We start from the raw sequence: 70,992 nt of genomic DNA on the forward strand, positions 1-70,992 counted from the left end.
TTTATGGAGCTGCTTTAAAAGAAACAACTTTCCAAGGACCCCTTTTCTTCTCTATCTGCCTAAAATAATTTCTTAATAACTCACACAACATTACGATAATTGTTGTCACATGATATAAGCTTCAATTATTTCATAACACTGGTCCTGTCCTTCTTTCAAAACATCATAGCTGACTCAACACTAGATGGGTAAGAAATGCTATATTTTGCTTCCCTGATTCTCAAAACTATAAAAAAGATACAACTTTGAAAAGTTTCATAGAGTAGGCTGGGAAACACTGATGTCACGTTGCAGAAAAATCTAGGCTCTGAAATAACACCACGTCCCACCCAACCCAACCCCACCCTGTTTTCCCTTATCTCTGATAGCTGAGTGATTATGTTAGCAAAAAGCAAGAGGATTTTAAAATTGAATGTGCCTCCCAAGAGCTCTCAGTGTACCAGGGCTGACTTTTAATATTATTAAGGCTGGAGTGGTGGCTCATGCCTGTAATTCCAGCACTTTGGGAGGCTGAGGCAGGCAGATCACAAAGTCAAGAGTTGGAGACCAGCCTGGCCAACATTGTGAAACCTCGTCTCTACTATAAATACAAAAATTAGCCGGGCATGGTGGCGCGTGCTTGTAGTAATAATATAGACTCCGTCGCAAAAACCATACATATATATATATATATAATTTAAATATTAACATTTTAATATTAAAATTTCTGAAGATGATTCAGCTCCTTATAGAAAAGGATCCAAGTAAAGCCAGGCTGTTTTCCACCTCCTATTGGAGGACATCTTAGCAAGACAATAGATTGTTGTGGGGTTTTGGCTCCATAGTTTGGGGAAGTAGCTTAGGATGAATGTTTGGCATCACCCAGTCTTACAGATGGTCACAGCTTGAAAGAGCTTGCTCAGATCCTCGTGCATTCAGGTTCTAGCTGGATGTGGCAGAGCATGATTCAGGCTTTCTTCTTCTCACAAACATTTTCAGATAGATATAGCAGTTTGGCAACCAGGTATTCTATCACAACTGCTTGATAACTGAAAGCCAAACAGCTAGTTCTCTAAGTATGGTTGCCATTTCTCAAGTGCTTGTGAAGCTAGCCCAAAGGAAACTGCAAATCAGCCCTGGTACGCTGAGAGCTCTTGGGAAGAGCATTCATTTTTAAAATCCTTTTGCTTTTGCTAACATAATGGCTAAGCTATCAGAGATAAGGAAAAACAGGGTGGAGTTGGGTTGGGTGGGATGTGGTGTTATTTCAGAGCCTAGATTTTTCTGCAACGTGACATCAGTGTTTCCCAGCCTACTCTATCAAACTTTACAAAGTTGTAGCTTTTTTATAGTTTTGAGAATCAGGGAAGCAAAATATAGCATTTTCTTACCCATCTAGTGTTGAGTCAGCTATGATGCTTTGAAAGAAGGATAGGACCAGGGTTATATAGAACCTAACTAGGGCCCACTTGCCCGGCACGGTAAGACCAGATAACTGCACAATGGTTTGCAGCAGAAGAAAGGAAGATATTTATTTGCAGGGCACCATGCAAGAAGGATGAGGCAGCTAATGCTTAAATCCTGACTTCCTTGATGGCTTGCAGGTGTCAATGAAAAGAGTCAGACTCTGTAAAATATTTAAGGAGGTGTATTCGGAGCCAAATATGAGTGACCAAAGCCCAAGGCAGAGTCTGGAGAGAACTTGTGCCCAAGGTGATTGGATTACAGCTTGGTTTTTATGCATTCTATGGAGACAATAAGACACTAATCAATACGTATGGGGTATACATTGCATTGGTTCCATCCAGAAAGGCAGGACAAAGTCTAAGTGGGTAGGGGGAGGGGAGGGGCATAGGTGGATTTAAAGATTTTCTGATTGACAATTGGTTGAAAGAGTTAAGTTATTGTCTAAAGACCTGGAATCAACAGAAAGAATTGTCTGCATCAAGATAAGGAGTTGCAAGGCCAGGCGCGGTGGCTCGTGCCTGTAATCCCAGCACTTTGGGAGGCCGAGGTGGGCAGATCATGAGGTCAGGAGATCGAGACCATCCTGGCTAACACGATGAAACCCTGTCTCTACTAATAATACAAAAAATTAGCTGGGCATGCTGGCAGGCACCTGTATTCCCAGCTACTTGGGAGGCTGAGGCAGGAGAATGGCGTGAACCCGGGAGGCAGAGCTTGCGGTGAGCCGAGATCTCGCCACTGCACTCCAGCCTGGGCGACAGAGCGAGACTCCATCTCAAAAAAAAAAAAAAAGATAAGGAGTCACAGAAGTCAGGGCCACGCTGTCCTTAGACACAATCGATGGCAAATGTTTCCTATGCAGACCCTTAAAGTACTAGACTTTCAGTCAATCTCCTCAGGATTGGGAGGGGCCTGGAAAGGGGAACAATCGAGTTATAGCAACAGAGGTTCTTGGGTGGGCATGGTGGCTCACGCCTGTAATCCCAGCACTTTGGGAGGCAGGCAGATCCCTTGAGCTCAGGAGTTCAAGACCAGCCTGGGCAATATGGTGAAACTCCATCTCTACAAAAAATACAAGAAGTAGCTGGGCATGGTAGCACACACCTGTAGTCCCAGCTACTTGGGGGACTGAGACAGGAGGATCACTTGAACCCAGAAGTCGAGGCTGCCGTGAGCTGAATTGTGTCACTGCACTCCAGCCTTGGTGACAAAGTAAGACCCTATCTCAAAAAAAAAAAAAAAAGAAAGAAAAAAAAGAGATTTTTTTGCAGATGCAATCTTCCCCCACAAAAAATGACTTTGCAGGCCATTTCAAAATATGGCAAAGAAACATATTTTGGGGTAAAATATTTTTATTACCTTATCTGTCATGTGATATTATGTAACTGCCCAATGGGTTCACCTTGCCCGCTGCCTAGACAGAGTCAATTTATCAAGACAGAGGAATTACACTAGAGAAAGAGTACTTCATGCAAAGCCAGCTGAGTGGGAGACCAGAGTTTTATTAATCAAATCAGTCTCTCTGAGCATTCAGGGATCAGACTTTTTAAGAATAATTTGGTGGGTTGGAGGAGGGCAGTGAGTCGAGAGTGCTGACTGGTTGGTTGGGTTGGAGATGAAATCACAGGGAGTTGAAGCTGTCCTCTTGTGCTGAGTCAGTTCCTGGATGGGGCCACAAGATCAGATGAGCCAGTTTATTGATCTGGGTGGTGCCAGCTGATCCATCAAGTGCAGGGTCTGCAGAATATCTCAAGCACTGATCTTCGGTTTTACAATAGTGATGTTATTCCTAGTAGCAATTTGGGGAGCATCAGAGTCTCGTAGCCTCCAGCTGCATGACTCCTACACCATAATTTCTAACCATATGACTAATTTGTTACCCCTAACAAATTAGGTAGGCTGGTCCCCAGGCAAGAAAGGGGTTTGTTTTTAAAAAAGGGCTGTTATCATCTTCGTTTCAAACTATAAACTATAAACTAAATTTCTCCCAAAGTTATTTCAGCCTATTCCCAGGAATGAACAAGGACAGCTTGGAGGTTAGAAGCAAGATGGAGTTTGTTAGCTCAGATCTGTGTCATGGTCTCAGTTATAATTTTGCAATGGCGGTTTCAGTTATACCAGAGTCAGTTTGGAAAGCAGGCCATGTTATATCAGGTTAAATAAAACCTCTCTGATGAGATTTTATGGTTTGTAGGGCAAACCTAGGCCCCTTAGATAGGAATTTGGGCAAGAGAGGAAGAAGGTCAGAGTTTAATCCTCACAGGTAAGAGTTCTTAAAGGCAGGGTAAGTTTCAGGAAAGCAGAAGTTACAGGCAAAATCGTAAATCAATACCTGGAGGTTGCACGTGGGCATTGGCTGAAAGAGGTGGGATGTCTTGAAGTGGGGACCTATCTACAGGTCATAGATAGATTCAGAGATTTTTCTGAGTGGCAATTTGTTAAGGAAGAAATACTTTGTTTAAAAATTTGAGGGCTTGGCGCAGTGGCTCACGCCTGTAATTCCAGCACTTGGGAGGCCGAGGCGGGAGGATCGCTTGAGCCCAGGAGTTCAAGACCAGCCTAGGCAACATAGCAAGAGTCCATCTCAATTTTTTAAATAAGTAAGCAACAAAATAAATAAAAATAAAAATTGTGGGGTCAGCAGAAAAGAATGTTAGCTCTGGCTCGTAGGTGTAACTTTCTCCAGGCCCCTCAGGAAGAAATGTAGAACAAAAGAACAAGACATGGTGGTCAGAGTTCAGTCTCCAGTTCCCCCTTATCTGAGGTCTGCATGCTGGTGGATCTATTTGGTAAGGGTCTGAGTTTCTGAAAAGAAATTCAGAGACATATGTTAAAATGTTATCTGTAGTTTCTATAGGAAACCATATGTCCTTTGATTCTAGCTTTCTTGGCTATTGTTTTAGGCTACTATTAGCTTCTTTTTTTTTTTTTTTTGAGACAGAGTTTCACTCTGTCCCCCAGGCTGGAGTGCAGTGGTGCAATCTTGGCTCACTACAACCTCCACCTCCAGGTGCAAGTGATTCCCCTGCCTCAGCCTCCTGAGCAGCTGGGACTACAGGCGTGCACCACCACACCCAGCTAATTTTTGTATTTTTGGTAGAGACAGGGTTTCATCATGTTGGCCAGGCTGGTCTCGCCCTCCTGACCTCAGGCAACTCACCTGCCTTGTCTCCCAGAGTGCTGGGATTACAGGCGTGAGCCACCACACCTGGCCGTAGGCTACTATTACCTTCTTGATGGTCAAGTTGCTTATTTACTTCTCAGTGCTAACTAGGTGGCTGGAATTTTCCTTAAGGGAACTCAAGATTTTCCTTTATTTCCGTGCTCAAAGGGTGCCATAGGCCCCTAAGAGTGGATCCTTGCTCCATCTCACCTGCAGCTAGGGCTCAGATTTCAGCCCCTCTTCTGTCATTTAATGGGCTTGTCTCTTGATCTGATCCTCCATTTTCTCACCTATGAAACAGAAATAATACCACCTTGTTCACATGGGTGTTGAGTAAAATGAAGAGTGCTGTGCCAATGTTGTAATGTTGTTACTGGGAAGTGTGGGGTCCTAAGTTCTTAGTCTTCTTGGAGAAAAGAATTCAGCCAAGAGACCAATTGGTAAAGTAAACAAGAAGGTTTATTAAGGAAATAAAAGAACACATCATGAGAGGGGCAGGCTGACCCAGAGCAGCCCTGAGAGCCTTGTGTTGTGGTTTTTATTATGTTGGACTGTTTATTTAAGTGCCTACTTCTGTCTTAAGTCTCTGTCTTTGTCTTTGTCTAGTTTCCTGTTCCTGTCTTAAGTCCCTGCCCAGGTTTGTGGGATTCCTCCTTCTGGTCAGTTGACGTGCATGCATGAGGCATGGTGATCAATACAAATCCTACCTAATGGTAGCCTTGCTCGAGACCACCACACCAGGAAGGTCTACAGCAGTCAAATCTGTACCTATTGTGCCTGTGTATCTCTTAGGAATTCCCCCTTTTTCCTTTTTCCCTTCCTATCAGCATACAGCTAGCTACATTCTGACAGTTTACCAGCAGAATGAGCAGCGACTGGGCATCTGATGGGGTGTTTGGGACATTCCTTTCTGCATAGGTATCTTCCCCTGTGCTCATATTTAGCATGCAGGTTTCAGGTGGTCTCTGGAGCTTCCTCCCCCAGGGGCTCCCTTTCCTGCTCATGTCTAACTGTGTGCCAACTCTACAAGTGTGATAAACAATAAGAATGCCTGACTCCCTCACAAAGCCTTGGGTGTCAGCACCAGTGAGCTTGGTGGGCAGGGAGGGTGAGGCATGGTGATGGCTGAAGAGGCTCAAAGGCTTTCTGGGGTTTTGTGCCACATCGGCTCCCTAAAACCCCACAGTTCCTATTTTTCTACCCTAACCACTTAACATTTCATTTCCCCCAAGCTTCCATCTCTGTCCTGAAGGTTTATAGCCTGTGAGATGCAGACCTCGATCTGTGTGGGTGTGGATAAGGGCACTGCAGAGACTTTGAAAGGAAACCGAGAAGAACTGGGCAGCAGCTGCCAAACATTGTCTTCACACATATGTCAAGTATGTGAAGTACATATGACATAGACCCATTAAAAATCAGGTTCCTTTAGGTGTGGTAATCAGGTCATGGTAACTTCTGGTGATTTGACATCTCAGGCATACCTTTTCCATGCCAGTGGAATGGTACAATTCAATTTTTTTTTTTTAGACAGACTCTCACTCTGTCACCCAGGCTGGAGTGCAGTGGCACGATCTTGTCTCACTGCAACCTCCGCCTCCTGGGTTCAGGCGATTCTCCTGACTCAGCCTCCTGAGTAGCTGAGATTACAGATGACCACCACAGCCCAGTTAATTTTTGTATTTTTAGTAGAGATGGGGTTTCACCATGTTAGCCAGGCTGGTCTCGAACTCCTGACCTCAAGTGATCTGCCTGCCTTTGGCCTCCCCAAGTGCTGGGATTATGGGCTTGAGCCACCATGCCCGGCCAGAATTCTATTTTAGAGAGACTTTATCATATCAAAATAGTTGGGAGCCACCGAGATAGTTTATAATTGGGGATTCTACTCCAAACTGTGATTTCTTCTCTTTCCTCACTAGAAGTCTGCATCCTTCCCAGTACAGTATCAACAAACACTGTAGATCCACGTTGGCTCCGGTCCCTGTTTTCTCAGCTGTTGGAGAGAAAAGAGCAAGGGTTTTTTTAAAACGTATCCCTTCATTTTCTAGCTGTGTAACTTTGCATTTACTTAAATTCTGATAATTTCTTTTTCCTCAGAATATGAAAAATCCCTACCTACCTCTTAGAGATGCAGTGAGAATCAGGTAAGAATACATGGGCGGTGTTAGGTCATCAGTGCAGGAATCGATATTGACAAATGCTTACATTCAAGTCCAACAAACCTGCCTCATAAACTCATTTGAATTCAAGGAGAGAAATTGCAGCTTACTCATCAAATATTCCATGAGAAAGATAAACACCTGTTTTCTCTCAATCAACTTTTAGAAGTTGGAAGACTTCAAACCTGAAGATTATCTCTCTCATGGCCCACATGGCCATCTCCAATGCAGGTATGTCAACCTGAAAGGAAAAAGCTTAGGCAAAATTAACATAAGCAGGCAGTTTATTTGGGCCAGGCTTGAGGACTGCAACCCCAGATCATAGATTAAAGTTGTCCTGAATATGCGCTCAAATTTGTAGCAGTTACAAGGGGATTTTTAAAGGCAAAACTTGGGGGCAGGGAGTGGACTGATACAAAGCTGTTTGTCAGGAATTCTCATTTGTTTACAGAAATAACATTGCCTATTGATTGGCTATACATTGTTAAGCCATAGAATGTGGATTATCGTGTCTAATGTGGCAATAGCAAGCAGTTGATCAATACATAGCTCAAAGCGGGGAGTACAGCGTGATTGCTTTCTCAATTCAATGTCTCTCTGGGCCTGATTATTAAAAGGAATTGCCTTCCTTACATAAAAGTTATTTTCTTTATTCTTTTCCTTTTTTTTTTTTTTTTTTTTTGAGACAGGGTTTCACTCTGACATCCAGGCTGGAGTGCAGTGGTGTGATTACAGCTCACTGTAGCCTCGACCTCCTAGGCTCAAGCAATCCTCCCACCTCAGCCTCCCATGTACCCTGGCTAATTTTTTTTATTTTTTGTAGACACGGGGTCTCACTTTGTTTTCTGAGCCAGTCTTGAACTCCTGGGTTCAAGCAATCCTCCTGCCTCAGCCTCCCAAAGTGCTGGGATTATGGGCGTGAGCCCCCACACCCCTCCTAGAAGTTTTTTTTTCTCAGATGCTTTATCAATTTAAGGCTCACCCCCATGCTAGTGTTTTCCCCTTTTTTTTTTTTTTTTTTTTTTCTGAGACTGAGTCTCACTCTGTTGCCCAGGCTGGAGTGCAGTGGTGTGATCTCAGCTCACTGCAATCTCCGCCTCCTGGGTTCAAGTGATTCTCCAGCCTCAGCCTCCTGAGTAGCTGGGACTACAGGTGTACACCACCATGCCTGGCTAATTTTGTATTTTCAGTAGATATGGGGTTTCACCATGTTAGCCAGGCTGGTCTCAAACTCCTGACCTCAGGTGATTCGCTCCCAAAGTGCTGGGATCACAGGCGTGAGCCATGGTGCTTGGCCACCCACCTCGCCCAGCCAATTTTTTTTTTTACAGCAATGTTCTTCCTATTATTTTTTCTTTTTGTGACTTCCTCATTTTCAAAGAGTTATTTCACCAAATAAACCACACTAATCATCCACTCTTCCAAATTATGTTTGTCAGAAACATCATTGGTGTAATAATCTCTATAATATTTGTCATCCTAAAAACGTAAAGAACTGTGATATTTTGGTGAACTTCAGATGCATTTTCTACCAGGCTGCTTGAAATATTACTGGTTCCCACTTCTACCAATCTTACTTAAATGCTGGCCTCAAGCTAAGAGCTAGTTCTCACAGCAGGCTGTGGGTAGCGGGCTTACCTGAAGAGCTCACATCCCCCGGAGAAACCAGACTCTCAGGAGCAACCAGCTTCTTCCCTGTTACCTGCTCTTTTTCTTTCTTTTTAATTTCTCTTTACTAGGTAACACCGCTATCCCACCTTCTGCCGGATCAAATCATTGGAGCCCCCTGAATCAGGCAAACCACCGTGGGTCACTCAGTCCTAGCCTTTCACCAGGCGCTCAGCATCATTGCCTAGGACTCACATGTGGGTGGCAGTATCAAGGGTCCTATCATCATTTTATATCAAACCTCCAAAAGCTCAGGCCTCCAAGCTCAGCCTCTTAAGATTGGCCTTTTCTTTTCCAGATTTATGGTCCCTAGGCTTGGCTGAGAAGTGTAGAGTAGAAATTTAAACCACATAGACATTTTTCTTAGGTCTCAAACAAGGGAAAGCTGCATTTCACCTTATTAAATCATTTGTTTTTACCTTGGAGATATTGTAAATCTTGAAACTGATAGAGCATTCCTTGTTTTCTAGGAAGCTCAGGGCTGAGTTTTCAGCCCCTTTTGCAACTAGGAAAGACATGGCAGCAGTGATTTAAGTAATGACACTACTCCTGGTTTATTTTTTCCTAATGTTTTATGTTCCCTCAGTCTTGAGTTTCTCATTTACTTATTTTTCATCATATCATATTATGTGTATCTTTGTAGTGTAATAGAATATTAATGTGTAAGGGATCCAAAATCATGGGAGGAGGCCGGGTGCGATGGCTCATGCCTGTAATCTCAACACTTTGAGAGCCCAAGGCGGGCAGATCACTTGAGGTCAGGAGTTCGAGACCAGCCTCGCCAACATGGTGAAACTCCGTCTCTACTAAAAATACAAAAATTAGCCGGGTATGGCAGCACATGCCAATAATCCCATCTACTTAGGAGACTGAGGCAGGAGAATCACTTGAACCCAGGAGGCGGAGGTTGCAGTGAGCCAAGATGGCGCCATTGCACTCCAGCCTGGGAGACAAGAGCAAGACTCTTGTCTAAAAAAAAAAAAAAAAAAAAAACATGAGAGGCATTTTCCCTTCCACACACCAAGAAGGCAGCTGAGTGGGTGCTCTGTGTTCTGGCATTCTTGTTTCATCATGCGTTTGGGGAGGGCATGCACGGGGGGGTCAATATTGAGGATTCCAGGACATTTCTTTCTATTTCAGGAACTCTCCTGAAGTCAACCTACAGCTGATGTTTGGTTAGGACATGGAGGTGAATAGGGAACGAGAGAATGAAGGTGGCATGATTCAGGTGGGAGAGGGAGAAGGGGGACAATTTAATGCTGGATTATATGTGGGGTATGAGAGAAACTGAAGCATTTGGGCTGAGCCCAGTGCTATCAGAATGGGAATACTGGAGGGAGTAGATTGGGGTTGAAGTTCTCTGAGCTCTGTGTCTGACATGTTAAATTGACACAGCTGACAGACATCCAGGTAGGCTGTTGGGTCTATGAGTCTGGAGTTCAAGGGAGAGTCCAAGGGTGGAAGCTCCATTTCCAAAGCCTTCAGCATACTGATGGCACTTACAGCCATAGGACCTATTGAGATCACTCAAGAAGAGGGTGTAGGGATCAGCGGTATCCAAGGGAGAGAATACAGTCATGGGTTCTTAGTTTATGTTTCTGGGTGGGCCAGTAAAGCCCCTTCCTCATCCCTTTTTTCTGCTTATCACTGGAGACAGAAACTAAAAAGCAGTTGTTAGCAGCCATGGTTTCAGGCTGCTAAAAGCCTAGAGCAAAACAAAACAACAACAACAAAATAAGGCAGGTTGGACAAGCTTGGTAGGCAGAGGAGAGGGCCAAGAACTGAGCCATTGTTCAGTTTAGGAAGAGAAGAAGGATCCAGCTAAGGGGGCAAAGGAGCAGCCAGTGAGGTGGGCAAATCAGGAGAACATGATGTCTGGGTAGCCAAGCAAAGAAAGGGTTTCACACAACCTCGGCAAGTCCACTGAGAGTAGAGGAAGATGTGCATAGAGAGTGGGTTATTGCATTTCCCATTGTGGAGGTCAAGAGTGACCTCAACAAAGGCCTATTCATTGGGTGAACAAAAGCCTAACTCAAATAAGTTGAATAGAATGGGAGGGAGGAGGTGCAGACAATGAGCTCACTGGGATCTTGTTGGAAAGGGGCTAGAAAGGGGCTGGAGGAATCTATCTGTAGCTGGAAGGAAATGTGAAGTCAAGGAATGTTTTTTTGTCTTTATCATTGAAAATATTTTAGTATGTTCATATGTTGATGAGAATGATCTCCTAGAGAGGGGAAAACCTACAGCGGGCACAGGAATGGGAGGAGGAATTGCTAGAACAAAGTTTAGCTGTGATAAAAGAGACAGGGGAGGCCAGGCGCGGTGGCTCATGCCTGTAGTCTCAGCACTTTGGGAAGCCGAGGCGGGCAGATCATGAGGTCAGGAGATCAAGATCATCCTGGCCAACATGGTGAAACCCCATCTCTACTAAAAACACAAAAATTAAGCTGAGTGTGGTGGTGCGTGCTTGTAATCCAAGCTACTCGGGAGGCTGAGGCACGAGAATCACTTGAACCCAGGAGGCAGAGGTTGCAGTGAGCCGAGATTGTGCCACTGTACTCCAGCCTGGCGACAGAGCGACACTCCATCTAAAAAAAAAAAAAAAGATCGAGACCATCCTGGCTCACACGGTGAAACCCCATCTCTCTACTAAAAAAAAAAAAAAATACAAAAAATTAGCTGGGTGTGGTGGCGGGCGCCTATAGTCCCAGCTACTCAGGAGGCTGAGGCAAGAGAATGGCATGAGTCCGGGAGGCGGAGCTTGCAGTGAGCCCAGATCACGCCACTGCACTCCAGCCTGGGTGACAGAGCGAGACTCCGTCTCAAAAAAAAAAAAAAAAAATGCAAGTGTGCAAAGTGGGTGCTGCCCTTTCTCAGAAGCACACACAGGACAAGCACAGGGCTGGAAAACAGTCCGGTCAATGGGTTCAAATGCATGGGGATCTGAGGAGCTGGTGATTGCAGCATGGGGAGGTGATCTTCTGAGTGCTTTGGTTTTCTCTGTGTATTAATATTCAAGATTCTTTTCTGAGAATGGGGAGAGAGAGAGGCATTGGGATTTTGAGAAGAGAGGAGAAGGTGTAAAATAGTTATTTAGGACAGAGCGAGAGTGAATAGAGCAGGGAAATGTAGTTTGGGGAGCCCGCTGGAGATGTGTGGTCATACATGTAAAGCAAGGCTAGTCAGATTGGTTACGTGTGTTTCTATGGCCATGCTGGGGGCACCCTGGAAGTAAGTGAGGCCTTTTTGGTTGCTGCAGTGATGGGTGGGGTCAGGCGGGTACTGCTGCCATTCATTGGCCAGGAAAGGTCAGGATGCTAAATGTCCTACAAGACACAGGCCCTTTATTAGCTGTAAAGCCTGCTTACATTTAAATATAAATTTTTTCTAGTTTTAACTGAATTTTTCTAGGTATACACCAAATTTTCTAGGAAAACAACTTTCTTTTACATTGAGGGTAAATTGTACTTTGGAATTTTACCAAGTTGTTCACTATTTTAGAAAATCAAGTCATTCTCTCATATTTCAGTTACCAAAGTAACATAGTGTTAGTCTGCATTAGTACCAGTGGTAGTCACAGTGATTCTACTTGTGTATAGACAAATGTGCTTATGTAGCTCTTATTTCAAAGTATTTGAAGTAAAGAAAAATGAATATTTTCCCTTAGAAATTTATATAATCTCCTGATGACTTGATTGTGTATTCTAGTATAGTTGTGCTACAGGATTTGCATACTGAAAATTTACCATTCTACTTTATACTTAAGGCAGTATGTTGATTTTTTTTTTTTTTTGACAGAGTCTCACTCTGTTGCCCAGGCTGGAGTACAGTGATGCAATCTCCGTTCACTGCAACCTCTGCCTCCCGGGTTCAAGTGATTCTCCTGCCTCAGCCTCCCAAGTAGCTGGGATTACAGACGACCACCACCATGCCTAGCTAATTTTTTGTATTTTTAGTAGAGACGGGGTTTCACTATGTTGGCCAGGCTGGTCTTGAACTCCTGACCTCATGATCCACCCACCTTGACCTATGTTGGTCAGGCTGGTCTTGAACTCCTGATCTCGTGATCCACCTGCCTTAGCCTCCCAAAGTGCTGGGATTACAGGTGTGAGCCACCGCGCCTGGAGGCAGTATGTTGATTTTTTAAAAATTGTTTTGCATGTAATTATGATATCTATAGACTTCATTTCAGATTAGGATGGAGGGCATACATCCTTGTTACCTAGGGGGCAGTGGGTCTGTTAAGAGTAGGGAGCCACGGTGCAAAAGGAAAACCAGGAAGAGATTATTGTCATAACTGAGCTGAAGTGGAAGAGTGGTCTGGGAGCTTGCTGGCACAGAGATAATTCAAGTATGTGATTCAGAGCAAAAGAGAGTACCACGAAAGGGAGGAACCCCCGGAAAAAGATGGGCAAGACAACTGGGATGCACAGTTGGAATGGCCAAGGAAGCCATGATAATAGAGAGAAGTGACGCTGTCCCCCTAGAACCTCGTAGGGTTGTTAAAGGCTTGCATGTATTTATTTATTTATTTATTTATTTATTTATTTATTTATTTAATTTCAATAGGTTTTTGGGGAACAGGTGGTGTTTGGTTACATGAATAAATTCTTTAGTGGTGATTTCTGAGATTTTGGTTCACCCATCACCCGAGCAGTTTACACTGTACCCAATGTATAGTCTTTCAGCCCTCACCTGCCTCCTGCCCCTGAATCCTCAAAGTCCATTGTATTATTCTTTGGGTCCTCATACCTTAGCTCCCACTTATGAGTGAGAACATACAATGTTTGATTTTCCATTCCTGAGTTACTTCACTTGTCTCAAAAAATATATACATATCCCAGCACTTTGGGAGGCCGAGGTGGGTGGATCACAAGGTCAGGAGATCGAGACCATCCTGGCTAACACGGTGAAACCCCATCTCTGCTAAAAATACAAAAAATTAGCCGGGCATGGTGGCAGGCGCCTGTAGTCCCAGCTACTCAGGAGGCTGAGGCAGGAGAATGGCTTGAACCTGGGAGGCGGAGCTTGCAGTGAGCCAAGATCTCACCACTGCACTCCAGCCTGGGCTACAGAGCAAGACTCCATCTAAAAAAAGAAAAAAAAATATATATATATATATATATATATATATATATATATATATATATATATGTATGTATACATATATACACACACACACACACGTGGGTATACATATATATGTGTATATATATATATAGAGAGAGAGAGAGAGTTTTAAAATATATTCTGGATATTAGTCCTTCATCGATATATGATTTGCAAAATTTTTCTACCATTCTGTGGGATTTCTTTTCAGTTTCTCTCCTTTGAAGCACAAGATATCTTAATTTTGTGTGTGTGTTTTGAGAAGGAGTCTTGCTCTGTCACTCAGGCTGGAGTGCACTGGTGCAGTTTTGGCTCACTGCAGCCTCCACCTCCCAGGTTTAAGTAGTTCTCCTGCCTCAGCCTCCCGAGTAGCTGGGATTACAGGCACCCACCACCACAGCCAGCTAATTTTATTTTTAGTAGAGACTAGGTTTCACCATGTCAGCCAGGCTGGTCTTGAACTCCTGACCTCAAGTGATCCACTCACCTTGGCCACCCAAAGTGCTGGAATTACAGGTGTGAGCCACTGTGCCCAGCTAATCTTTTAATTTTGATGATCCCCAGTTTACCTAATTTTGGATGAGATTAGGCACATTCAGGGTGGTATGGCCGTAGACAGTTTACCTAATTTTGTTGTTGTTATTGCTTGCGCATTCAATATCATATCTAGGAAACTCTTACCTAACCCAAGGTCATGAATATTTACACCTATATTTTCTTCTGAGAGTTTTATAGCTTTAGCTCTTACTTTTAGGATTGTGATCCATTTTAAGTTAGTTTTTGTATACTGTATGAGGCAGGAATCCAACTTTATTCTTTTGCATGTGTCTCAGCCTCCCAAGTAGCTGGGATTACAGGCACTTGCCACCATGCCTGGCTAATTTTTTGTATTTTTAATAGAGACGGGTTTACACTATGTTGGCCAGGCTGGTCTCGAACTCCTGACCTCATGATCTGCCCGCCTCGGCCTCCCAAAGTGCTGGGATTACAGGCGTGAGCCACCGCACCTTGCCTAGGCTCAAAACTCTTATAATTCAATATGAAAAGTCAAATAACTCAATTTTAAAATGGGCAAAAGATTGCAAAAGACATTATCCTAAAAAAAGATATTCATATGGCCACTAAGCACATGAAAAGATGCTCAACATCATTATTCAGTGAGGAAATGCAAATCAAAACTATAATGAAATGCCACTTTCCACCCACCAGGACAGCTATACTCAAAAAGATGGACAGTAACAAGTACTAACACAGATGTGGAGAAATTTAAACCCTGATACAATGTTGGTGGGAATGTAAAATGGGGCATCGGCTTTGGGAAACAAAACTCTTCAAAGTTACACAGAATTACCATATGACCCAACAATTCCACTTCTAGGCATATACCCAAAAGAATTAAAAACATGTATTCACATAAAAATTTTTTTTTTTTTTTTGAGACAGAGTCTCACTCTGTCGCCCAGGCTGGACTGCAGTGGCGTGATCTCGGCTCACTGCAACCTCCACCTCCCGGGTTCAAGTGATTCTCCTGCCTCAGCCTCCTGATTAGCTGGGACTACAGGCACCGGCCACCACGCCCAGCTAATTTTTGTATTTTTAGTAAAACGGGCTTTCACTGTGTTGGCCAGGCTGGTCTTGAACTCCAGACCTCAGGTGATCCACCTGCCTCAGCCTCCCAAAGTGCTGGGATTACAGGTGTGAGCCACCATGCCTGGCCTCACACAAAAACTTTTATGTGAATGTTCATAGCAGCATTACTCATAATAGCCAAAAAGTGTAAATAACCCAACTGCCCATCAACTGACGAATGGATAAACAAAACATGGTCTATCCAGACAACGGAATGTCATTTGGCTATAAAAAGAAATGAAGTACTGAAACATGCTGCAACATGAGTGAACCTCAAAACATTATTTTAAATCAAAGAAGCCAGATACAAAAAGCCACATATGTATCATTCCATTTTACACAGGATAGGCAAATCCACAGAGACAGAAAGTAGAGTAATGGCTGCCAGCGGGGAATAATGGCTGTCTTGGGGAAAGGATACATGGGGAGGTGAGACTGCCAACAGGCACAGGATCTCTCTGGAATTAGAGAGTGGTAATAGTTGCACAACATTGAGAATACACTATAAACTACTGAATTGTACTCTTAAAACAGTGTATTTTATGCCATGAGAATTTTATCTCCATAAAGCTGTTATTTTAAAATAAAGCAATACAGACATACCAAAAAAAGTGAAAAACTAGAGAAACTAAATGGCCATCATTTCACTATGTTAGTCAGGGTCCAGGGAGGAAAAACGAAGATACACTAGGTGTATTTGTCCTTTCTTGCATTGCTATAAAGAAATATCTGAGACTGGATAATTTATAAAGAAAAGAGGTTTAATTGGCTCTTGGGTCTGCAGGCTGTACAGGAAGCACGGCGGCATCTGCTTCTGGGGAGGCCTCAGGAAGCTTCTAATCATGGTGGAAGGCAGAGATGGAGTGAGTGTCTTACATGGCAGGAGCAGGAGTCAGAGAAATAGAGAGGGGAGGGCTACACACTTTGAAACAACCAGATCTCACAAGAACTCACTATCAAGAGAACAGCATCCAAAGGAATGTTGCTAAACCACCCTTATGATTTAATCACCTTCCACCAGGCCCCACCTCCAAAATTGGGGATAAACTCCAAGATTAGTAACTGCAGAAAGCACCTATCATCCTTAGGGCTAGGTAGAACAAAAGGGAAGGGATGGTGTTCCAAGAATCTGGAATGACCTGGAAGTTTGCTTACTGTAGGGTGGGCTCTAAGGAGTATTAGGACAGCCAAGGTGGGGCACTAGGCTGGTCCCGCAACCATGGAGAGGCGCTGCTGGGCATGAGAAAGGATGCTTGGGGCCCTCTCTGTGCTGCTGCTGCTGGAGGGAGGGGTGCCCACAAAATTCAGAAACAGGAAGTGCCTCGCCTCCCCGCCTCCACTCCTCTCACCCTGCTTCCCAGAATCAGAACCTCGCAGGAGGCCAGCGAGGAGGGAAGTGGCAATAATTAGTTTGTGGGTCTCAGTCCCCTAGTAAATTTCTGCTGGTTGGAAATAGGGAAGGAGAACAAATGGGTCCATGACTGTCCACCACAAATCTGACACAAGTGAGGTAATGTTTTGTATACTGATTTCATTTGAAGGAGACACTGTTTTAGGTGTTGTAGTAATACTATATCGTATCTCCTACTTATACCTGCTTTTTTCTACTTGACGTTATATAATGACATGGAAAATGCTTACGATAGTCTGGACTATTTTTAAAAGATCAAATAGAATTTCAGTGAAACATCGAAGTAGTATTAAACATAATGTGGTCTAAAGACCACCAATACCTGAATCACCTGAAATAGTTATCCAAGAGGCAGGTTGCTGGGCTGTACCCCAGCAACCTGCAGAATCAGAAACTCTGGGAAAAGGACTTGGAATCTACATTTTTAACACTCCTTAAGTAATTTTTACATGCACCAAGGTTGGTGAACCACTCCTTATGAAAGCTACAAAAGCCTACATAGTGAACTGCTCTTAAAATCAAAAGCTGTACTGTATTTTCATTTTGTTTCTTTTCCTAGAAAATTGTTGCTGAATTCTTTCTTTTATTTATTTATTTATTTTTTTCATTTTGAGACAGAGTCTCATTCTGTTGCCCAAGCTGGAGTGCAGTGGCGTGATCTTGGCTCACTGCAATCTCCACCTCCCGGGTTCAAGTGATTCTCCTGCCTCAGACTCCCGAGTAGCTGGGACTACAGGCACTCGCCACCACACCCGGCTAACTTTTGTATTTTTAGTAGAGACGGGGTTGCACTATGTTGGCCAGGCTGGTCTTGAACTCCTAACCCCATGATCCACCCACCTCGGCCTCCCAAGGTGCTGGGATTATAGATGTGAGCCGCCGCACCCAGCCAGTGCTGCTGAATTTCAATAGCCAATTAACTTTCTGTGAAAACAGGCTGGGTGTGGTGGCTCACGCCTGTAATCCCAGCACTTTGGGAGGCTGAGGCAGGCATATCACTTGAGGCCAGGAGTTTGAGACCAGCCTGGCCAACATAGTGAAGCCCATCTCTACAAAAAATTAGCTGGGCGTGGTGGTGCATGCCTGTAATCCCAGCTACTAAAGAGGCTGAGGCAGGAGAATCACTTGAACCCAGGAGGGGGAGGTTGCAGTGAGGTGAGATCGTGCCACTGCACTCTAGCCTGGGTGACAGAGCAAGTCTCTGTCTCAAAAAAATAAAAAAATAAAAACTTTTTCTAGGAAAATAGCTCTGCCCATAATCATGGGTTACCAAACCTTCCCATAGACATTTATTTCAGTGTTTGCCTCACTGGGTTCAACACTCCTAAAAGTTCTACAACCTTCCAGATGTTTTTATTGTAGACACTATTTTAGCATCTAGTTGTACCTTCAGCCATCTCTTAATCATCTTAATTTTCAGCTAGTCTGAAAACGGATAGAAGCCAGCAGCCAAGAACTCAGCTAAATAACACACCAGCACACACTCTTTCCAATTCCTTTTTTTTAATACAAGTAAATCAGGGATGAGAGACAATTCGACAAAAGGAAGGGGAAAGGAGTTTCCTTTTCACTGAGAAGTTTTTCACTGAGAAATTACACACAAGTAAATCTTGGGAAGATGGTTGTCTAAAGATCAAACATAAATCGCATTTGAAAAATGGAATTCCAGTGTATTTGGCAGTAGCCATGGAATCCCACATTTAATGATAGCTCATTGAAATTGCTCTTTTAGCCACTGCCACTCAGCTGAATCTTTACATACAGGCCTTTTATCTTAGAAGGAAATGAAATTTTGACATCGCTTGTTGTGTTATTCTATTTGCCTGTTCCCCTTAAGGAGGAGAAGGAACTGTGAGCTAATAACATCATTTCTATGTCCAAGATCCCATAAGGGCAAAGACTTACAGTCATCAAACTTCAACACCAGCTGCAGCAGCTTTTCCAGCAATTTGCACAAGGTCATTAATACCAGGTATTTTGCTTAGAAAATTGCTCTTGTAAAGGAAGGGTAACGTCTTACGCAGTTGTGCATAGAAGGAGTCCTATGTAAGTCTAGGCGTGAGTCACATGACTATGAGTGCTTGAGCTAAGTTGAAACATATTTCTAGTACTTGTTAAGAAATCCATACATTGTATATAACTTTAGAATTTGTCTTCCTCTCTGTTTTATTAAACCCATTTATCTTTTGTGAGAGATCATAAACACCTAATCCAGAAGGGACTGGGGAACAAGCAGGCACTGTATGGAGGGCAGACAGGCCAAACCCAGGTCTTCCGTCTCTGCAGGGAGCAAATGTGTGCAAACATATCAAGAAAAGTTGACATTGTTACAGACACTGCCAGAGGTAAGGAGAAAAAAATCAACATCTGGTAAAAGCCATCCCAAAGCTTTGCACACACACCAAAAAAAAGGTTGATTGGTGGAAATTAGCTACAAATAATAAAGTGGGCTCCAATTAACAGGAAATCACTATGGCTAAGGGAAAGCTGAATTGAGGCTATATTTACTGATAAGTATTTGTGTGGTTTGCAGTTGTCTCCATGCATGATTATTGCTGACCATCTCAGGGCAGAAATGACTTCCAAGAATACCACTACCAGCCACTCATTCAGTGATGTGACATGAAGTTTCAGGGCCAGAGAATATAATGGGATATGAATATAATCTTTGGAGCTCTGTTTCGATGAAGTATTTGGGTAGTTCTAGAAGAATATTCTAAATATTCACATTCATGCCTAGTTTTTCAGTCCCAATTTTGTATTCTTAAAGAGGGCATTTGTCTTAGTCTGTTAGCGTTGCTGCAAATGAATACCTGAGGCTGAGTAATTTGTAAAGGAAAGAGGTTTACTTGGCTCACAGTTCTGCAGGCTGTACAAGAAGCATGGCACCAGCATTTGCTTCTGGTGAAGCCTCAGGCTGCTTCCACTCATCGTGGAAGGTGAAGGGGAGCTAGTGTGTGCAGAGATCACGTGGCAAAAGCACAGAAGAAAGAGAGAGAGGACGGAGGTGCTAGGCTTTTTTTAACAATCAGCTGTCTTGCAAACTAATGGATGGAGAACTCACTCATTCCCACGGGAACTGCATTAAGCCATTCATGAAGAATCTGCCCTATTACCCAAACATCTCCCATTAGGCCCCATCTTCAACACTGAGGATCAAAATTCAACATGAGGTTTGGGGGTCAAACAACTGAACTACAGCAGCATTCAGGATTCAAAGTGCTTGAAGTCTATTTGCTCCTAAATAAAAGTTTATCAGAAGTATCTCATTTCTATCTCTGTCTTCACCACTTCATCAGCTCCCTCCTCAAATAGTTAACCATTTCCAAAAATTCCTGGTTTCCTTTTCCTATTATCCTTTTTATAAAATTAAGCAAATATGAATATACACATAAATGTTTTTTTTTTTTTTTTTTTTTTTTGAGACTGGGTCTCGCTCTGTCTCCCAGGCCCAAGTGCAGTGGTGCAGTATCGACTCATTGCAACCTCTACCTCCTGGGTTCAAATGATTCTCCTGCCTCAGCCTCCCCAGTAGCTGGGATTACAGGCATGTGCCACCACGCCAGGCTAATTTTTTATATTTTTAGTAGAGACAGGGTTTCACCATGTTGGTCAGGCTGGTCTTGAACTCCTGACCTCATGTGATCCAGCTTCCTTGGCCTCCCAAAGTGTTGGGATTACAGGCATGAGCCACTGCGCCCGGCTGACATAAATGTATTTTATTTCACCTTTTATTTTACACAAAAGGCAGCGTGCTTATATACATTATTTCTATACAAAAAAACTAAGTAGTAGAATCATTGTTTTAATTTGATTTCTTTTAGACTTTTAGTAATCAAAGTTTTTTTCCATTTTTAGGTTATAAAGAAATTATGCCATGTGTTCTCCTAGTACTTTTAGTTTTTACTTTTTATTCTGATATACACTGTGAAGTATGTATCCAATTTTATCTATTTCCAAATGGTTATCCAGTTGTCCGAACACCATTTATTTAAAGTCCATCCCAGCAGATTGAGATACCGTCTCGTCTAAGCATACACTAATGTTTATATGTACTGGGCTCTATTTCTGGGCTTGTTCTGAACTTGCTGTGCTGCTCTCTTGATCTCTTTGTCTATTTATGTACTAACACCACATTGTTTTAAGGTTTAGTAGGGCTAGCTCTCCCTTCTGCCTTGTGCTATTCTTGATAAAAATTTTGGAGTCAAGCTGCCTAGCCTCAAAAAATAATTTGTTGGATTTTTGACATCGTGTTAAATTTTACATATTGACTTGGAGAAAATTGATATCTCTATGATGTTGAGTCATACTATCCAAAAATAAAGGATGTTTGTCCATTTGTTCTAGTCTACTTTTGTATCTTCAGAAAAGTTTTTAAATTTAACTAATGCAGGTTTTGCCTACTTCTTTGTTTCCAAGAGCTTTTTCTTTTCTGTTGTTATTGTAATTGGAGTCCATTTTGTCTTGTAGTTTGTTATTGTAAACACGGATGAAGACTATTTTTGTGTTAATTTTATATCCTGCTCCTATACTGAATTATCATATTGTTAGTATGAATTTAAGACTCGGTTCCGCTGAGTTTTCCAGGATGCTATATCATCCACAAATAGAAATAGTTTATTTTTTCTAATTCGTATATCTCTGATCTTTTCTCATAAGCTGTAATTATTTTCTCCACAGCCAAGAAGGATGGAAAGATGAAAGAAGTCCCTGAGGGAGGTGAGAGGATCTGGAGCACAGGTGGAAAGAATAACAAAAGAATAATTTTGACAAAAGCAAGAGGGATGGGGCTGGGCGTGGTGGCTCACGCCTGTAATCCCAGCACTTTGGGAGGCTGAGGCTGGCAGATCACGAGGTCAGGAAATCAAGACCATCCTGGCTAACACAGTGAAACCCTGCCTCTACTAAAAATACAAAAAATTAGCCGGGCGTGGTGGCAGGCGCCTGTAGTCCCAGCTACTCGGGAGGCTGAGGCAGGAGAATCATTTGAACCCGGGAGGCGGAGCTTGCAGTGAGCCGAGACTGCGCCACTGCACTCCAGCCTGGGTGACAGAGCGAGACTCTGTCTCGGAAAAAAAAAAAAAAAAAAAAAAAAAGAAAGCCAATCACTGGGATGACAAGTATTCCCAAGGAAGAAGCCTTTAATTGGGTGCTGCAGCCGAGGAGACAAGGAGACGAGACAGGAGATCAGTCTCAAATCCATCTCCCCGACTGACTAAAACTAGGGGTTTATATAGCAGGGAAGAAATGTAACATGGTGTAAGAAAACAAGAAGAGGGAAGGGCAAGGATGCATCTGGTGAGGTCATCTGTTGAGTTTCAGTTCTTTGATACTTTTTCTGAGAGGCCTGAAGGTCCTTTCCTAAGGAAGAAACTCAGATTAAACAGATACAAGTTTCAAGCTTTAACAGCAGAAGGGTCAATGTCTATGTTTATCCAAAAACAACTGTCTGTGGGACTATTGGGCCAGATTTCATAACTACTGTCTTTCCCAATAATCTATATTATTGTTAAAACAAAACTTTAAGAATGCTTTTGTTCTTGGCTGGGCGTGGTAGCTCACACCTGTAATCCCAGCACTCTGGCTCACGCCTGTAATCCCAGCACTTTGGGATGAGGAGCTCAGGAGTTCGAGACCAGCCTGACCAAAATGGCGAAACCCTGTCTCTACTAAAAATACAAAACTTAGCCCGGCGTGGTGGTGCATGCCTGTAATCCCACGTACTTGGGAGGCTGAGGCAGGAGAATCACTTGAACCCAGGAGGGGGAGGCTGCAGTGAGCTGAGATCTTGCCATTGCACTCCAGGGTGGGGAACAAAGAGAGACTCTCAAAAAAACAAAACAAGGCCAGGTGCGGTGGCTCACACCTTTAATCCCAGCACTTTGGGAGGCCAAGGCAGGTGGATCACCTGAGGTCAGGAGTTCGAGACCAGCCTGGCTAACACAGTGAAACCCCGTCTCTACTACAAATACAAAAAAAAAAAATTAGCCAGGCGTGGTGGCGCGCACCTGTAATCCCAGCTATTCGGAAGCTGAGGCAGGAGAATCGCTTGAACCCAGGAGGTGGAAATTGCAGTGAGCCGAGATCACGCCATTGCACTCCAGCTTGGGCAACAAGAGTGAAACTCCATCTCAAAAAAAAGAAAGAAAAAAGAAAGCTTTCAGGACACCAGGCCATTTCCTGGGTCTGTTGTCTTAGGTCTGTTTGGTAAATATTCTGTGACTAAGCATGCGTAACCTTCTGGGAATACAACCCAGTAGGTCTCAGCCTCCTTTTCCCCATCCCCTATTCAGGATGGATTGGCTTTGGTTAGAATGCCTCTGACCGGATCATGTGGGGAAGAGCAACTGTAGAATAGCTGAGTCCTGGAAAACAGGCCTCAGGGAACAGCAAAGGCTGGGGATGAGGAAAGGACAAAACACCACCTGCTCTGTTGCTGTGCAGGACTGAGCAAGAAGCACAGGATCAAACTCAAAGTTAGTTCCAGTCCTGATTTTGGTGGTAAGACCCAAGGAAAATTCATTAACAAACATTGTGCTGCCAGATACATTAATAAATCCCTAAAAGGGCCTGTAATTCAGTTGAAATGAGTGAGAAAAATCTTAAGGATCCTTATAAATTAAATAAAAACTCCTTGCTCTCAAGCAATCATTTGATTCACTCTATATCAACGACTGTGCACTTTAGCATCACCTGAGGATCTTTAAGAAAGTATCTGTGCTAGGCCTCATTTCCAAGGATTTAATTTGTCTGGGGATGGAGCCCCAGGACATTCCTAGTTTTTGAGGGCTTCCAGGTGATTCTAATGCATAGCCACGGTTGGAAGCCCTGCGCCTATCTCACAGGTGTGTGGGTCTCTACTCTCTGTGTCCGCTTAGTTGCCAGGAGGCAGCAAGTTAGCCCACGTGTGCAAGATGCTTCCTTCCATACCAGGTAGGAATATTGCTCTCTTAAACTTGGAGTGTGCCTGGGCAGAAGCTCTGGAGCCCAATACCTGCATTTTACAAGTCAGATTGCTGCTTTTTGCTCAGTGCCTGTGTGCCTGCATACATGGGTCTCCTGATACTCAGGCACGGCAGATGACTTTCACCTTTGTTTTAGTGTTTTGCTCACTGCTGCATCTGCAGAGCCTAGAATGGTGCCTGGTACACAGCAGGCTCTCAATGTCTTATTAATGAGTTGCCTTTTCCAAGGCTGAAGTGATCGTGGGTGAATTCCAGAAGACCCTGCATCATTTTTATTTATTTATTTATTTAAGACGGAGTCTCGCTCTGTAACCCAGGCTGGAGTGCAGTGGAGAGATCTCAGCTCACTGCAAGCTCCGCCTCCCCCGTTCAAGCAATTCTTCTGCCTCAGCCTCCAGAGTAGCTGGGATTACAGGCAACCACCACTACGCCCGGCTAATTTTTTTGTATTTTTAGTAGAGACGGGGTTTCACCATGTTGGCCAGGCTGATCTCGAACTCCTGACCTCAAGTGATCCGCCCGCCTCGGCCTGGGATCACAGGCGTGTGCCACCGCGCCCGGCCTAGAGGCAATTTTCTATTTCTGACTTGTTAGGCTAGTCAGAGCGAGACGTCTTTACAGGTTTGGGCCGGCAGCTGGAAAAGGCACACGGCCCCGGGCTCCTCCTCCACCCAGCCCCACCCCTCCTCCGCTGAAGACCAGCCCTAATAAGGCAGCCACCAGAATTAGAACCAGGTCAAGTGCACTCCGAGCAGGACAGTAGGCAGATCCTATCTGGCGCATGCGAACGCTTCTGTGCCAGTTCCTTGAAGAGCAGGCGCAGACTCAAGGCTGTTGCTTCCGCCCTTACTCCCCGCCGCTCGTCCCTGGGCGGGGCGAAGGCTGGGCTGGGGGAAGAGGCGTGGCGGCGCTGTGCGCGTGCACAAAAGAGAGCTGAGGGGCGGGGGCGCTGCGGCACAGCTGGTTTGAGCAACTGAACTGGAAACAAGATGCAGGTGAGCTAGGACGGGTCTCGGGTCTGGGGGCTGCGGCCCGTTCCTTTGTCTCGTTAGGCCCGGGCGGGCAGTGGACGCCCGCCCTGGGGGAAGCTCCGGCGCCGCAGGCACGAGGGAGGCCCGGCGCGTCCAGGCCCTGCGCAGGCGCAGTGCGGGAGGCGGGCGTGGTCCCACCAGGACCCACGGCCTGGGCGTCCCCGCCTCGGTGTGCCGGGTCCCCCAAACCTCGTCCTCCGGGACTATGTCTTCTCGCGGTCTCTACCCACCCGGGCCTGTGAAGGTCTTGCCGGATCCCGCCTAACAAAAGTTACCTCCTCTCCTGAACTCCCCTAAGGCACACCTGGGCAGAGGTGTTAGGAAGCGGAGGGTCCGGCCTGGGGTCTTCCGCACGTAAAGCAGCGCCACAGCCGGTGTTCCTGGCTCCACTGAGAGCCAGGTGAGGGCTTAGTTACACCCTCTTCCCCCGAGCCCTGGGATCCGCTTGGGGCGTGTTCCCTATCTGACCGCTCGGGTTCCAGAGCTCCCCGCGAGGGTCCCTCTGTTTCGTCCTTTTTTTTTTTTTTATTAAAATAGGTAAAATAAATTATTTTTCTGTAGCTGCAATTTACTAGCGGAATTTGGTTAAAGCCTAAGGAGAATGAATGAAAACACCATGGAAATGGGCACTATTGTGGGTGAAAACCTATGCCAACTAAATTTTGTCACTGTCCAAAGATCCCGCAGTGGTCAGAAATTCTAATCTCTGCTTAGTGGCAGATGGAGAGGAGAGGGTGCGGGTTTTGCTGGGGAGGGAGGCATTAGGGGCTGGAGGGGAGGGCGTGTCTGCCAGGAGCCAGACACTGTTTTTTTTTTTTTTGAGACCGGGTCTTGCTCTGTTGCCCAGGCTGGAGTGCAGTGGCTCTGTCACAGCTCACTGCAACCTCGACCTCCCGGGGCTAAGCCATCCTCCCTTGTCAGCCTCCGGAGTAGCTGGGACCACAGGCGTGCACCCACCACTCTGGGCTAATTTTTTGTGCAGATGGGGTCTCCCTATGTTGCCCAGCCTCAGCCTCCCAAAGTGTTGGGATTACAGGATGAGCCACCGCACCTGGCCTAGACACTCTTAAATGGTGAAGTGGTAGCTTGAGGGCTGCCCTGGCCTCCTTTGCATTCCCTGTCCTTCAGGTCCCTTGAGGCCTTCCCTGACCACCCTGTAGAAAGGATTCTGCTCTTTTTGTTTGTTTGTTTGTTTGTTTCTTTTTGAGACAGAGTCTTGCTCTGTCGCCCAGGCTGGAGTGCAGTGGCGCGACCTCGGCTCACTGCAAGCTCCGCCTCTCCAGTTCACGCCATTCTCCTGCCTCAGCCTCCTGAGTAGCTGGGACTACAGGCGCCCGTCACCACTCCCGGGTAATTTTTTGTATTTTTAGTAGAGACAAGGTTTCACCATGTTAGCCAGAATTGTCTCGATCTCCTGACCTGGTGATCTGCCCGCCTAGGCCTTCCAAAGTGCTGGGATTATCGGCATGAGCCACCGCGCCCGGCCTCATTTTTCTTTTGATGTATCTCAGAACTGTTACACAGGGTTGGGGTTGGAGACCGATTATCCCGGTGCCCTTTTCACAGTGCTCCTGATTTCATATTCCAAAGCAAGCCTGAGCTCCATTAGCAGTGTTCTTGCCACACCATGCAAACCGGTGCTTGGGCAGCTGGGTTCTAGATCTAAGAGCCACTTTTACATCAGTCTTTGTGACAATGATCCTTTGTGATTTTGATGCTGGCTGATTTGGCCAGCCGTTCTAGCATGGCAGTGCCTCTAAATGCCGTGCCTCTCCTAGGCTTGTGAGGATTCAGGGACAAGGTACAAGAAAAAGGGCTTAGAGTGCCCTGTATTTTATGAGCTACTCTGAGACGTCTCAGCTTTTCCTCTCAGGTTTGGCCATTAGAGAATTCTGTCAGCCAAGCCTCATCTGCAGCCTGAGATCCTCAAAATGTCACAGTCTCTTTGCTCTTGGGCAGTATGCATGCCGCAGGCCGCTCTGCCTGGAAGATTATTTTCTTGATTACGGGCGTGCACCTGGCTAATTTTTGTGTTTTTAGTGGAGATGGGGTTTCACTATACTGGCCAGTCTGGTCTTTTAACTCCTGACCTCAGATGCTCCACCTGCCTTGGCCTCCCAAAGAGCTGGAATTACAGGCGTGAGCCACTCCACCCAGCCTGGAAGATTTTTTTTTTTTTTTTTGAGACAGAGTCTAGCTCTGTCGCCCAGGCTGGAGTGCAGCGGCTCGATCTCGGCTCACTGCAAGCTCCACCTCCCGGGTTCCTGCCACTCTCCTGCCTCAGCCTCCCGAGTAGCTGGGACTACAGGCGCCCGCCACCACGCCCGGCTAATTTTTTGTGTTTTTAGTAAAGACGGGGTTTCATCATGTTAGCCAGGATGCTCTCGATCTCCTGACCTTGTGATCCACCCACCTCTGCCTCCCAAAGTGCTGGGATTACAGGCGTGAGCCACCGTGCCCAGCCTGGAAGATTATTTGTAAGCCCCCAGACTCCTATCACAGATTGCTTTCCACCCTCAGACGGAATGTCACCTCCTCTGTAGGGAACATCCCTATCTACTCTGTGGAATGTGGGTCCTGGGTAATTCTCTAAAATGGCAGCCTGTTTGTCATTGCACTTGCCACAATTTTATCTCTCTATGTATAGTTTGTATATATACTTGTTTGTTGCCTGTCTCTTCCTCTTGTCTGTAACACAGGTGACTCTCGCATTCACCACTCTTCCCCATTGCCTACAATAATTTACATGTGGTAGATACTTCAGTTTTATCTGTTGAATGAATCACTCAGTCATTATTATTATTATTATTTTGAGACTGTGTCTTGCTCTGTCGCCCAGGCTGGAGTGCAGTGGCACGATCTCGGCTCACTGCAAGCTCCGCCTCCCGGGTTTATGCCATTCTCCTGCCTCAGCCTCCCAAGTAGCTGGGACTACAGGTGCCCGCCACCACGCTCGGCTAATTTTTTGTATTTTCAGTAGAGACGGGGTTTCACCGTGTTAGTCAGGATGGTCTCTATCTCCTGACCTCGTGATCCGCCTGCCTCAGCCTCCCAAAGTGCTGGGATTACAGGCGTGAGCCACTGTGCCCGGCACTCTCAGTCATTATTAAAAATATTGAACACATGCCAAGTCAGAGCCTTGGTATCCGTATTGATACTGATCTGCACTCCCTATCCTAATTTTTACCCCAAGAATAGCTCCTCCATTCAGGGAGGGGTAGACAGGAAAAACAAAACGGGGGCTATGGATCTTTTGACACTTTCTCAGAAATAGTTCACAGACTGGTGTGCATTCCTCCCTTCCTGTCACTTTTCCCATTTGGCCCCTTGCCCAACGTGGCACCCTACATACTAGACTTAGCACTCATGGTAACCTTGGTCCCGCTCTTCTAGGACCCCAACGCAGACACTGAATGGAATGACATCTTACGCAAAAAGGGTATCTTACCCCCCAAGGAAAGTCTGAAAGAATTGGAAGAGGAGGCAGAAGAGGAGCAGCGCATCCTCCAGCAGTCAGTGGGTGAGTTCACTCGCTTTCCTCTGCACCTGTCTGGGTTAGGAGATGGCTCCCTAAGCCTCTGACTGCCCTGCCAGGAGACAGGTTGGAGTGCCAGCATGGACACTCTGTGTCTGTGGGACCTCAGACAAAACACAGGGCGTCTCTCACCTTCACCTTCCTGAGCCATAGACTTAGGGGACTTCAGATATGTCCCACAAGTCCTTGTCCATGTCACATGAGCACTGAAGAAAATACTTCTTTCTGCTTTCTGGTCTGTGATTCCCTTTGATAATGTCATGGAAATTTGTTCAAGGTTTTTAGTACTTGTATTTTCCTGAGCATATACTTTATTTTCTGTGGTTTCATTGAGGATATTAACTAAAAATTGCTTCATTTGGGGAGGCATAAGATGTTTGCAATGTGTGGGAGTCTGAGGGGGGTTTTCTCAAAGGCAGTTGTACTGTCTGAATTGGAGTCCCTTGGAGTGCTGGTAACCCCACCCACCTAGTGTTTACTGAAGCAGTCTCTGGAATGAGGCCCAGGAATCTGCATTTTAAACAAGTGCCTTAAAGGATTCTGATGCGTGTCATAGTTTGAGAAGCACTGGTCCCAGGGACTAGTACTTTTGTCCTCTGTTGACACATTAGAGCTAATTTAGAGAAGGATTTATTAGAAAGTATCCAGCGAGTGCTTACTGCATGATTATCATTGTCAGGTGCTTTTCTGGGGTTGGGGATTTAGCTATGCATAAGCCAGAGACAATTCTCTGCCCTCAGAGAACCAACATTCAAGTGGGGGAGACAGACAATAAACAATAAAGAAAATAAGGCAGTAAAAGGGACTAGAAAGGGTTGGAGGAGAAGCAGGCTCAGAGAGGGCCTCACTGAGATGACATTTGCATGGACCTGAAGGAGGTGAAGCTGGCATTTGGGTAAAGACCTGAAGGAGCTGAAGAACACATTTGAATAGACCTGAGGGAGTTGTTGAGACCTGAAGGAGGTGAAGAAGACATCTGGGTATTCCTGAAGGGGGTGACGTGAGCGAGTGAAATATGGGCCCTGGCATGGCTGGGAATCCCTGAGGAGCTGGAGGCGCTGGGGGAGAGAGTTCAGAGCAGCCTCAGCAGACCCAGAAGCTTCTAGTAAGGACCTTGGCCTTTACACCTAATGAGGCAGGAAGCTTTTGGATGTTTAAACAGAAGAGTGACATTTTCTCTTTTTTGTTTTTTTTTTGAGATGGAGTCTCGCTCTCTTACCCAGGCTGGACTGCAGTGGCGCAATCTTGGCTCACTGCAACCTCCGCCTCCCAGGTTCAAGCGATTCTCCTGCGTCAGCCTCCCGAGTAGCTGGGATTACAGACATGTGCCACCACGCCTAGGTAATTTTTTGTAGCGATGAGGTTTCACCATGTTGGCCAGGCTGGTCTCAAACTCCTGACCTCTAGTGATCCGCCCACCTCAGCCTCCCAAAGAGCTGGGATTATAGGCGTGAGCCACTGCACCCAGCCAAGGGATGCATTAACTTGGAGATCCCTATTAGACAAATAGCCACATTAAGAGGGCCCTTGGGTATGTTTTTCTCTACATTAGAGAAGTCTGGGCTGGAGGCCTATACTTTGGGAGTTGTCAGCATATTGATAGCACTGAAAGCCATGAGATTAGATGCAATCACCGAGGGAGTGGGTGTGGATAAAGAAGAAAAGTAGTCAAAGGTTTGAGCCTGGGGAATTTTAATCAGCAAAGGGTTCAACAGTAGGGCGGCTGGCTCACTCCTGTAATCCCAGCACTTTGAGATGGGCAGATCACTTGAGGTCAGAAGGTTCAAGACCAGCTTGGCCAACATGGTGAAACCCTGTCTCTATTAATGATACAAAAATTAGCTGGGTGTGGTGGCACACGCCTGTAATCCCAGCTACTCAGGAGGCTGAGGCAGGAGAATTGCTTGAATCTGGGAGGCGGAGGTTCTCAGTGAGTCAAGATCGCACCATTGCACTCCAGCCTGGATGACAAGAGTGAAACTCTGTCTCCAAAAAAAGGAAAATAAGCGGGGCAGGGTGAGGCGGAATAGGAGAAGAGAGGGGAGGAGGATCTGAGGGCTTGGGTAAAATGTTGTCAGTCAATAAATTGGGATTACAGGTGTGAGCCACCATGCCTGGCCTCTCAGCTTCTAATGTAGTGTGGTGCCTTAAGTAATTTTTGTTTAGGTAGGCTAAGGATCTGGTGTTGTGTGCATATCTTTAGGAGAAAAGAGAGGGGAAAAAAGAAAAATACATGTTCGTTCATCTTTTTAAATTTTTGCTTTTTGCCAATGTAACCAAATTCAGTGAAAACATATGAAGATATGACTTTGGAAGAGCTGGAGGATCATGAAGACGAGTTTAATGAGGAGGATGAACGTGCTATTGAAATGTACAGGTAAGCGCCACCCAGAGGGGCTGTTTGTTTTTTTGTTGTTGTTTGTTTTGTTTTGGTTTTTTTTTTGGCGTGGCAATAAAATGTGTGGGCTGAGCATGGTGACTCATACCTGTAGTCCCAACACTTTGGGAGGCTGAGGCAGGCAGATCGCTTGAGCTCAGAAGTTTGAGACCAGCCTGTGAAACCCCGTCTCTATAAATAATACAAAAACTAGCTGGGTGTGGTGGTGAACGGCTATAGTTCCAGCTACTCAGGAGCCCTGGAAGTGGAGGTTGCAGTGAGCTGAGACTGTGCCACTGCACTCCAGCCTGTGTGACAGAGCCAAACTCTGTCTCAAAAAATAAAATGAAATGTGTGTCCTTCAAAAAATTAATTTTCAGCTGAAACATCTAGGAGCGACTGCAATTAAATAATATTGTGAATTTTAGCAAACTGATCTTAGATTTTTGCCATAAGACCAATAAATAAACCTGGGCTTTTACAAGGATTGCCTTCTAGACGATGTGTGTGTACACGTGTTTGTGACGTAAGATGTTTCTCTCCTTGTTTTGTGCAGACGGCGGAGACTGGCTGAGTGGAAAGCAACTAAACTGAAGAATAAATTCGGAGAAGTTTTGGAGATCTCAGGGAAGGATTATGTTCAAGAAGTTACCAAAGCTGGCGAGGGCTTGTGGGTCATCTTGCACCTTTACAAACAAGGGTGAGCTGATCTTCCACTCCATCTATCAAATGTTAATTTGAATTTATGTCTTCAGGATCTCAGGCGTTACCTATATCAGAGGGTTAAGAAATTTTTTTTTCTGGGCCAGGCGCAGTAGCTCACACCTGTAATCCCAGCACTTTGGGAGGCTGAGGCAGGTGGATCATGAGGTCAGGAGATCAAGACCATCCTGGCTGACACGATGAAACCCCGTCTCTACTAAAAATACAAAAACAAAATTAGCTGGGCGTGGTCGCGGGCGCCTATAGTCCCAGCTACTTGGGAGGCTGAGGTGGGAGAATGGCATGAACCCGGGAGGCGGAGCTTGCAGTGAGCCGAGATTGCGCCACTGCACTCCAGCCTGGGCGACAGAGCGAGACTTTGTCTCAGAAAAAATTTTTCTGGTACTGAGTTTTTTGTGTTTTTTTTGCTGGTTTGCCCAAACCTTATTACTTAATTTTTTTATCTTAAGACTTTCAAGTTAATAATTTGTGACTAATATGAATGCCTTTGTTAAAGTATAGCAATGAAGACTATGCTTTTCTGTTTTTGAAAAGGAATTCCTAAGTTATTTATTCCTTTACAGGAACTCTGACATTTCAACATTCTATGTAATGAATTTATCTCATAGATGGCAAGGTTGGCCTTTACAGTAGTAATTGCCTGAACTGTGTGATACTGAGGGCCTCTGATTTTTCTCAGCTCTCCAGTCTTGTCTTAAACTGTAGAGTCCAGTGCTTATTTAGGAATTTCTTTTTTTTTTTTTTTTTTGTTTGAGACAAAGTCTCACTCCATTGACCAGGCTGGAGTGCAGTGGCATGATCTCGGCTCACTGCAACCTCCGTCTCCCAGGTTCAAGCGATTCTCCTGCCTCTGCTCCTGAGTAGCTGGGATTACAGGCGCCTGCCACCGCACTCAGCTGATTTTTGTATTTTTAGTAGAGACGGGGTTTCACCATCTTGGCCAGGCTGGTCTTGAACTCCTGACCTCATGATCCACTCATCTTGGCCTCCCAAAGTGCTGGGATTACAGGCGTTAGCCGCTGCACCTGGCCAGGAATTTCTTTAAAGCAGAAAACGTTTTCTGACATTTCATACTTTCTAAACCTTCAGCGTTTTCTCATTCAACCTTATAAGAAATGTATAGCAATTTTATCTTTTACATTGAAGCTGTTTTTCTGACTTGTTTTGTCAAATAAATTGGACTTTGGATTTGTGTTCTTCACTTTCCCTCAGCATATTAGGAAGTTTTTAAGAAATGTTAATTCAGCTGGGCATGGTGGCTTACACCTGTAATACCTGTAATCCCAGCACTTTGGGAAGCCATTGCGGCCGGATCTCGAGCTCAAGAGTTCAAGAGCAGCCTGGGCAACGTGGTGAAACCCTGTCTTTACAAAAAAAAAAAAAAAAAATCAGCTGGGCATGGTGGTGTGTGCCTGTAATCACACCTCCCGAGTAGCTGGGATTACAGGCGCCTGCCACTGCACCCAGCTAATTTTTGTATTTTTAGTAGAGATGGGGTTTCACCATCTTGGCCAGGCTGGTCTTGAACTCCTGACCTCATGATCTTGGCCAGGCTGGTCTTGAACTGCTGACCTCATGATCCACTCACCTTGGCCTCCCAAAGTGCTACTTGGGGGGCTGAGGTGGGAGCATTGCTTGTGAGCCGAGATCACACCACTTCACTCCATTTAGCCTGGGTGAAAACAAGACCCTATGTCAAAAAAAACATGTTAATTCATCTTAGCTAGCAGCAGAATTACTTGTGAAACTGTTACAAGGTTTTACTTAGGGTAGAAGGGTCATTGAGCTTTGTTCTGTATAAATGTAGGATCATAATTGCTTCTGTTTTCTATGTGTGTTTTATAGAATTCCCCTCTGTGCCCTGATAAATCAGCACCTCAGTGGACTTGCCAGGAAGTTTCCTGATGTCAAATTTATCAAAGCCATTTCAACAACCTGCATACCCAATTATCCTGATAGGAATCTGCCCACGATATTTGTTTACCTGGAAGGAGATATCAAGGCTCAGTTTATTGGTCCTCTGGTGTTTGGCGGCATGAACCTGACAAGAGATGGTAAGGGCTCTGGGAGACAGGCGGGGCAGTGAGAGATGGGAGGCGCATTTCTGTTGGAGAGAGTGTCTATTTCCTGGACTCCTGTTACGATGGTGGGTCAAGTTCACTTCTGCCTGTGTATGAGGACGGAAGCACGTTTAATCTCTCATCTTAGTTGCGTAATCAGGAACAGTTACAACTGGGCTCTACTGATTCTTAGTTCAAGGAAGGCGTGATAGACTTAAATATAAACATTTTTTATATTGGTGTGGAATATATTTTGTCTCTACAGTTGGATGTTTTTGTAGCTTGAAATCACAACATTCACTTTTGCTTTAATTCACATGAACACAGGGAGACGTTAATGTATGTATTTGTATTTTTCTACAGAAACATTCTCAGTTGAGTATGTTAGTAGCTTTTACATTTATTTACTTAGTTATTTATTTTTTGAGACAGAGTCTTGCTCTGTCACCCAGGCTGGAGTGCAATGGTATGATCTTGCCTCACTGCAACTTCTGCCTCCCAGGTTCAAGTGATTCTCCTGCCTCTGCCTCCCAAGTATCTGGGATTACTGGCACCTACCACCACGCCCAGCTAATTTTTGTATTTTTAGTGGAGACGGGGTTTCACCATGTTGGCCAGGCTGGTCTCAAACTCCTGGCCTCAAGTGATCTACCCACTTCAGCCTCCCAAAGTGCTGGGATTACAGACGTGAGCCACTGCGCCCGGCTAGTAGCTTTTATTTATTTTTTTTGAGACAGAGTTTCACTCTTCTTGCCCAGGCTGGAGTGCAATCACGTGATCTCGGCTCACTGCAACCTCTGCCCCCCAGGTTCAAGTGATTCTCCTGCCTCAGCCTCCCTAGTAGCTGGGATTACAGGCATGTGCCAACATGCCTGGCTAATTTTTTTGTATTTTTAGTAGAGACAGGGTTTCTCCATGTGGTCAGGCTGGTCTCAAACTCCTGACCTCAGGTGATCCACCCGCCTCAGCCTCCCAAAGTGCTGGGATTACAGGCGTGAGCCACTGCGCCTGGCCAGCTTTTAAATTAAATTAAAATTTTATTTAATTCTGCCTGTTAGCTCGGAAGGATGTGGTTTTTGTTTGATTGTTTGTTTTTTTGAGATGGAGTTTTGCTCTTTCGCTCAGGCTGGAGTGCAGTGGTGCGATCTTGGTTCACTGGAACCTCCACCTTCTGGTTTCAAGCAATTCTCCTGCCTCAGCGTCTCAGGTAGCTGGGATTACAGGCGCCCACCACCACGCTTGGCTAATTTTTGTATTTTTAGTAGGGACAGGTTTTCACCATGTTGGCCAGGCTGGTCTTGAACTCCTGACCTCGTGATCTGCCCGCCACAGCCTCCCAAAGTGCTGAGATTACAGATGTGAGCCACCGCGCCCGGCTGTGTTTTTAAATTCCTTTCTACCTGTTAAACATGGAGGTATCAAAATACATACCCACACAGAACGTGAAGGAGAACCTCAGCCCAGAGGCATTCTTGCCAAGTGAAACTCTTTATCTCTTTATTGAAATAATATTTCCAACTATGCTTTACCAGAAAGACATTTTTAAACATGACTTTATATACTGTACCACTAAGATACTCATCTGGCGGCCGGGTGCGGTGGCTCATGCCTGTAATCCCAGCACTTTGGGAGGCCAAGGCGGGTGGATTGCCTGAGGTCAGGAGTTGGAAACCAGCCTGGCCAACATAGTGAAACCCTGTCTCTACTGAAAATACAAAAAATTAGCTGGGCGTGGTGGCGGGCACTTATAATTCCAGCTACTCGGAGGCTGAGGCAGGAGAATCACTTGACCTGGGAGGCAGAGGTTGCAGTGAGCCAAGATCATGCCATTGCACTCCAGCCTGGGTAACGAGCGAAACTCTATCTCAAAAAAAAAAAAAAAAAGATATTCAGCTGGGGAAAGTATAAATATACAAACATACATAAACACACACATATAGGAGATACATCAGTTACATATTCCAGTGTTCAAAGGCGTACAGCATTTCAAACTAAATACATGTTTGCATCTTATTTTGACCTTTTTTGAATGTACCATGAGGGGAGAGAGAAGTGTGCAATTGTTTTTATTTCTAAAAAAAAGTCTTGAAGTCTAGTGAACTTACATATAACGATTGCTTTGTGTAAGTGAACAGTAACATTAAACACTTATGTACGTATGTGTGGATATATAAAGATATATATATAGAGAGAGATATATATATTTTTTTAATTTTTGAGACAGGGTCTTGCTCTGTCACCCAGGCTGGAGTGCAGTAGCACTATCTTGGCTCACTCCAGCCTCAGCCTCCCGGGTTCAAGCAATTCTCGTGCCTCAGCCTCCTGAGTAGCTGGGACTACAGGCATGTGCCACCATGCCTGGCTAAGTTTTGTATTTTTAGTAGAGACGGTTTCACCGTGTTGCCTAGGCTGGTTGTGAACTCCTGACCTCAAGTGATAAGTGATCCACCTGCCTCAGCCTCCCAAAGTTCTGGGATCACAGGCCTGAGCCACCACATCTGGCTGGATATAAATTCTTGAGTCAGGAATCTGAAGTCTTGTTTTTTTTTTTTTTTAAGAAACAGGTTGAATTTATATAACATTCAACCAAAGTACCTAGAGCCGAAAATACTGGTGTTACTCATCTTCGTGGAACACTTTTTTTTTTTTTACCCAGCATGACTGAGGTATGATGACCAAAACAATTGAATATATTTAAGATATACAACATGGAGATTTAATAGAGGTACAATGTGAAATGATTACCACAATCCAAGTAATTAACCATCCATCATTTCACATAGCTGCCCTCACTGTGGTGAGAATCCTTAAGATCTACTTTCCTAGCAAATTTCAAGTATACAATACGTTATTATTCACTGTAGTTACCATGTTCTACATTAGGTCTTCAGAACTTACCATCTTATAACTGAAAGTTTGTATCCTTGGCCAACATCTCCCATTTCCACTCCTCCCCTGATAACCACCATTCTATTCTCTGTTTCATGGAACACTTTAAGTTAATAAGTAAAATTCAACTGAGCACGTTGGCTGAAGCCTGTAATCCTAGCATGTTGGGAAGCTAAGGCTGGAGGATTGCATGAGGCCAGGAGTTTGAGACCAGCCTGGGCAACATAGCGAGATCCCATGTCTACAAAAAAGAAAGTAGCCAGGTGTGGTGGTGCACACCTGTAGTCTCAGCTGCTAGGGAGATGGGCGGGAGGATCATTTGAACCCAGGAGTTCAAGGTTACAGTGAGCTATGATTGCACCCATAGCACTCTAGCCTGGGTGATGGAGTGAGAGCCTGTCTCCAAAAAAGTAGATTAAGATAAGACTTCAGTAAAATTGGTTTTCAGATTTTTTTTATTTTGAGACAGTCTCGCTGTGTCGCCCAGGCTGGAGTGCAATGGCGCGATCTCGGCTCACTGCAAGCTCCGCCTCCCACGTTCACACCATTCTCCAGCCTCAGCCTCCCGAGTAGCTGGGACTACAGGCACCTGCCACCATGCCTGGCTAATTTTTTGTATTTTTAGTAGAGACGGGGTTTCACCGTGTTAGCCAGGATGGTCTCGATCTCCAGACTTCGTGATCCGCCCACCTTGGCCTCCCAAAGTGCTGGGATTACAGGCATGTGCCACCGCGCCCGGCCTGGTTTTCAGATTTTAATCGATGTGTCCAGTTAGCAGAACTCTCTGCCTTGATGTTCCTTTAAGCGAAGCCATTTGTTGTAGAATCTCTTACGTAGTCCTTTGGTTCTGCCTGGGCTCTTCTCTGAAGTAGGCAAATACATCACTTGATTTTGCTTCACTTGGTCTCAGACCACAAGAATTTTGCTGATTTTAAGAGTGAAGTATTGGAGCTGAGTCTTCAGTTACTGATTCTTTATTATCTGGTGCTTTTTTGATTAGTTGGAACAAATGTGTAAGTTCTAGGGTATCACCATACATTTATTCTTTGACCCCAATAGATTGAGATACTGGACATGAGGCTGAAGAGTTTATTAAAATTGGATTTAATGATTAGATTGCCAGAAGGTCTGTGGAAATTATTTCCTTCAAATTTTTCATGCTGATTTCCTTCCTGGGAAATTGTAGTCATCAGAGGATAGGTTTATTCTTTGTATTTTTGAGACAGGGTCTCGCTCTGTCGTGTAGGCTGGAGTGCAGTGACATGATCATGGTTCACTGCAGCCTTGAACTCCTGGGCTCAAGCGATCCTGCCACTTCAGCCTCCCAAACAGCTGGGATTATAAGCACACACCACCACTGTACCCAGTGAATTTTTATGTTTTATTTACTTTTATTTTTATTGTTGAGACAGTCTCACTGCTGCCCAGGCTGGAGTGCAGTGGTGTGATCTTAAATGTCTGCAACCTCTACCTCCCAGGCTCAGGTGATCCTCCTGCCTCAGCCTCCCAAAGTGTTGGGATTACAGGCGTGAGCCATTGTGCTGGGCCAAATTTCGATAATTGTATTTTCTACTTAGAAAAAACTAGGTTGATGGACTTAGGGCGAGGGAACCTTTGCAGCACAGTGCCTTAGGCAATTTGCTTTTTCTTTACCATATAGAGTTGGAATGGAAACTGTCTGAATCTGGAGCAATTATGACAGACCTGGAGGAAAACCCTAAGAAGCCGATTGAAGACGTGTTGCTGTCCTCAGTGCGGCGCTCTGTCCTCATGAAGAGGGACAGCGATTCCGAGGGTGACTGAGGCTACAGCTTCTATCACATGCCGAACTTTCTTGTGACAAATTGTCTGGATTTTTTAAAAAAGGAAAAAGCAAGAATGAATCCTTGTGGTTTTTAGTTTTGTATAAATTATGTTTCAAATCTTTACATTTTGGAAATAATCATTGCTGGAGATTCTGTTAAATATTTTGGAACTCTTTTTTTTTTTAAATTATAGTATTTCCTCTAAAAAAAATTAAAACCAGCCATTTGTATGGCAAATGTCTGTTTTCCTCATTTATATTTTAAGTAAGCCATAAAACCTAGTCACTATTTTTTGACATATAACTATAAAAAGAAATACAGTTTTAAATGTGAATAAATTATACAGTGGAAAATTGCAGACTAAGCCTTATAGATACATTGTTTATTTTTATTTTATAAAGAGAGCAGTGAGATTATTAAACTACAGGAATGGTCTCTAGGACAAAAGAATGTTAGTATTGAAGAAACAGACAATTTTTGTGAAACATTCCCTTATTGAAGCAATAACTGAAAGTTTCCAGTTTACTGCCATATTTGGTTAAATGTGTTTTCTTGTTAAAATAGTTTATCTCAGACTGTTAACTAATTTTTTTTTTTTTTTGAGATGGAGCTTTTCTGTGTTGCTGAGGCTGGAGTGCAGTGGCACAATCTCAGCTCACTGCAACCTCCACCTCCCGGGTTCAAGCAATTCTCCTGCCTCAGCCTCCTGAGGAGCTGGGATTACAGACGTGCACCATCACGCCCATCTAATTTTTGTACTTTTAGCAGAGACGGAGTTTCATCATGTTGGCCGGGCTGGTCTCGAACTCCCAACCTCAAAACTCCTGATCCACCCGCCTCGGCTTCACAAAGTTTTGAGATTACAGGTGTGAGCTACCATGCCTGGCCTGTTAACTAATTTTGATTACTATAAGAAGACATTAAATTTATGGAAATATATAAGCATACACATAAATAAACTGTTAATAAACTCATTTTGTGGTTCATAAGTACGATCACGTATGTGAGATGTGCCCCCCTCAAATATCGTTAGGCTGTTGGCACATTACCCATATGACATGAAAAAACAACGTATCAAGATGTTTTGTGAGCCAGATCCTGTATTTCTCACTTAACAAACATTGATACTGAACAATTAGGAAATATTATTTTCTGATATTTGTGTTGAATGATGTATTACTTAGTGCTGGTTTGAATCTGAAATAAGAATCAGCATGGATTTCTTTTAGATTATGTTGTAAAATTTATTTTTGCTTTAATTCAAAGAATGACAAGCAACTTGGACCCATTTTATCAGAAGTATCTGTCTTAGATATTTGGATTCCACCCCCTCCTTTTTTTTTTTTTTTTTTTTAAATAGAGATGGAGTCTCCCTGTGTTACCCAGGCTGGTCTTGAGCTCCTGGGCTCAAGTAATCCTGCCATCTTCGACTCCCAAAATGTTGGGATTACAGGTGTGAGTCACTGCACCCCGCCCACATACACTAGAGCCAGCACTGCCAATAACATATTCCCTGGTGGTGTACTTTGAAAGTGTTTCATGGAATTGCAGGGTTGGAACAAATTTGGTCAGTCCTCTTACTTGGATGCTGGTTCCGTGGGGTTTGTAGGAGAGCTACCTTCTTAGATTTTGGTCTTGGTAGCTGACATGAGATCTTGAGGGAAGAGCAAAGGTGGAAAGTTCAATTCTGCATGTGCCTGAGAGCCTTAATGTGCACATTTACAAAGAAAAAAAGGTGGTGCATGAACAGGGGGCAGCGTCCACAGTGACAGATAAGAGCTTGAGTCCACTATGAAGCCCACACAGGATCTAATTCTAAATTATTAGCTGTGCCACTTCAATCAAAGTGTGAAAACTGCACCTCATAATTTTGTCTGCACACCAGATGAAGGCATTTAGTTCGAGCACAGCAAAAGCTCAGGTGCCTGTGGCATTGGCAAATGAGCCCTGATTAATTCTCGGAGACTTCCCTGTAATACTATTATCTTCTTTCTAATTCCTTTGGCACATTAGTGATACGACAGAGGTGTAAGACTTGGTGCTTAAGCACTGAGTTCCCCCAGTTCCACAGCAGGAACACAGCAGTGACCAGTGGGGGACACAAGGACACCTGGAAGCTGTCTTCTGTGCTTGGAGGGAAGGGTTGTGGGGAAAGGTTAAGCCGGTGCTAGGTAGCCACCCCCCCGCCCCCACTTTTTTTTTTTTTTTTTTGAGACAGGGTCTCCAGTTGCCCAGGCTGGAATGCAGTGGCATGATCTCATCTCACTGCAGCCTCAACTTCCCAAGTTCAAGCGATTCTCCCACCTCATCCTCCTGAGTAGCTGGGACTACAGGTGAGCACCACCATACCAGGCTAATTTTTTTTTTTTTTTTTTTTTTGTATTTTATGTTGAGACAGAGTTTCACCATGTTGCCTGCCTGGTCTCAAACTCCTGGGCTCAAGCGATCCACCCGCCTCAGCCTTCCAAAGTGCTGGGATTACAGTTGTGAGCCACTGTGCCCGGCTGGGGTAGCCCTTTCTTAAGTGATTGGTGGGAAATGGTTCCAGAAAATTGGGATAATAAATGATTGGGAATAGTGAAATTGATAGGATTGTATAATCAAATACTTCCTTCTTTTGTGGAGGAGAGAAAGGATGTGGATAGATGACATACACCTCCTTCATTGCACACCTAACTTCACCTTCTCACGCCCTGAGTCATTGCTTCTGCAGAGACCTACAGCTGAGCCGCTTCCTGGTGGTTCAGAAGGACTTCAGAAAGTTGCGCTGGGCTGGGCGAGGTGGCTGATGCCTGTAATCCCAGCACTTTGGGGGGCCAAGAGGGGCAGATCACCTGAGGATAGGAGTTTGAGACCAGCCTGGCCAACATGGTGAAACCCCAACTCTACTAAAAATACAAAAAATTAGCAGGGCATGGTGGCACAACGCCTGTAATCCCAGCTACTTGGGAGGCTGAGGCAGGAGAATCACTTAAACCCGGGAGGTGGAGGTTGCAGTGAGCCAAGCACACCACTGCACACTCCAGCCTAGGTGCCAGAGTGAGACTCTGTCTCAAAAAAAAAAAAAACAACAAAAAAAAAAAACAGTTCTGCTGGCTATGAAAGGCATCTATGAGAGAGATGGAAGGGCAATTTAGAAGGGTGTCCCTCTGTCATCAGGGAGGGCCAAAAGTTTTTTTTTTTTTTTTTTTGGCATTTATTACCTCCAGCTTTAAACTCAACCTTCTTATATAATCCCAAATATATATATATATATATATATATATTTTTTTTTTTTTGAGACGGAGTCTTGCTCTGTTGCCCAGGCTGGAGTGCAGTGGCGTGATCTTGGCTCACTGCAAACTCCGCCTCCTGGGTTCACACCATTCTCCTGCCTCAGCCTTCCGAGTAGCTGGGACTACAGGCGCCCTCCACCACGCCCCACTAATTTTTTTGTTGTTGTTGTATTTTTAGTAGAGATGGGGTTTCACCGTGTTAGCCAGGATGGTCTTGATCTCCTGACCTCGTGATCCACCAGTCTCGGCCTCCCAAAGTGCTGGGACTACAGGTGTGAGCCACCGCGCCCAGCCTATAATCCCAAATCTTGACCAACTACCTTTCAGGTATGGCAGGCAACAAGTGTTGTGACTGCAGCGCCTGCGTGAGAAACATGCTCCCATGAAAGGGGCCGGGTACAGTGACTCACACCTGTAATCCCAGCACCTTGGGAGGCCGAGGTGGGTGGATCACCTGAGGTCAGGAGTTCCAGGCCAGCCTGACCAACATGGTGAAACCCCATCTCTACTAAATACAAAAATTAGCTGGGCATGGTAGCGCCCTATAATTCCAGCTACTTGGGAGGCTGAGGCAGGAGAAGTGCTTGAACCTGGGAGGTGGAGATTGCAGCGAGCCAAGATTGCGCCACTGCACTCCAGCCTGGGCAACAAGAGTGAAATTTTGTCTCCAAAAAAAAAAAAAGAAAGTGCTTTTGTCCTGCTTACAGAAACCAGCTATTACTCACAGATATAACCTTAGAGACAGGTGGCTGTCAGTCTCAAGTGAAGATGTGCCTGTTTCCAAGTCCCCTCCCTCCCTCTCTGCTTTTGACCACATTCTCTACCCCATTCTTTGCTTCAGTAATCATCCGTCTTGATTTCCGCTTCTCCCTGGACATGGGGCCTTCAGGTAGTAACAGTGTTAGGGTCCTGTGGCAGAGAGTGCTGGTTGCCCACCAGTATCCAGGATTCTCCCCCTCTACTCCAGTGGCAATGGGACCCGCTGGAAGAGTAAACCCCGGCCTCTCTTGAGCTGTGGGTGGTTGGCTGGGAGTTCAGTTCTGGGCAAGCTGCTACTAGGAGGAACAGACAACTGTCATGTGCCCTTTGTGGGCTTAACCCCCTTCCTTCTACTTTCTGACGGAAGTGTGCATGCGACTGCAGCCTGCGTGGGCCGTGAGGTATTTATACATAGAGGCAAAGCAGTAAGGACAATATTCCCAAAGATGCTGTGGAGCCACTATATCCCAGCCCTTGACTGTCCTCTCTGGACTTCTGTCATTAGGAAAGACGTAACTTCCGTCTTGGTCTCTGTTAGTAGCAGCTGATGCATTTCCTGATAAAACCACCCGTCAAAGAAAACCTCAAACAAAACATTCATTCTAGCTTTCTACTGCCCGATGCTGAATTACTTGACATAACACAAGAGTACTCTGTATTCCCTGCCTCTAGCTGTCACCATTGCCTTTCAGTAACTTCATGGGCCCGGCTTTTGGACTTCCATTTCCAGCACTTGAGGAACACTAAAAAACCCACCTGATGATGACTCAAGCTGTTGGAGAAAACTTATTTTTAAATGTTATGTTCTTAACTGTTTCACTGAGTTGGTAAGAAAGGAAAACATTCTGAGAGGCCAAACACAAAGTGAAAGCAGAACTTCAGGAAGGTAAGGGGGCATTCAACTTTTCTCCCTAGGGATACAAACCAAATCTTAGTGATGCTGTGCTTCTATTAGGATGGACTTGTGGGGCCCAGGTGACAGGGGATTAGCGTGGGGAGTGCCTAAGTTGGGGGTCTGATTAGGAAGTCTCTGTGCAAACAGCTGGAATCCCAAAAGATTGCATTCAGTGTTAGGGGAAACTGGCACTAGCTGGAAGAGAACATAGTTGTCTCTGAGATGCCAACTACAAGCCTTCCCTCATGCAGGTTTGTAGTTCTAATTCTCATGCTACATCAGGTCTAAAATCCTCTCAAACCAGGTTCTCAAAGAGGCCCTAGGCTGGGCGCGGTGGTTCATGCCTGTAATCCTAGCACTTTGGGAGGCCGAGGAGGGTGGATCATCTGAGGTCAGGAGTTCCAGAACAGCCTGGCCAACATGGTGAAAACCTGTCTCTACTAAAAATATAAAATTAGCTGGGCGTGGTGGTGGGCGCCTGTAATCCCAGCTACTTGGGAGGCTGAAGCAGGAGAATCACTTGAACCTGGGAGGCAGAGGTTGCAGTCCAGCCTGGGCAACAAGAGCAAAACTCTGTCTAAAAAAAAAAAAAAAAAAAAAAAAAAAAGAGAAAGAAAGAAAGACATCCTAAGCTGGTAGTACCTCTTAGTTCACGGCCAAAGCAACTGCATATCTATGCTAGAGCACACCTTTGATTTAGCCTCAAATGCTCTCCACAGATAAAGCCCCAGCCGGGCACAGTAGCTCACGCCTGTAATCCCAGCACTTCGGGAGGCTGAGGCGGACGGATCACAAGGTCAGGAGATCAAGACCATCCTGGCTAACACGGTGAAACCCCGTTGCTACTAAAAAATACAAAAAATTAGCTGGGCGTGGTGGCGGGCACCTGTAATCCCAGCTACTTGGGAGGCTGAGGCAGGAGAATCACTTGAACCTGGGAGGCAGAGGTTGCAGTGAGCTGAGATTGCGCCATTGTACTCCATCTTGGGCAGCAAGAGCAAAACTCTGTCCCCCCTCCCCCCAAAAAAAGGCCGGGTGCGGTGGCTCACGCCTGTAATCCCAGCACTTTGGGAGGCCAAGGCGGGTGGATCACGAGGTCAGGAGATGGAGACCATCCCGGTTAACATGGTGAAACCCTGTCTCTACTAAAAATACAAAAAATTAGCCAGGCGTGGTGGCGGGCGCCTGTGGTCCCAACTGCTCCGGAGGCTGAGGTAGGAGAATGGCGTGAACCCGGGAGGCGGAGCTTGCAGTGAGCCGAGACTCCGTCTCAAAAAAAAAAAAAAAAGAAAAAGATGCCCTAAGCTGGTAGTACCTCTGAGCTCATAGCCAAAGCAACTGCGTATCTATGCTAGAACACACCTTTGATTTAGCCTCAAACTCTCTCCTAGAAGCTCCAAGAACATGAGCTTCTAGTAAAAATATCACAAACCCACAAAATCACAGGATGCCACAGATAAGGCATCCTGAATGAAAGCCAGCAGAAAACAGACAGCACAGCCAGACCTGCAAAGACAGGAGAGAGGAATTTTCAGACATAAAATATACGATGAATGTTTTTTATATGTTATATAAAAGTGTAAAAACGTATAAAAAAGTTTTTTATGTTATATAAAAGTGTAAAAAAAAAGAGTACCTTAGATAAAAATGAATTCCTTAAAAAAATAACTAACAGAACAGCGAATTAATGAACTAGAAAGCAGAGCCAATTCCCCCGAAGCACAGGGTCAAATGGGTGGGACAAATTTTAAATGTTACATTTAAAATCTGTGATCCTGGCTGGGTGTGGTGGCTCACGCCTGTAATCCCAGCACTTTGAGAGGCTGAGGCAGGCAGATCACTTGAAGTCAGGAGTTTGAGACCAGCCTGGCCAACATGGTGAAAGCCTGTCTCTACTAAAAATACAAAAATTAGCCAGGTGTGGTGCACACCTGTAGTCCCAGCTACTCTGGAGGCTGAGGCAGGAGAATCACTTGAACCTGGAAGGTGGAGGTTGCAGTGAGCTGAGATAGTCACGCCACTGCACTCCAGCCTGGGCACGGAACGAGATTCCATCTCAAAAAAAAAAAAAAATGTGGTCTTGTGTTAATTTGCTAAGAAAAAAGATGTGGAAGACTGAGGTTTTCTTGCATGTCTCAGATAAACTTTAGGAGAGAACTGGAAGTAGAAAGTATTTGAAAAGATAAAGACATTTTCCAGAATTGATGCAAGCCACCAATTCACAGATTTGGAAACTTACACACATCCCAAGTGAGTTAAATAAAATAAATCCATACCTCCATATATATTGAAGCTGCAGGATATCAGGCAGTGACAAAAGTCAGACCACCTATGAGATAGTAACGATGAGGCTTACTGACTTCCCAACAGCAGGAAGGAAAGCCAGAAGACAGTGGAATAGTGTCATCAATGGCTTAAGGGAAAAAGCAGCTCTTAACCCAAAGTTGTTTATAGCCAGTGAAGCTGTATTGTAGGGATGAACTAGAATGAACTAGGTGAAATAGACATTTCAGACATAGAATAGATGTGTTTGTCACCAATGGACACTCACTAAAGGAAAGTTAAGGAATTTGCTGCCAAGAGTGGTGGCTCACACCTGTAATCTCAGCACTTTGGGAGGCCGAGGTGGGCAGATCACCTGAGGTCAGGAGTTCCCAAGAGCAGCCTGGCCAACCTGGTGAAACCTCATCTCCACTAAAAGTACAAAAATTAGCCGGATGTGGTGGTGGGCACCTGTAATCCCAGCTACTTGCAAGGCTGAGGCAGGAGAATCGCTTGAACCCGGGAGGCGGAGGTTGCAGTGAGCTGAGATCGTGCCACTGCACTCCAGCCTGGGAGACAAGAATGAAGTTCCGTCCAAAAAAAAAAAGGGAATTTGCTTTGTGCAGAAAGATGATGAGCTGATGTAAGGTCTAAGGTTCAAGAAAGCATGTTGGCCAAAAAAGGGGAATGGAAATCTTAATGAACATTGACTTCACATAGTAATGCAAAGTCTGTCTTCTTTGGGACATAAAGAACAAAATACAACTAAAAAACAGGACAAAAGAGTACACAAGCTGAAGGAGGATAAACTGGAGTTCAAGCATTCTTAGACCTTTACAAAGTATTCAAGAGTTTGGCAAACTTATGCATGTTAAAAATATTTTTTTCAAGGTAACAGTAAAAGAAAAAAAATTGAGTGTATAACTTTGAAAGTAATGGGGGAAAAAATCTCAGTTAATTCAAAAGAAGACCAGATGGAAGAATAAAAAGAAACAGAAAAGCAGGTCTTAGAAAGTCCAAAATAAGATTTTAGAAGGAAATCTAAAACAGTAATCACAGTAAACATAAATAGATAACACTCTTAATAGTCTTACCATACGATCCAGCAATCATGCTCCTAGGTATTTACCCAACTACTTGAAAACTTAAGTTCACACAAAACCTGCACACAAATGTTTATAGCATCTTTATTCATTATCGCTCAAAACTGGAAACAATCAAAACATTCATCAATAGATGAATGTATAAACACACTGTGGTATATCAGGACAATGGTATCTGCTTCAAAAGGAAATGCGCTATCAAACCACACACACACACACAAAACGGATGCTAAGTGAAATGAGCCAGTCTGAAAGGGGATGTGGATATTTATCTCCTGATCCTCATGATGAAACTTGACCCCAGTGTTGGAAGTGGGGTCTAATAGGAGGAATTTAAGTCATGGGGGTGGATCCCTCATGGATAGATTAATACCCTCTGATATGGTCTGGATCTGTGTCCTGCCCAGATCCCATGATGTTCAATTGTAATCTTCAGTGTTGGAGTTGGGGACTGGTAGGAGGTGGTTGTATCATGAGGGTGGATTTCTCATGAATGGTTTAGCACTATCCCCCTTGGTACTGTCCTCACAATTGATAGTGAGGGAGTTCTTGTAAGATCTGATTGTTTAAAAGTGCATAGCACCTCTCTCTTCACTCTCTCTCTTGCTTCTGCTCCCACCACGTGAGGCACCTCACTCCCCCTTTGCCTTCTGCCATGACTGGAAGCTTCCTAAGGCCTCCCCAGAAGCAGATGCCAGCATCATGCTTCCTGTACAGCCTGCAGAACTGAACTATGAGCCAATTAAATCTCTTTTCTTTATAAATTACCCAGTCTCAGGTATTTCTTTATAGCAACATGAGAACAGACTAACACACCCTCCCTGGAAGGGAAGGGGGTATGCACAATGGAATGAGTACTCACTCTGTTAATTTCCGTGACAGCTGGTTGTTAAAAAGAGCCTGGCACCTCCCTCCCCTCTCTCTCGCCATGCGATCTTTGTACATTGGTTCCTTTCACCTTTCACCATGAGTGGAAGCAGGCCGAAGCCCTCACCAGAAGCAGATGCTGGTGCCATGCTTCTTGTATAGCCTGTAGAACTGTGGGCCAAATAAACCTCTTCATAAATTACCCAGCCTCTGGTATTTCTTTCTAGCAACACTAAATGGACTAAGACATAACATTCTGGAAAAGGCAAAACTGTAGATACAGTAAAAAGATCAGTGATCACCAGGGGTTCAGGGGAGAGTGGAAGGGTTGAATAAGTAAAGCACATGGCACTTTTAGGGAGTCAAACTATTCTGAATGATACAATAATGGTGGAGAGATGGTAATAGGGGTTCGTCAAAACTCATAGAACTTCATGGCACAAAGAGTGAATCTTAATATATGCAAATTTCAAAAAATCTTTAGAGGGTTTGGGGAATGCCTGGATGAAATGCAGAATGGGGCAAGACAATCTAACTGCATTACAAATGTATGAAACAGCCTCACAGAAGGGGGCTGGGGGAAATGTGCTAACCTAAGCAGCACTGGAAATGAGTCCATGAGGGGAAGGGCAAAAGAAGCTGTACACAAGCCCTGTCTCTAGTTGATAAAGTCATTTATCACATGGGTGTGAATTAACAGTTGTAACACTGCTATACATATAAAGAGAATCGAACAGTTAAATACATAGATGGCAGATGGTGGGAGCCAGGTTTCTCACTGTTATCATGAGAGGTTACAGATAAGTGGGGGGCAAAGGTGAGTGTAAGTGAGAATAATCCATGTGGTAATAGATTAGAGTTGGAGTCATCACTATGAACTCCTGTTTAGGTTTTGTCTTTTTTTTGAGACAGAGTCTCGCTCTGTCGCCTAGGCTGGAGTGCAGCGGAGTGATCTCAACTCACTGCAACCTCCACCTCCTGGTTCAAGCGATTCTCCTGCCCCAGCCTCCCGAGTAGCTGGGATTACAGGTGCCCACCACCACGCCCAGCTAATTTTTGTATTTTTAGTAGAGACAGGGTTTCACCGTGTTGGCCAGGCTGGTCTCGAACCCCTGATTTCAAGTGATCCACCTGCCTCTGCCTCTCAAAGTGCTGGGATTATGGGCATGAGCCACCGTGCCTGGCCACTCCTGTTTAGTTTAATATAGATACAGATGCTTATGAACAGAAATATTTAGGTAATGTATATGCATTGGGTAGTATACACACGCACATTTCCTTGCTCTGTCAGTTGAGGGAGGCTGAAAGAGGAATGACACCCCAGTAGCAAAGAACATACCTGCCACTTAGATCTTGATTTTTCTCCAAAAAAGGAACCAATGCTCTTTGAAGAAATGGCTGATTCTAAAACTGAAGCAGGAAATATACAGGATAAGCCTGGAGCATCTTGTAATTCCAGAACACAAAAAACTGCTGAACAAACAAACACAAAACCACAATGATGAGAGTACGTCAGAGGTCCAGGAGCCAACTGACAGATCTCCCAATAGCTAAAGCCGGAACAATTTGGGCAATATAATAAATATTGGATTATAACCCAAAATATAAAGTACATATCTATGAGTTCATACTGATAAAAAAATGATTGAATAAATAAGTTGCCAGGCGCGTGGCTCACACCTGTAATCCCAACACTTTGGGAGGCTAAGGCGGGAGGATCACCTGAGGTCAGGATTTCAAGACAAGCCTGGCCAATATGGTGAAACCCCATCTCTACTAAAAATACAAAAATTAGCCAGGCATGGTGGCAAGCACCTGTAATCCCAGCTACTCAGGAGACTGAGGCAGGAGAATTGCTTGAGCCCCGGAGGTGGAGGTTGCAGTGAGCCGGGATCACGCCTTTGCACTCCAGCCTGGGTGACAAGAGCGAAACTTCAGCTAAACAAACAAACAAACAAACAAAAAACACAAAGAAACCCATATATATGTATACACACACACACACACACACACACATATATATATATATGAATGGAAATAAATAAATAAATAAATAAGTGGAGGAGAAGAGACCATCGCCCAGGCAGCATTCCAAATAACGTAGAGATACTCTACTTAAGATATTCCACTCTTTAAGGGTGGGTTGTCCATAGCAACTTCCTTCCAAAGTGTACAATATGAAAAGGGAGGTGGGAAGAGTACCTTTTTTTTTTCTTTTTTTTGAGTTGGAGTCTTGCTGTGTTGCTCAGGCTGGAGTGCAGTGGCTCGATCTCGGCTCACTGCAACCTCTGCCTCCTGGGTTCAAGTGATTCTTCTGCTTCAGCCTCCCCAGTAGCTGGGATTACAGGTACCCAACAATAATTTTTTTATTTTTTTATTTTTAGTAGAGATGGGGTTTTGCCATGTTGGCCAGGCTGGTCTGGAACTCCTTACCTCAAATGATCCACCCATCTCAGCCTCCCAAATTTCTGGGATTACAGGCGTGAGCCACCGCGCCTGGCTGGGAAGAGTATCTTTATAGTGTAGAAACCTAACACTATCTCAGCTGGGTGATCAAGGTCAAAATCAACAGTGATGAGTCATACTGGTAGTACAGACCCTGGGTATGATGTAATGAAAATGACGCTTTACTTCTTTGGTCTTCCTCCAAAAAACCAAACCACAATTAAGACAAAAACATCTGACAAGTCCAAATTGAAGAACATTCTACAGAATAGCTGACTAGAAAAACTATCAACGTCATCAAAAACAAGGAAAATCTGAGAAACTTTTATAGCCAAGAGGTGCCTAAGAAGACCTGACTAGTAAATGGAATATGGTGTCCTGGATAAGGTCCTAGAACAGAAAAAGTGCATCAGTCAGAAACAACAGAACTCTGAAAGCAGATAGACTTTAGTTACTAATTATGTATCAATACTGATTCATTAATTGTAACAGGTGTACGATGCTCATGTAAGATGTTAAGAGGAGAGAAAACTGGTGCAGGATATATGAGCACTCACTGTACTAGCTTCTGAATTTTTCTGCAAATCTAAAACTATACTAAAAAAATTAAATTTATTTTAAAATATGGCAGTTCATGAATCACATCAAAATGGAAATTGTGCCAGGCACGGTGGCTCACCCCTGTAATCCCAGCACTTTGGGAGGCTGAGGTAGGCGGATCACTTGAGGTCAGGAGTTCAAGACCAGCCTGGCCAACATGGTGAAACCCTGTCTCTACTAAAAATACAAAAAATAGCCAGGTACGGCGGAATACACCTGTAATCCCAGCTACTTGGGAGATTGAGTTAGGATAATTGCTTGAATCCAGGCGGCGGAGGTTGCAATGAAGTGAGATCACACCTCTGCACTCCAGCCTGGCTGACAAAGAGAGACTCTGTCTCAAAAAAAAAAAAAAAAAAAGGAAATTGTAATCCTGTAAGAAAGGTGGTACTCAGTTCTTGATTGTCATGTGTCTATAGTAAAGTGCCAGAACTAAAGGGACACATAGGTGTTAGTTTGGGTCTGCCCAGATGCAGAGCCTGAGCGGGGACTTGGGTACAGTTTGTTCGAGAGGAGATCCAAAGATGCAGGCATGTGGTTGGGTGTGGTGGCTCACGCCTGTAACCCCAGCATTTTGAGAGGCTAAGGCAGGCGGATGACCTGAGGTCAGAAATTCTAGACGAGCCTGGCCAACATAGAGTGAAATTCCGTCTCTACTAAAAAGTACAAAAATTATCTGGGTGTGGTGGTGCACATCCGTAGTTTCAGCTACTTGGGAAGCTGAGGCAGGAGAATCCCTTGAACCCGGAAGGTGCAGGTTGCAGTGAGCCAAGTTTGTGCCACTGCACTCCAGCCTGAGTAACAGAGCAAGACTCCGTCTCTCAAAACAAAACAAAACAGAAAAAACAAAGATGAAGGCATGAGAGCTTTGAGAGACAGAGGCAGGGAAAGGGAAAAGCTGACAGAAGGGTGGGAATGTGAGGTCAGGGCTGGTGGCAGCGGAAACTCAATCCCTTTGAAACCTCTAAGAAGCATGTAGATGACCTCCCAGAGTTGTCCACCCACAGAGAGGATCTTGCTTTATCACCCAACCCTGGCCTCCACCACTTGAGGGTGCCCCAGGGGAGTGAACTGCCCTCCACTTCCGGGCTGTCCTTACGCAAAGGCTGAGCAACTGTCTGTGTGCCTTGGAGAAGGACTTCACAGATGACCCAGTGTGGATGCTGGTGGTGCAGCATGAGTCTGAACTTGCACAGAGTTTGGTTCTATTTTTTTTTTTTCCCAAGCCAAACTGTATGCAGCTTTATTAAAGATACTTTCCATAAACAATCATGGTATTTCAGGCAGGACATGGGCAGACAATCGTTAACAGTATACAACAACTTTCAAACTCTCTTCTTCAATGGACTACCAGAAATCAGAAAGCCACTATAAAACCCAATGAAGTCTTCATCTCATGCTCTGAATAGGGAAAGTTTGGAGTGAGGGTTGACATTTCACATTTAGCATGTTGTTTAACAACTTTTCACAAGCCGACCCTGACTTTCAGAAAGTGAAATGAAAATGGTAGAATTTATCTGAAGATCCACAATCTAGAAATGGAACCACTGCTCTTTTGACAGGTGCCATCTCAGTGGCATCACTGGAAAGTCCAGATTGCCTGACACACTGGTAACCAATGATTGAGGGTCAGGTCCCAGCAGATGTCTGGGTTTAAGGGAGTTAATTTTCTGCTGAAAGATGGAAAGGGAGAAGAGGACATAAAAACGAATTTGTTTTCCATACCACAAGGCTTTTGTGCCAAGGTGGTCATGTGTGTCAAAGTCAGGGAATCCCTCCTCCTGGGAGCCAAGAGGAAGTCTCTCAAAACTGGAAGGGAAAGGTGTTTTCCCCACATCGATCCAGCTTCGGAGACTTTCTATTAGTGACACATGCCCCGTCCTCCCAAAACAACAATGAAGTGTTCTGTGTTCTAACAACATAGCTTAAAAAAAAAAAGTAAAACAAAATTCTGCATTTTTATAAAACATGGTAAAAAATAGTATTTCAAACTGTACAGTCACCAGAAGTACATAGTTATCAAAAATGCACACACATGGGCTGGGCACGGTGGCTCACGCCTGTAATCCCAGCACTTTGGGAGGCCGAGGCGGGCGGATCACGAGGTCAGGAGATCGAGACCATCTTGGCTAACACGGTGAAACCCCGTCTCTACTAAAAATACAAAAAATTAGCCGGGCGCGGTGGCGGGTGCCTGTAGTTCCAGCTACTCAGGAGGCTGAGGCAGGAGAATGGTGTGAACCCGGGAGGCGGAGCTTGCAGTGAGCCGAGATTGCGCCACTGCACTCCAGCCTGGGCGACAGAGCGAGACTCCATCTCAAAAAAAAAAAAAAAAAAATGCACACACTTCACTTGGCCTCTCCAGCACCTTCAGCTTTCTGTGCCTGCTCTGTCTTGGCATCTCCACTTTCTGCAGGGTTATTCCCCTCCTTGGCAGCATCAGCTTTTCCCTTTTTCCCTTGGGTACCTTCTCTTTCTTCTTTGCAGAGGCCTTTTTAGGCTTGGGCTCTGGCTTTGGAGGAGCAGGTTTAGCAGACAACCTCGCAGATCTTCTCTGTGGTTCGTCCTTCACCTTGGGTTTGTCTCCTTTAGCATCCCCTTCAGCTTTTCTCTTGGGCATGGTGGTATCGGCAGCGACGGTGGCAGGACGTAGGCGCTGGGCGTGGGATGCAGCGGCCCGTGGGCTTGGTCGGTCGGGGGGGGTCGTTCTCGCCTCTTCTTCTTCACCCTGCTCCCTTGGTTCTATTTTATATGTTTAAAAGATCTTGCTTGGACAAAATGGAATGTAGATTTTTGTTACATATCCCTCTTGTGCATACATTTTTTAAAAGGTAAAATACAGGCATAAGAGAGATATTGCAGGCTCAGTTCCAGACTCAATATTGCAATAAAGCAAGTCACACAAAGTTTCAGTTTTCTCAGTATGTATGACAAATATGTTTACATTATATGATTACTGTAGACTATTAAGTGTGTGTAAAAAAAGTACATACCCTAATTAAAAAACGCGTTATTGATTAAAAAATGCTAACAAACATCTTGCCTTCAGCAAGTTGTAATATTTTTGCTGGTAGATGGTCTTGCCTCAATTTGTGTGTATGTGTGGTGTGGTGGGGGGGGGGCGGACAGAATCTTGCTCTGTCACCCAGGTTGTAGTTCAGTGGCACGATTTCAGCTCACTGCAACCTCAACTTCCCAGGCTCAAGCGATTCTCCCACCTTATCCTCCCAAGTAGCTGGGACTACAGGTGTGCACCACCATGACTGGCTATTTTTTTTTTTAATGTATTTTTTGTAGTCATGGGGTTTTGCCATTTTGGCCAGGCTGGTCTTGAACTCCTGGCCTCAGGCAATCTGACCACCTCGGCCTTTCAAAATGCTGGGATTACAGGCATGAGCCACTGCACCCAGCCCTTGCCTCACTGTTAATGGCTGCTGACTGATCAGGGTGGTGGTTGCTGAAAGTTGTGGTGGCTGGGGCAATTTCTTAAAACAGAGAACAGTGAAGTTTTCCTCATTGATTCCTTTCATGATAGATTTCTCTGTAGCATGAAAGGCTGTTTGATAGAATTTTATCCACAGTAGAACTTGTTCAAAATTGGAGTCAATCCTCTCAAACCCTGCTGCTGCTTATCAAGTACATTTATGGAATATTCAACAGTGGAATGTGTCATTTCAACAATGCTCACAGCATCTTCACCAGGAGTACATTCCATCTCTCAAGAAACCACTTTCTTGGCTCATCCATAAAAAGCAACTTCCTGTTTGTTAAAGTTTTATCACGAGATTGTAGCAATTCAGTCCCATCTTCAGGCTCCACTTCTAACTCTAGCTCTCTTACTGTTTCCACCACATCTGCAGTGACTTCCTCTTCTGAATTCTTGAACCCCCCCTCAAAGTCATCCAGGAGGATTGGTATCAACTTTTTTCAAACTCCTGTTGATGTTGGTGTTTTGACCTCCTCCCATCAATCACGAATGTCCTCATGGCATTTAGAATGATGAATCTGGCTAGGCATGGTGGCTCACGTCTGTAATCCCAGCACTTTGGGAGGCTGAGGCAGGCAGATCACTTGAGGTCAGGAGTTTGAGACCAGCTTGGCCAACATGGTGAAACCCCATCTCTACTAAAAATACAAAAACTAGCCGGGCATGGTGGTGTAAGCTTGTAATCCCAGCTACTCACAAGGCTGAGGCAGGAAAATTGGTTGAACCCTGGAGGTGGAGGTTGCAGTGAGCTGAGATCACACCACTGCACTCCAGCCTGGGTGACAAAGAGAGATTCTGTATCCATATATATATATATATATATATATATATACACACACACACACACACACACACACACACATATACACACACACACATATATATGTGTATATATATATATGTAGAATGACGAATCCTTTCCAGAAAGTTTTCAATTTACTTTGCCCAGACGCATCAGAGGAAACACTATCTATGGCAACTATAGCCTTATGAAATAAGTGTCTTAAATGATAAGACTTGAAACTCAGAATTGCTCCTTGACCCCTGTGCTGCAGAATGGATGTTGTGTTAGCAGGCATGAAACGGCATTCATCTCCTTGTGCATCTCCTTCAGAGCTCTTTGGTAACAAGTGCATTGTCAACAAGCAGTAATACTTAGAAAGGAATCTTTTTATCCTGAGCAATAGGCCTCCAAATATTTTGTAAACTATGCTGTAAACAGATATGCTATTATCTGGGCTTTGGTTTTCCATTTATAGAGCACAAGCAGAGTACATTTAACCTAATTCTTAAGGGCCCCAGGATTTCTGGAATGGTCAATGAGCATTGGTTTCAACTTAAAGTCAGTAGCTGCATTAGCTCCTAACAAGAGAATTTGTCTCCAAATAAAAGAGTATGTCCTTTGGAGTTCGAAGCAAGGCGTTGACCTCCCCTCTTTAGCTATGCAAGTCCTAGATAGTGTCTTCTTCCTACAGAAGGCTGTTTCATGTACACTGAAAATCTGTTGTGTAATGTGACCACCTTCATCAATGACCTTAGCTAGATCTTCTGGATAGCTCGCTGTAGCTTCCACATCAGCACTTGCTGCTTTACCTTGCACTTTTGTGTTATGGAGATGGCTTATTTATTTATTTATTCATTTATTTACTTAAGACAGAGTTTCACTCTGTGTCCCAGGCTGGAGTGCAGTGGTATGATCTCGGCTCACTGCAACCTCTGCTTCCTGGGTTCAAGTGATTCTCCTGCCTCAGCCTCCAGAGTAGCTGGGATTATAGGTGCCTGCCACCACACCCAGCTAATTTTGTATTATTAGTAGAGACGGGGTTTCTCCATGTTGGTCAGGCTGATCTCAAACTCCTGACCTCAAGTGATCCACTCACCTAGGCCTCCCAAAGTGCTGGGATTACAGGTGCGAGCCACCATGCCCAGCTGAGATGGCTTCTTTCCTTAAACTTCACGAACCAACTTCTGCTACCTTCAAACATTTCTTTTGCAGCTTTCTCACCTCTCAGACTTCAAAGAATTAAAGACAGTTACAGCCTTCCTGTGGATTAGGCTTTGATTTAAAGAAATGTTGTGGCTAGTTTGATTTTCTATCCAGACCACTAAAACTTTCTCCATATCAGCAATAAGACTATTTGCTTTCTTATCCATCATGTGTTCACTGGAGTAGCACTTTTAATTTCCTTCAATAACTTATCCTTTGCATTTACTAATTGGCTAACTGTTTGGTGCAAGAGGCCTAGCTTTGAGCCTATCTCATCTTTTGTCATGCCTTTCTCACAAAGCTTAATCATTTCTAAATTGTGATTTAAAGAGAGATGTCCAATGCTTCCTTTCACTTGAACACTTACAGGTCATTGTAGAGTTACCAATTAGCCTAATTTCAATATTGCTGTGTCTCAGGCAATAGGGAGGCTGAAGGAGAGGGAGAGAGATAGGGAAACAGCCCATCTGTGATGCAGCCAGAACACACAACATGTATCGAGTAAGTTTGTTTATCTTGTGTAGGTGTGGTTTGTGGCGCCCCAAACAATTGCAACAGTAACATCAAAGATCACTGATCAGATCATCCTAGCAGATATAATAATAATGAAAAAGTTGGTAATATTGCAAGAACTATCAAAATGTGACAGAGACATGAAGTGAGCACATGCTGTTGGAAAAATGGCACTGATAGGCTTGCCTGATGCAGGTTTGCTCCAACCCTTCAATTTGTAAAAAACAGTGTATGTAACGTGCAATAACATGAGGTCTTCCTGTAAGTTGGTAAAGGTATTCCTAAAAATGTCCTTCCATTCAGAGTCCAGCTCTAGTGTCTTTTCTGCTAGTTTTGATGCTGGTGCTTTCTTGATCCCACCAGAAGGTGGCATGCAGTGACAACTTTCTTTTTCTTTTTTTCTTTTTTCGAGACGGAGTCTCACTCTGTCGCCAGACTGGAGTGCTGTGGTGCAATCTCAGCTCACTGCAACCTCCGACTCCTGGTTCAAGCGATTCTCCTGCCTCAGCCTCCTGAGTAGCTGGGATTACAGGCATGCACTGCCATGCCTGGCTAATTTTTGTATTTTTAGTAGAGACAGAGTTTCACCATATTGGCCAGGATGGTCTCGATCTCCTGACCTCGTGATCCACCCGCCTTGGCCTCCCAAAGTGCTGGGATTACAGGCGTGAGCCACCGCGCCTGGCCTGTGACAACTTGATCACAGCTGCCACCTGCCACAGTAACCATAAGATGCACCCTGACCTCAGAGATATTAACAATGAGGGGAGGATGCTTAGAACCCATGAAATGTTGTAGTTTTATCCCACAATAGATGAAGGTGTGTTAGGTTATTTTAACCTGACCCTTCTAGCTTTTAATTTTGAAGGCAGATCTTTAACTCCCTGAATCTGTTTATTGACATTTAAAATACTGAATATACCAACTTCCTGAGAAGAAAAAGGCTGTTAATATCCCTGGAATATATATAAAATACAACTTTAAAAAAAAAATTAAAAACCAGTACTTTTCTTTGGTAAGTAACTCTCTCTGAGATGACAATCAGAAAAATTTAAAGAAACCTTGCAAAATACAGCTACATGTTTTACATGAAAATTATACTTAATAAAAAGTTGAATAATTAACAAATCAATCCTTTGTCTTTTAGCAAATGTTACAGAAAAGCATCACAAACTTGCAACTTTTTGTTCCATCTGAGATTTGAGATACCTAAATGAAACAATGTATTACGTGCCTGCACCCAGACACACCCACACACACACACACACACGCACACACACACACACACGCACACACACACACACAGAGTAACTGCAATAACTAGATCCATGTCGGGGTGGATCTATCATCCCCACATTATCTCTCTGGGCACCAAAGGCTTTCTGACTCTGATTTGGTTTCTCAATCTTATTGGGAACAAAAAAAGTGAGAAGTCCAGTACCCTTGGCAGTTATCTTTTCTTGTTTTTCTTTTTTTCTTTTTTTTTTTTTTTGAGATGGAGTCTCGCTCTGTCCCCCAGGCTGGAGTGCAGTGGTGCGATCTCGGCTCACTGCAAGCTCCGCCTTCCAGGTTCTTGCCATTCTCCTGCCTCAGCCTCCCGAGTAGCTGGGACTACAGGCGCCCCCCACCAAACCCGGCTAATTTTTTCTATTTTTGGTAGAGACAGGGTTTCACCCTGTTAGCCAGGATGGTCTCGATCTCCTGACCTCGTGATCCGCCAGCCTCGGCCTCCCAAAGTGCTGGGATTACAGGCGTGAGCCACCGCATTGGGCCGGCAGTTATCTTTCTTAAGTAGCAGTTCTATTTCTCAGTATAAATTAATGCTGCAGTTCCTAAACCATTTGCTGAAGTGCCTCTGAACCCAGTAGCAAGTTCGTGGGCACAGGATAAGTTCTCAAGGGAAGCGCTGCAATACTGAACATTTATTGAATACTTCAGGAACCACCAGCTCCCAACAGTTCGCAGTTCCAATATTAGCTTGCGCTACATTCCTTTGATCTTTCTGAAGTTGGGTTTTTAGCGGTTGCTGTGATAAAAGCAGGTAGAGCTCAAATCAATGTGGAGCAGGATATGAGGGAGAGGTATCTCCAATTTCAAGGTTGGAGGACTTATGCAGCATCCAACAGGTACTTACTCACATTAATAGGTAATTTTCCTTTCACTTTTCATATATATTTGGTCAAGCATCTAAAAGTTTAAGACATAAAACCTTAATAAATTGTTTGACAAAAATAAAAATAAAAATAAATTGTTTGGCGCTAACTGCTTAATAAAAGTCGTTACAGTCTCGCTGAGTGTATGCGGGGGATTGGTGCCAGGACCACCAGCAAATAACCAAATCCTCGTACTCAATCCTGCAGTCAGCCCTGCAGAACCTGCCTATACGAAAAGGTGTTTTTAGGCTGGGTGTGTTGGCTCACGCCTGTAATCCCAGCACTGTGGGGGGCCAAGGTGAGCAGATGACTCGAGGTCAAGAGTTCAAGATCAGCTTGGCCAACATAAGAAAATCCCATCTCTGCTAAAAATACAAATATTAGCCAGCCGTGGTGGTGCAGGCCTGTAGTCCCAGCTACTCAGGAGGCTGAGGCAGGAACATTGCTTGAAGACCCTGGGAGGTGGAGGTTGCAGTGAGCTGAGGTCATGTCACTGCACTCCAGCCTGGGCAACAGAACAAGACTCCATCTCAAAAATAAATAAATAAATAAATAAATAAATAAATAAATAAATAAATAAAAGGTTTTGTTTTGTTTTGTTTTTTGTCTTTTTGAGACAGAGTCTCGCTCTGTTGCCCAGGATGGAGTGCAGTGGTGTAATCTCGGCTCACTGCAACCTCCCTCTCCTGGGTTCAAGCAGGTTTCCTGCCTCAGCGTTGCAGGTAGCTGGGATTACAGGTGTGCACCACCACACTCGGCTATTTTTTGTATTTTTAATAGAAATGGGATTTCGCCATGTTGGCCAAGCTGGTCTCAAACTCCTGACCTCTGGTAATCCACCCATCTTAGCCTCCCAAAGTGCTGAGATTACAAGCATGAGTCAATGCACCTGGCCCTAAAAGGTCTTATAGGCAGGTTTAACATCCGGAGAATACTGTCTTTTCTTTTCTTTTCTTTTCTTTTCTTTTCTTTTTTGAGACAGAGTCTTGCTCTGTAGCCTAGGCTGGAGTGCAGTGGCGCAATCTTGGCTCACCGCAAGCTCTGTCTCCCGGGTTCACGCCATTCTCCTGCCTCAGCCTCCCAAGTAGCTGGGATTGCAGGCACCCGCCACCACGCCCAGCTAATTTTTTGTATTTTTTAGTAGAGATGGGGTTTCACCGTGTTAGCCAGGGTGGTCTTGATCTCCTGACCTCGTGATCTGCCCGCCTTGGCCTCCCAAAGTGTTGGAATTACAGGCGTGAGCCACCGCGCCCGGCCTAAATATTGTATTTTCAATTGGCATTTGGTTGAAGAAAAGTCACATGTAAGTGGATCCAGGCAGTTCAAATCCCTGTTGTTCAAGGGTCAACTGTATTTCTTTTGACTTAGGCGCACAATGAAAAAAATACTGAGCCATGAACCAATGGAAGTTTAGGAACCTCTGAATTAAAAATTTGGTATTCTGATTTATAATTAAATCTGAACCTATGTTAATTGCTACAGTTCTCGAGACTCAATTACCTCTGAATTAACAAAGGAGCTTGTTGAATATGTCAGGCTGAGGACTAGACCCTGAAACCCAGGGTGACTCCAAATTGCCCCGAAAGGACCCACCTTCCTGGAGCAGATGGCTTCATCTTTGTTTTTATCATCACCTACAGCAGAGCTTGGCAGCCTCTCATGGTGCCAAACGAGTGTGTTTAATCTTCCTATGCCTCCATTTTCTCATCTGTGAAAAGGATCCAACTCCTATGATTGTGCGGGGATTTAATGAGCTAAGATTTCTCAGTACTTAGCTGAGGTTTTGTTTACTTAGAAGAGTTTCATTGTTGTTGCTCTTGCAATAATAGTGACCATCGTCATCATCACTGTCGTCAGCAGCAGCGTCTTAGTATTTGAAAGCATTGAAGCTTTGACATCATGAAAGATTTGCTAATTTGGGATTAATTGTTTGGTCTAGTACTTGCAGTTACAAACAGGGCCTTACGTGACTCATAACTCTTAAGGTAGGTTTTTAGTACAATTTGGGGAGACTCTTAAATGACATCTTTTAATGCTTTTATTTAGAGAATTTCATATAGTTTTCCTCCCTTTTATGTTTCCACCATTACACCATCCTCCTTGTATAATCTATTTTTTCTAATCGTACTCTCGCATTTTTCTTAGGATGTTAAAAAACACCCATCTCTGCCTCTAGATCAACCTTTACCTTTTTGGTTTCTTAGCCAGAGGTGGGTCTTGCAGTATAAAGCAGAGGAGGGCTTTGTGTTGTCACAGTGGGACTTTTATCACTTTCCAAGACAACTCTCCTCCACCTGCATTACATTCTGGGTCCTTTGACTTTTTAAAATCTACAACCTCTACTTGCATCACACTCAACTGGGTTATCTCAGAGTATTCATAAGCTCGTGTAATGGACCCACCCTCTAAGTTACAGGCAGAGCATCAGCATGGAAAGAGGCGGTTGGAGCCATGTTAGCCCACGTGCTGAGCTCTGTTGCATCTGGGTTATTCTTTCTATCCTCGGGGATTCCAAGAGGTGAATTATTTTAGAATAATGTCCAGCCCATAGAGGCATGTGACCACATTCAAAGAGAGTGGATGAAGGTCACTGGAGTTCAAGGTACATTTTCCACTTTTGGTGGTGTTAGAATGAGTACGAGAAAAATAGAACCAGAGAGGCACAGGCCGTGAAGCCGAATGGAAGTCTCTGAACTTGAGGACTCCCTCCCACGCTCCTTGCTTCCCCTTCCCTAACTTGCCTCAGCAGATCCAGTGGCTTATATTCCACCGAACATAATCTGGACAGTGAGAAGTTTTGGGAGAATTAACTTTGTGTTAGTGGATATGTTTTTATGCTTCAATCGGCAAACAATACATGGGGAGGGAATCTCTTCAAAATGAATTCTGAGTCATACAGGATGGGCTTGAGATGATTTGTAAAGCTGTGGCTTCTATCAAATGGATGCAGTTTCCTCCCAGAACTTTCCCAGTGTTCTCCTGTATTTGTAACTTCTCATAGTTCTTACCCTAAAACTGGTAAGCACGTAATTTAAAGAAAGAAAGGGGCAAGGAAGGAAGGGAGGGATGGAAGGAAGGAAGGAAGAATTGGTGATGTTTGAAAGCCCTCTCTTGGCAATTATGTTTAAATTAATGTTTGTATCTTTTGTTCTGCAAGTAGAACAGTAGGTGGGTAAGAAGCGACATCATTTCTTTTTTTTTTTTTTTGAGACGGAGTCTTGCTCTGTTGCCCAGGCTGGAGTGCAGTGGCGCAATCTCGGCTCACTGCAAGCTCCGCCTGCTGGGTTCACGCCATTCTCCTGCCTCAGCCTCCTGAGTAGCTGGGACTACAGGCGCCCGCCACCAGGCCAGCTAATTTTTTGTATTTTTACTAGAGACGGGGTTTCACTGTGTTAGCCAGGATGGTCTCGATCTCCTGACCTCGTGATCCGCCCGTCTCGGCCTTCCAAAGTGCTGGGATTACAGGCATGAGCCACCGCGCCTGGCCAAAGCGACACCATTTTTATTCACTTTTATTTGTTTAAAAAAGATCAACTGGGCCTGGCATAATGGCTCATACCTGTAATCCCAGCACTTTGTGAGGCTGAGGCAGACAGATTTCTTAAGCTCAAGAGTTTGAGACCAACCTGGGCAACATGGTGAAACCCTGTCTCTACAAAAAAATACTAAAATTAGCCAGCATGGTGGTACATGCCTATAGTCCCTGCTACTCAGGAGGCTGAGGTGGGAAGATCACCTGAGCCTGGGGAGGTTGAGGCTGCAGTGAGCTGTGATCCCTCCACTGCACTTCAGCCTGGGCAATAGAGTGAAAGCCCATCTCAAAAACAAATAAATAAATAAATAAATAAATAAATAAATAAATAAAAATAAAAATAAAGATCAACCAGGCCAGGTGCGGTGGCTCACACCCGTAATCCCAGAACTTTGGGAGGCCGAGGCAGGTGGATCACGAGGTTGGGAGATCGAGATCATCCTGGCTAACATGGTGAAACCCCGTCTCTACCAAAAATACAAAACATTAGCCGGGCGTGGTGGCAGGCGCCTGTAATCCCAGCTACTTGGGAGGCTGAGGCAGGAGAATGGTGTGAACCTGGGAGGTAGAGCTTGCAGTGAGCCGAGTTCATGCTACTGCACTCCAGCCTGGGCGACAGAGCGAGACTCTGTCTCAAAAATAAATAAATAAATAAATAAATAAATAAATAAATATCAACCAAAGGGAAGGTTGTTTATTTATTTATTTTTTTGACGAAGTCTCCCTCCGTCACCAGGCTGGAGTGCAGTGGTGCAATCTTGGCTCACTGCAACCTCTACCTCCTGGATTCAAGCAATTCCCCTGCCTCAGCCTCTGGAGTAGCTGGGACTACAGGTGTCCACCACCATGCCCAGCTAATTTTCTGATTTTTAGTAGAGACGGGGTTTCACCATGTTATCCGGGATGGTCTCAATCTCTTGACCTCGTGATCTGCCCACCTTGTCCTCCCAAAGTGTTAGAATTACAGGCATGAGCCAGTGCACCCAGTGGGAAGGATTTTTAAGTATATAGAGTGGAGGAGACTTTTGTAGGTGATTTATACATGATCTAATGGCACTCCAAGCAGGATCTGACCCCATGGCTCCAGGAAAAACTTTTAAATGGTGGAAGTAGAGTTAGGAAAAAGAGTTTCTGCTAGAAGGCCACAAAGCATTATACTTTATTGATTAGGATGTGCTAGTGGGTGCATATAAATGTTTATGGAAGCAGACACATCCAGCCCCTAAGAGCTCCTGAAGGCTCTTGAAGGCCGCTATCATGCAGTGTCCTCTTTTGGAGACAGCAGGCCTGCTGAGTAAGCTCACAAAAACTTGGGAACTCAATGTGTACCCAAAGAAAATGACTGCTAAATGGGAGCTTGCCGCTGAAGAAGCAATCTCTGGCTGCATGCGTGGCTGCAAAGATGTAAATTAGCCCCCGCCTGGGGCCTCCAAGAAATCAGGTCAGGACCAGAAGTCATCAAAAGGCTGGTCTGAAAGACACATAATGAACTTGCCTTTTCCTAGGGAGATAGTACCTTTTTATTAGATTTTTTCTCAAGATATGCAAAATAGATGGGTTTTCCTGGAGCCCCCAATCACTTCCTATCAAGGCAAGGCAGGAAGAAACAAAGCATGCTGGGTGGTTACCAGAGGTTGTAGGTGGAGACAATGCATGAAGATTTGAGCAGAAGCAAAATACTTGCATTCGGCCCGGCTTGGTGGCTCATGCCTGTAATCCCAGCACGTTGGGAGGCTGAGGGCGGGCAGATCCCCTGGGGTCAGGAGTTTGAGACCAGCCTGGCCAACATGGTGAGACCCTCCCTCTACTAAAAAATACCCAAAAAAAAAAAAATTTAGCCCACTGTGGTAGCGGGCACCTGTAGTCCCAGCTACTCAGGAGGCTGAGGCGGAGAATTGCTTGAACCCAGGAGGCAGAGGTTGCAGTGCCAAGATTGCGCCACCGCCCTCCAGCCTGGAGGACAGAGCAATACCCTGTGGAAAAAAAAAAAAAAAAAAAGCATGCCTTCTGTGGCCTCAGTTGGAATGCTGCCTTTCCAACTTGGTAGCTGTGTGACTTTGGGCAAGTTACATAACTCTTCTGAGTTTCAGTGTCTTCACCTGTAAAATATAGGCAGTAATACTATGGACCTCACAGACCTGTTATAGAGATGAATTTTAATTATAACACAAACTAATATTTGCATTTTGCTTAGGACAGGGTCTTGTACACTGCAAGCTAAATAAGTGTTTATTACGTAAGCTCTTTTTTTTTTTTTTTTTTGAGACGGTCTTGCACTGTCGCCCAGGCTGGAGTACGACCTTGGCGCGCTGCAAGCTCCGCCTCCCAGGTTCACACCATTCTCCTGCCTCAGCCTCCCGAGTAGCTGGGACTACAGGCACCCGCCACCATGCCCAGCTAATTTTTTGTACTTTTAATAGAGATGGGGTTTCACCATGTTAGCCAGGATGGTCTCCGTCTCCTGACCTCGTGATCCACCCATCTCGGCCTCCCTAAGTGCTGGGATTACAGGCGTGAGCCACTGCGCCCGGTCTACGTAAACTCTTACATCAGACTTGGAGTTCCAGTTGCTTTTGCTACCCAGCAACCCATCACAAACCTAGTGGCATGAACAACCACCTTTTGGGACATGCTCCCAAATTCCATGGATCAAGACCCATGTGGCCAGGGCTTGCCTTTGCTCCACAATGTCTGGGGCCTCGACAAGATAGGCTCAAAACACTGGGGGAGGGCTGGGCAGGTTGGTTCACGCCTGTAATCCCAACACTTTGGGAGGCTGAGGTGGGTGGATTACCTGAGGCCAGGAGTTGGAGACCAGTGTGGCCAATATGGTGAATCCCCATCTCTACTAAGAATACAAAAAAAAATCTGCAGGACATAGTGGTGCATGCCTGTAATCCCAGCTTCTCAGGAGGCTAAAGCAGGAGAATCGCTTGAATCTGGGAGGTAGAGGTTGCAGTGAGCCGAGATCACGCCACAGCACTCCAGCCTGGATGACAGAGGGAGATCCTGTCTCAAAAAAAAAAAAAAAAAAAAAAAAGCAAAAAACCCCCAAAAAACAAAACCCAACATAGGAACAAAATACTGGGAGATACTCAGGTGGGTCATCCCGCCTATGTCTGGGGCCAGGCTGAGGTGGCTGGAAGATTGAGCTCAGCTGGGACTGTTGGCTGGAGCACCGGTGCACCCCTTGCGCATGGCTCTGGCTCTGCATGTCACAGGAGCCAGGTTCCAAGAGGAAGTGTCACAAGAGCAAGCAAATGAAGAGCTCAAGAAGGTATGTGGCCTTTTGTGACCTAGCCTGGGGCATCACAGAGCATCACACTCACTACATTCTAGAAGTTGAAGCTGGCGCAAGTTGGCTGAGACTCGGGGGGAGAGGACATAGAGCCCACTTCTCCATGACATTTGCTCGGACGGGGGGTCCCAACTGCCCCAATAGCTTTGGACATCCCATGTGCATTGCTTGAATGAGCAGGACCCCAGGGTTCTTCCAGAGGAGCAGAAGTCTCAGGTTGGTTTTGTTCACTCTGCTGGGTACACCTAACTGAAAGGACTCTAAGAACCCATGCCTCTTTCATAGGGACTGCAGCTCAGGACTTTGAAGTGACTTGCAAAGGCCACACCGCCAGGACCAGAGCCTGCTTCTCCATCCCTTCCTCCTGACACAGCCGCTGATAAATGCCATTACCTGAATTCCATGCTGAGTTGCTATTCTTATCCCACGGAGGCTGCCTGTGTGCCATTGTTTTAATTACAGGCTGTTATTTCATTTGAAAAGTCAGCGATAGGATTAAGGGTACTGTCATTTTAAAAGCCAGATTCCTGGCCTAAAACCGCTCAGTGAATCAGAGGACAAATGTTCCCATTGTGCTGGTTAAAAATAGGAGCAATGGAAAAAGTGACAGAATGCGATGAATACCATTAAAGTGTAATTACATTTACTGTAGATGTGAGCCTCAGGAAGAGTCTATCCCAGGCAGGGAAGCTTGGTCAGAGCCTGTGACATGAAAAACCCAAAGCCTCCGTGGACGGCCCATTTCAGGTTTTGAGTGTTTATACTGTATATTGTTACATATCGTTCTTGGGAGCCATCCACCTTATTAGGGGTACTTGAAAGAACTGTGTCTTTCCAAAGGAAAATAAGAACCACGTAGCTCACCTTGATTCTCAGAATGTAGCTTTCCTGTATTTCTCATGAGGAACATTATACAGTTTCTGTATTTTTTGCCTCAATAGTCAAATGTAGTAGCTGAGTTGGACATATCTGAAAGGCAGGGCTAATTTTTTTCTTTTAATGAAAACAGTTCGTGTTTTTCTAATTTTAAAACAACACATTCTTGCCATATAATTTTTTTTTAAATGTACAAAGAAAGTAAACGTTAGTCTAAATCCAGCCACCCACAGATAAAGCACTACTAACATTTTGGTGAATATCCTTTCAAACTACAATCTTTATGTGGATTTATAGATAGTGCTTTTTTGTTGCTGTTGTCAAAGCTCAGCAATATATTCTGAACCTACTTTTTATGATAATAAATGTAGAGTTACATTACTATGTCTAATGACTATCTGGTATTCTGTAGGATCAACCTATCAGAATTTATTAATCATAACATGATTAATCAAGTATAATTTTGGCTCACATCTAAAAATTATTCTTTTTCTCTAATGAATGACAAATTATTTCTAATATCTCTCTATATAAATACATGTGTATGTATATGTGTGTGTATATATGTATACATATGTATATACACACACACACCATGCTTTGATGAACATGTATCCAAATGCACTTGGCAAATTATTTTCTTAGAATATATTTCTAGAATATATATTTCTAGAAATGGACTTGCTGGGTAAAAGATATTTGCATCTACTTTTTTTTTTTTATGAGACAGAGTCTCACTCTGTTGCCCAGGTGGAGCGCAGTGGCACAATCTCGGCTCATGCAAACCCCCCCACCCCCCCAGGTTCATGTGATTCTCCTGGCTTAGCCTCCTGAGTAGCTGAGATTACAGGTGCCCACCACCACGCCCGGCTAATTTTTGTATTTTCATTTTTTTTTTTTTTTTGAGACGGAGTCTCACTCTGTCGCCCAGGCTGGAGTGCAGTGGTGCAATCTCGGCTCACTGCAAGCTCCGCCTCCCGGGTTCACGCCATTCTCCTGCCTCAGGCTCCTGAGCAGCTGGGACCACAGGCACCTGCCACCACGCCCAGCTAATTTTTTGTATTTTTAGTAGAGATAGGGTTTCACCGTGCTAACCAGGATGGTCTTGATCTCCTGACCTCATGATCCACCCGCCTTGGCCTCCCAAAGTGCTGGGATTACAGGCGTGAGCCACTGCACCCGGCCAAATTTTTGTATTTTTGGTAGGGACGGGTTTTACCATGTTGGCCAGGCTGGTCTTGAACTCCTGACCTCAGGTGATCCTCCCTTCTCAGCCTCCCAAAGTGTTGGGATTACAGGCGTGAGCCACCATGCTCAGCCTGCATTTGCTATTTTGATATCTATTACCAAATTTTTCTTTGGAAATGTGCCAGTTTACACTCCCACAAATACTTTTGTCAGCATTAGTTAGGTATTACATGTTTTTAAATCCTCATTAATTCAGCAAACAATTTTATTTTAATTGCCATATAGCTTGCTATGTGTATGTCTCTTGAAGAATTACCTGTTCTTTTTATTGAGGTCTTTATTTTTTATTGACTTGTAACTGTTCATTGCATCTTAAAAATAGTAGCACTTTGTTGTGTGCTTACTGTTGTTTTCCCTCAGTTTTTCTTGGTTTTGAACTAGTTTTTGTTTTGTTTTTGTTTTTTGCCATATAGAAGGGTTACAAAGTTAAATATTTCCATGTTTTCCATTATAGCTTCTGGTAGTAACTAGAATTTACCTAAGCCCAGAAGAATAAAAAGTCACCTGTGTTTTATTCTGGCTTTATACTGTTTTCATTTGTTCTGTTATAATTTTTGTATAAGAAATCCAGGAATCTATTTTGCTTCTGAAGTGGCTGTCCAATCAGGATTTACCTTTTACCACTTGGTTGGAGAGGTGGGGGAAGAAGAGACTGGAGGAAATAGAAGCTGAAGACAGGACTAGATGTGTCTCCCTCCCCAGCCTCCTTTCTCTGCAGAGGTGGAGGAATCACGGAAGCTATCGTGGCTTTAGGTGTTGACTTTTGTCAATGTTTGCTGAAGCCAGGAGTGAAATTGAGACAATATTCCGATTCTTGGAACCTGAGTTAGCGTTAAAGGGGATGACAAACAGGCTGTTGTTAGGAGGTAGTTCCATGTAATAGGAAGAGTTTCCACCTCCCTCAGAGGCTGCCTTTCTCGTTTCTCCAAATGATTTCGCGGTTGGCCTAAGTTTCCTTTACTTCTCCCTACGATGGTGTAACATTAGCTTGAATGCTGACGCTATGTGGTGGTGAGCGGCAGTGGGTGTATCTTGCCCATAAACCCTTGGAGGACAGTGGAGGACAGGGACTGACCAACTCACCCAAGGGTCCTCTGCATGCACATGGTCCCTGCACATGGCACATAGTTGGTGCTCAGAAGGCCTTTGCTGGAACAAAGGAAAACACAAGCACCCACAGCAGTGATGGCTGATTTTGTCGGGTCTGCAATGGAGATTAGTCACCACTAGGTGTCATGGTGAGTCAAGAAACATTTTGGCTCATGGTTACAAATTATGCGTTTACTGTATTCATCTTCGTGCATGCACACATGCAATGTTTTACAAAGCATCTGTTGAGTGTCTACGGCACAACACACACGTTCTGGTGCTGGAGATCCTGCCCTGGCTGAGCTTCTGGACCTGGTGGGGAGAAATCCACAATGAGTACTGAGACGACCGGCAAAAGCCCGGTGAAGGCACCTAGGAGTAGGGCCTGCTTACCCTGGAGGAGTCGGGAGCAGCTTCCACAGCAAGGAGGCTTCTAAGGTAAGTTTTGAAGAGTAAGGGTAGGTAAAACAAACCAACCAACCAACCCAGTTTATACTTTCTCCCAGGAAGTTCAGCACAGAATGGCAGCCTGAAGGCTGGCCCAGATTTTGTTCTTGTTGAGGACAGAGCTTTTACATTTTGTCCAGTGGCTTTGGCAGAGGTTTGTGTGTCTTTTGAAGAATTACCTATTCTTCATCCGTTTTTTAAAATTGAGGCATTCCTGCATATTAAAGACACTTAACACTTTGCTGTGTGTTTACTGTTATTTTTCCTTCGTTTATCTTTGTTTTGAACTTGTTTTTGTTTTATTTTATTTTCCTGAGTTTCTGACGTTTATTTCATTTGCGTTAAGTTTCCTTGACTTCTCCCTACAGTGCTACAATATTAATGCTAGTGCTGACTCTATGTTTTTTTTTTTTATTGTCTGGATATTTGTTGCAGTTTAACGTTCAGATTTCTTTTTCTTTTTATTTTTTTGAGATGAAGTTTTGCTCTTGTTGCCCAGGCTGGAGTTCAATGGCACGATCTCGGCTCACCACAACCTCTGCCTCCCAGGTTCAAGCGATTATCCTGCCTCAGCCTCCCGAGTAGCTGGGATTACAGGCATGCGCCACCACACCCAGCTAATTTTGTATTTTTAGTAGAGACAGGGTTTCTCCATGTTGCTCAAGCTGGTCTCGAACTCCTAACCTCAAGTGATCCACCCGCCTTGGCCTCCCAAAGTGCTGGGATTACAGGTGTGAGCCACCACGCCCAGCCTAAAGTTCAGATTTCTAAGTTCATACTATCAGTATGACTACAATAATTACCTTGTTTGTCCTGGCCACCGTTAGGAAACAGCGGAGGTGGGCTAAGAGCAGGTTTGAGGCAGGGATGCAGTTGGCCCGTTCAGGTAGAGACTGGAAGACAGCACTGGGTTGGACCAGAGTCCTAGTCAGGAGCTGAGACCAGATAAGCCCCAGTGGGAGTGAGACTTACCCGGGGGCCTGGTCTGTGCCCTGACTGATAGAATTCTCACACAGGTCCTTTGGGGCCCTGCTGATCAGGGCAAAGCTTTGGGAGGTAGGCTGTGGCTGGAGGTGGCAGCTATGGGGGTCCCAGTGTACATGGTGTCAGACTGGCCCATCTCACTGCCCTTGTGCCATTAGGACTGGCAGCCAGACCACCCTAAGCTTGACCCTTAGCTCCCGCCACCTGGCTTTGAGCACCAAGCTCTCAAGAGGCACATATTTACTGTTGCTTCTTAACCTCAGTAGTTATTGCAAAAATACTAAATTATTCCTGTGATTATTTTTGAATTTTCTATTAAAAAATACCCTCATTCATAGTTAATATCCAGGATTCATGGCCCAGTGGGTCTTGAGTGAATGGTAACAGTATGATTACCTATAAAAGGTTGAATTCTAGAGACACCCACAGGTGGCCCAGCCAGGCTCAGCTTCCGTCATCTTCTGAAAGATGTTTTTGTCCATCTTACTTCCGATGGCAGAGGAAGTTTCCCAAACAAACTTCTCTCAAGAAAGTCAGGAAGATAGGACAGAATTTCCTCTCATTTTGCTTGAGATAATGGGGCTTTGAGGTCACTAACTCTTGAAATCTTCTTCCACCCAGATTTTTTGTTCTTTGTCAGCATGAGTACCTGGGATCTTACATGTAGCCCCTGCATCATTTCAGAAATGATCTCCAGTGCCCAGGCTCTGATGCCCAACAGACCTGAAGTTACATCCCAACCTGAACAGGCGGCTTTTGCTCTCCAGGCCTTCATTGCCCCACAGTGGGAACAATAATAATATGCACCTTCTAGGTACCCAAAAGCACAAGAGACAGTGAACGGAAAGTGCTTGGAAGCCCCGTGCCCAGGTGGTGCTGGCCCCAGCTGAACTGCGGGGATAGATGTTGAGTGTCCAGGTTCTAGCATCATAGAACAGAATCCGGCCTGTTGGGAAATCCTGCCTACAAGTATACCTCCATTAATTAGTGTCTTCTGTGAACATTTTTATTAAAAAAAGAAGAAAAGCTTCTCAACCCAAGCCCAAGGGCATGTCCTGATTTGTTGAAAGTAGTTGTAAGACCATTTCATTATTCACTCTACTTTTTCATATGTTGGAAATGTTTTATAAGAATAAATACAATAATATCAGGCTGTGTGCGGTGGCTCATGCCTGTAATCCTAGCACTTTGGCAGGCTGGCCAAC

The 70,992-nt window shown here is 44.6% G+C and overlaps 1 protein-coding gene, 1 long non-coding RNA gene and 2 pseudogenes across 3 annotated transcripts, besides 3 other annotated features; all 4 read left to right on the top strand.

Moving 5' to 3' along the window:
• Positions 23,207 to 24,003: an enhancer, noted in NCBI's record as "H3K27ac hESC enhancer chr2:101178200-101178996 (GRCh37/hg19 assembly coordinates)". NCBI's record gives its function as "activates a minimal SCP1, AML or CMV promoter by ChIP-STARR-seq in naive H9 embryonic stem cells {active_cell/tissue: H9 hESC(naive)}" and the evidence as "EXISTENCE:reporter gene assay evidence [ECO:0000049][PMID:30033119]".
• Positions 24,449 to 24,788: a silencer, noted in NCBI's record as "silent region_11816". NCBI's record gives its function as "represses an Ori minimal core promoter by ATAC-STARR-seq in GM12878 lymphoblastoid cells {active_cell/tissue: GM12878}" and the evidence as "EXISTENCE:reporter gene assay evidence [ECO:0000049][PMID:35858748]".
• On the top strand, positions 24,462 to 38,208 carry PDCL3 (phosducin like 3). 2 transcript variants are annotated; one of them, NM_024065.5, is made up of 6 exons: positions 24,462 to 24,542; positions 27,972 to 28,098; positions 30,400 to 30,490; positions 31,047 to 31,190; positions 33,059 to 33,267; positions 37,823 to 38,208. In NM_024065.5, the coding sequence occupies exons 1-6, from the start codon at positions 24,537 to 24,539 to the stop codon at positions 37,963 to 37,965; spliced, it is 720 nt and encodes a 239-aa protein (NP_076970.1). In that variant the 5' UTR covers positions 24,462 to 24,536; the 3' UTR covers positions 37,966 to 38,208. The 2 variants fall into 2 exon arrangements, with proteins under 2 accessions (NP_076970.1, XP_016860379.1); XM_017004890.2 differs by lacking the exon at positions 24,462 to 24,542 and adding an exon at positions 24,774 to 24,978.
• Positions 38,209 to 38,937: 729 nt separating this feature from the next.
• Positions 38,938 to 39,026, top strand: LOC124906187 (uncharacterized; annotated as a pseudogene).
• On the top strand, positions 52,507 to 52,925 carry HMGN2P22 (high mobility group nucleosomal binding domain 2 pseudogene 22; annotated as a pseudogene).
• On the top strand, positions 65,208 to 70,827 carry LINC01849 (long intergenic non-protein coding RNA 1849). Its single transcript, NR_146956.1, has 3 exons — positions 65,208 to 65,359; positions 68,596 to 68,794; positions 70,409 to 70,827. It is a non-coding gene; the product is annotated as a long intergenic non-protein coding RNA 1849 (long non-coding RNA).
• Positions 65,210 to 65,853: an enhancer, noted in NCBI's record as "NANOG-H3K4me1 hESC enhancer chr2:101220203-101220846 (GRCh37/hg19 assembly coordinates)". NCBI's record gives its function as "activates a minimal SCP1, AML or CMV promoter by ChIP-STARR-seq in naive H9 embryonic stem cells {active_cell/tissue: H9 hESC(naive)}" and the evidence as "EXISTENCE:reporter gene assay evidence [ECO:0000049][PMID:30033119]".
• Positions 70,828 to 70,992: the final 165 nt, after the last annotated feature.

Source organism: Homo sapiens, chromosome 2 (assembly GCF_000001405.40).
Source record: "Homo sapiens chromosome 2, GRCh38.p14 Primary Assembly".
Lineage (NCBI taxonomy): Eukaryota > Metazoa > Chordata > Mammalia > Primates > Hominidae > Homo > Homo sapiens.

What these genes read in the sequence shown, in the direction of transcription:
- PDCL3 (NM_024065.5), top strand. An exon ending in CGTGCTATTGAAATGTACAG is followed by an intron (nt 30,491 to 31,046) that starts GTAAGCGCCACC and finishes TGTTTTGTGCAG; the next exon opens with ACGGCGGAGACTGGCTGAGT. An exon ending in CATGAACCTGACAAGAGATG is followed by an intron (nt 33,268 to 37,822) that starts GTAAGGGCTCTG and finishes TTTACCATATAG; the next exon opens with AGTTGGAATGGAAACTGTCT.